Genomic DNA, 72,089 nt, shown 5'->3' with positions numbered 1-72,089 from the left:
AGGTGGCAGAGACGGTTGGAGAATCTGGAATGTATCATGCTTGTATTCCGTCCGTGTACTCTGTTTATCATTGAATGACAGCAGCATATCATATCATGTGTGGTTCAAATAGGCGCTATCCCCCAGCCAAATGAGGAATCAAATATTAAAGTGATCAGTTTTCATACACAAAATAGTCTCACAGACTAGCTGTCAAAAAAGGCGCTTTTTTTTGTTGGGTTGTGGTCCAAGCGGCAGATTAGCTGTTGTCACTATGACGGTCGCGTCAGGCACCAAGCTTCAGCCACGCCCTCCATCAAGCATTGACGCCGAAGCCCCGTGTGAATGCGGCGTTAGACACAGATAAGGATTGTAAGGTTACTTCCTTGTAATTACAAAGCACCGGATTGCCAATTACCACACTAATGATTGGAATTGGAAAAACACGAATTGGAAAAACACATCTACCAGGTGTGGAAGCACACATGTGCTAATTTGAAAACGCAGCACTCAGGTGTGCTATAAAAGGCAGCAGGTGAGTTCACCTGTCTTCAACAAAAATGGAAGGAGTTAGAAGAAGAAGAAGAGTGAGAATGAGAGGGGGAGCTCAAAGAGGAGATGAAGGAGGTAGAGGTAGAGGTAGAGGATAAGGAGAAGGAGGTAGAGGAAGAGGCATAGGTAGAGGAGAAGGTAGAGGGAGAGGAGAAGGAGGACGAGGAAGAGGAAGAGGAGAAGGAGGTAGAGGAGGACACCTAGGTAGAAGAAGAGGTAGAGAAGGACTTGAAGAGGTGATAGAACCTGAACAAAGAAGACGAGGACCAAATTTGACTCGAGAAATCCGTGCAACACTTATTGACCATGTTATCAACCATGGACTGACACTGATGGAAGCTGGACAAAGAGTTCAACCAAATCTCAGCAGAAATACTGTTGCGTCAGTAATTCGGACATTTCATTGACAAAACAGGTAAGCTAACCACACAGTATACATTGAAACTGAAGCTTGTATAATCAATATTGTTTACTGTGACATTTGACAGTATATTTGATTATATATCTCTCTCTATATATATATATATATATATATATATATATATATATATATATATATATATATATATATATATATATATATATATATATATATATATATATATATATATATATATATATATATATATATATATATATATATATATATATCTTTTTTTTTTTACATAGGATTGAGGGTCGAGGACACCAAGGTGGAAGGGGCCCTATGTTTAGTCGTGCACAAGAGGCCGCCATTGTGAACATGGTTTTGGCCAATAATTGTATCAGGCTACGAGAAATCCAAGCCAATATCATCAATGATGACAATATTTTCAATAACATCCGACGAGTCTCTCTGTCAACATTAGGTCGAATCCTAAAGAAAAATCAAATAAACATGAAGCAACTGTATCGGGTACCATTTGACAGAAATTCAGAGAGAGTGAAACATCTGCGCAATGAGTATGTGGAGGTATGCATTGTTCATCTGACTATGGTGTGGTATCATGCACTGCTCATAATGTTCTGTCACAAAAAAATACTGTGCTATAGATATTGAATAGCATCCTATTTTCTTTAATGTGTTTCAGAGAGTCTTGCAAATGGATGCTGCTGAAATTCAACATGAATTTATATATGTGGATGAGGCTGGATTTAACCTTGCAAAAACAAGAAGAAGAAATGTAATTGGGCACAGGGCAATCACCAATGTGCCAGGGCAGCGAGGGGGTAACATCACCCTTTGCGCTGCTATCACACAAAATGGGGTCCTCCACCACCATGCAAATCTGGGACCCTATAATGCAAATCTGATACTTGCATTTCTTGACCGATTGCATGAGATTGTCACAGCATTACCCCAAGTGGACCAGATGTGGTACATTGTCGTTTGGGACAATGTCTCATTTCATCAGGCTGCTCTGGTCCAGAACTGGTTCCATGATCACCCTGATTTTGAAGTTTTATACCTTCCCCCATACTCCCACTTCCTGAATCCTATAGAATAATTTTTTTCAGCGTGGCGGTGGAAGGTATATGACCTGCGGCCTTATGACCGTTTGCCCCTCATTCAGGCCATGGAACAGGCATGTGATCTTATTGAAGCAGCTTCAGTGCAGGGGTGGATTCGTCACACAAGACGATTCTTCCAACGGTGCCTTGCCAATGAAGACATAGCCTGTGATGTTGATGAAATCTTATGGCCTGATCCAGCCAGACGGAGAGATGGATAGTTGCAGTATTCTTGTTGCTTTGAGTTTTCTTTCATTTCTGTTTACTTTTACTTTACTTTTCTTCAGAATCAAAGTGTATGTACTGTAATTCATGCAGTAATTTTTATTTGTCTATAGATTTTATTTGTTTACAGTAATTGATATCATTGTTGGTTGATTACTGTAACTTACAATACTGTAAGTATTGAAATAAATACTTGAAATATTCAGTCTGCAGCATCAAGTGTTGTGCAGTGCAGTAAGGTTATAGTAGGCCTACAGTATTTGTCTACATTCTCATATCTCAAAACAAATCATGAATAATGTTGTGAGTTTCTCACTATTTTTTGTCACCTAAATTATCTCTTACATACAGTAAGAATGTCTGGCTAAAAATCTATTTTTTTTTTTTTGTTACAAATGTGTTTTTTATTTATCACAGCAGTGTGAAACTGGCTGCAATAGTGTATGATCATTGATGACTGTGTTGGTTAAATGAAAACAAATAGCATTTTCACAAATATGTGTATATGTTTTGACTGAAGTGTGTATGTTTTGACTGAAGTGTGTCATTCTGCAAACAATCTAGGAATTTTGCTAATTGAGTGTGGTGTTTGGATAATTGTGATAATATTTTGACAAAAAGAACTCTGTTTTCAAAATTGCGTGTAAACAATTGAGAAAAACTGTAAAGGGATCCCCTGGTGTTAAGACTTGTATGGCTTAATTTAACATAAATTATGTCTCTTACTGAAATATGTAGTGGAAAACCCATGAAAGATCCAAGTTTAAAAAAAAACCCATTATATATTTGGACAATGGGTGGCAACATTTTGTTTGCGTTCTAGGTTGATGACGTAGAATGGTTGCACTCGGCAATCAACTGGCGCTACCCGTAGCTATTTTTAGAACAACACACCTCGAAAAATGTTTCAGAGTTAAACAAAACCAATCAATTGCTTTGTAATTGCATTTAAAACACACGTGCACACAAACTCTCTCTCTCTCTCTCTCTCTCTCTCTCTCTCTCTCTCTCTCACACACACACACACACACACACACACCAATAGATTGGCGCGCACACTCACACACGCACTGTGTGCGCGCACACACACTCAGCTGTAATGTTACATAAGGTTGACTTGCCTAGTTTGTCACCTGGTTCCGATTCGGCAGGCCAGCACTCTCCCTGGCTGAATCCGAAATCCCCCTATACCCTCAAGGGCATTATTTGAGGGGACGGCCATTTGTAGTGGTGTCCAAAACCATAGTGGACGTTATTGAGTGCACTCATTCAATACCACACTGCACCGCAATAATGAGTGTACAGCTGATGTACACACAATAGCTTTCCAAATTCACTCACTAGTTTTCATTCACTCATCAAGTGAACTCTAGTGGATAACGTAGGGAATAGTGATTGAGGTTTTAGGCGGCGATTTCAGTTTCATCCCGTCGTGGAGACTGATAAGGGCAACCCATAACACATTTCGATTGAGACAGAACAGTCTGTCAGATGTGTGTGTTTGTGGGCGCCGGTCTGTGTGTATGTGTGTGTGAGAGAGAGTGTTTGTGTGCACATGTGTGTTTGAGTGTGTTTTAAATGCAATTACAAAGCAATTGATTGGTTTAGTTTAACTCTGAAACATTTTTCGAGTTGTGTTGTGGTAAAAATAGCTACGGGTAGCGCCAGTCGATTGCGGAGTGCAACCATTTTACGGTTGCACTCGGCATGTCATCCACCTAGAACTCAAACAAAATGGTGCTGCCCATTGTCCAAATATATAATGGATTTTTTAAATAACGTGGATCTTTCATGGGTTTTCTACTACATATTTCAGTAAGAGACATAATTTATGTTATATTAAGCCATACAAGTCTTAACACCAGGGGATCCCTTTAACAAAGACATGACAGCATGTTACATGTCCCACCAGTAATATACTGGACCACTGTTACACAGCAACAAGGAATGCATATCACTCTGTCCCATGGGCAGCTTTGGGACTCTCTGATCACTGTCTGGTTCATCTTATACCAACCTATAGGTAAAAACTTAAATCTGCTAAACCTGTAGCAAAGACTGTAAAGAGATAGACCACCGAAACAGAGTGGGTTTTACAGGCCTGTTTTGAATGGACTGATTGGAGTGTTTTTGAAGCTGATGCCACCGACCTGGATGAGCTTACATATACTGTAACTTCATATATCAGTTTTATGTGTAGATATGTGCATTCCTACTAGGACTCATCTAACTTACAACAATGACAAACCGTGGTTTGCTGCAAAACCCAGACAGCTCTGTCAGGCCAAAGAAGATTCCTACAAGAATGGGGACATAGTCTTGTATAAACACGCCAAATACACACTAAAAAAGGAGATCAAATTGACAAAGAGGAATTATTCCGAAATATTAAGGAACCAGTTCTATTCCAATGACTCCTCATCAGTGTGGAAAGGTCTGAAAGACATCACCACCTACAAGACACCATCCCCCAGCACTGTGGTGAATCAACAACTGGCAGACGAACTGAATGAGTTCTGTTGCAGGTTTGAAAAAACACCATTAACAACTCCAACAACCCACCTCTTCCCCACTCCTCCACTTCAGATCAGTGAAGATGACGTGCGCCATGTCTTCAGAAAGAACAAAAGAAAAAAGCACCAGGCCCAGATGGTGTAACACCAGCCTGTCTGAAAAGCTGTGCTGATCAGCTGGCCCCCACCTTTTCACAGATCTTCAGGAGATCTCTGGAGTTGTGTGATGTTCCCTCCTGCTTCAAATCCAAGATAACAGGACCTAACGACTACAGACCTGTGTCACTAACATCTTATCTGAAGGACATCACCGGACCCTTACTGGACCCCCTGCAGTTTGCTTAACGAGCAAACAGGTCTGCGGATGATGCAGTAAACATGGGTCTGCACTTCATCCTGCAACATCTGGATAAATCAGCACTCTTATGTAAGGATCCTGTTTGTGGACTTCAGCTCGGCTTTTAACACTATCATCTCAAACCTCCTCCTTCCCAATCTAACTCAGCTCTCCGTGCCCACCTCTGTCTGTCAGTGGTTCACCAGCTTCCTGACAGACCGGCAGCAGCTTGTGAGGCTGGGTAAATTCTCATCCAGCACACACACCATCAGCACTGGAGCTCCTTAAGGCTGTGTTCTATCCCCACCGCTCTTCTCCTTCTACACCAACGACTGCACCTCTAAAGACCACTCTGTCCTGAAGCTTGCGGATGACACCACAGTCATCAGCCTCATCCGGGATGGAGAGACGAGTCTTCTTACAGACAGGAGGTTAAAGAACTGGCTGTCTGATGCAGTCATAACAACTTGGAGCTTAATACACTTAAAACAATGGAGATGATTGTAGACTTCAGGAGAAACCCCCCTGCTGTCCCACTCGCCATCATGGACAGCACAGTAAATACAGTGGAGTCATTCAGGGTTCTGGGCACCACCATCTCTCAGGACCTGAAGTGGGACATTCACATTGCCTCCATTGGGAAAAAGGCCTAACACAGATTGTACTTCCTCCGCCATCTGAGAAAGTTCAACCTGCCACAGGAACTACTGAAACAGTTCTACTCTGCCATCATTGAATCCATCCTATGCACTTAAATTACCGTCTGGTACAGCTCAGCTACCAAATCTGACCTCAGAAGACTACAGAGGGTAGTCCAGTCTGCTCAGCGCATCATTGGTACAACCTTCCTCACTCTCCAAGATCTGTACTTATCCAGAGTGCACAAAAGGGCTGGCAAAATCACTCTGGACCCCTCTCATCCAGCACACTCCCTCTTCGAATTGTTGCCATCTGGTCGATGCTACAAAGCCCTGAGCACCAGAACGACCAGGCACAGGAACAGTTTCTTCCCTCGGGCAATCCATCTCATGAACACTTGACAATAAATGAGAAACACACACACACACACACACACACACACACACACACACACACACACACACACACACACACACACACACACACACACACACACACACACACACACACTATTGTACATTCCTTTATTCACTTATTTATTTAACACATACTTATTTACATTTCTAATTTACAGCTAATATACGTGTACATAGTAAATTGCTTATCTAATTTATTTTAATTTGTATATTGTCTTTGCTGTTTTGCACATTGTATGTATATATTTGTCTATTGTTATTTTTATTATCTGTCTTGTCTTGTCACTGTCATTCTGTTTCACTGTGGAGCTTCTGTCACTACAACAAATTCCTAGTATGTGTAAACATACCTGGCAATAAAGCTCACTCTGATTCTGATTCTGAAAATGGCAGCACCTGACCAATTAAGACTAGCACTTACCTCCCAGCCAACATGTCCATGTGGGCCCCACGTGGTTTTTATCTGGGCTATATGGGCGTCATCTGGGCATGGGCTCAGAGTGGGCACTTTGATGGGCTGAATGTGGGCCCCATCTTGGATAAAGTTGTGGGGCCCAGTTAGGTTGCCCATTATTGTTTATTTGAGGGTCCCATGTGGGCCACATTTGGGCTATATTTAGAATTGTAAAGTTTTATTGTTTGCAGTTGGTTTTGTTTTTTATACAATTATGGGTAACAGCCTAACCCTATTATATATATATATATATATATATATATATATATATATATATATATATATACACACACACACACACACACACACACACACATACACACATATATATACATACAAACACACTTCATTAAAATTCTTTTTTTAAATGATCTAAAATCACTTGCCTCGTGCAGGCATGGCTTTATCATAATCATGTATGCTTTTTAAGAGAGTGTTCTTGTTAATGTTTTGATAGTATTTTAAACTAATTGTGTCAGGGTTCTGCCCTGGCAGCCTTGTCTGTGTTGTCCTTGTTTAATGTTTCTATGTTTGTGTTGTGTCTGCCTTGTGTTCCTCTTGTCCCACCTCTTTGTTTCCTGTTACCACGCCCCCTTGTTTAGTCCTTGTCTAGTCCTCGTTTCACTAATTGTGCTCACCTGATCCTCATGTGCTTTTCCCTTTTATATTGAGTTCCTTTCCCTCTTGTCTTTGCTGATTCGTTGTATGTATGTATTCAGTGTTTGCTCGTTCATCTTGCCAAGTCAGTTAGAGATTTAGTGTCTCCTATATTTTTGGCTTTGAGTTTATTTATTTTCAGTTTTTTCCCTTTGTTCCTGAATTTTTAGTCAAGGTTCTATCTTTATTTTGCTCTAGTTTTCTCCAGGCTTTATTTTGGTTTCTCTTTTGTTTTCCCCTTTTTCTAGCTCCAGTTATATCTAGTTTATCGTTTGTTTTTAGTGTTCTAGTTTCGCCAGTTTTTATTTGCTTGGTTTTCTTTTGTTGTCTTGAGTGTTGTCTTGTGTTAGTTCCTGCCTCCTCCCTGGGATTCCCTGCCTGCTGGTTCCCTCTGCCTGGTAACTTGACTGGCTCTGAATGTGTGAGCAGTAAGTACGGATCCCTGCTTCACTGTGTCCTGCCCTGTCTTCTCCACTACCATCTACCTGGCCTGGTCAGTCCTCAGAGGTTCTTCAACCAGCTGTATCTTGGAGCTGGTTCCAGCAGTCACACTCATCCGTTGTGTCATTGTTCTGCGTTGGCCCTGCTGTTTGGACTCACTCGTCCACTACCCTCTTGTGCCTTGTTGAACTGTCCTGTCAATAAATTATCTTTGTTCACTCTGCATCTGGGTCCTCCATTTCAGAAGTCCTGACAAATTGCCTTTTCTTTCATTACTGTTCTTTAGATATGAAACTGATGGGTCTGCCCAATCCCAGGAGTGATGGACTGAAGAATTTTCAATGCTCATGTCCTGTGTGATTTAACTTTTATTTTGTTTTTCTTATGGTCAATAAAAAGGTGATTTGCAAATTCTGAGTTGAAAGTCTTTTTTTTTTTTTCACAGTAGAAATATGTTTTGCATGTAAATTATTAAGGTCAGGTACAGGTTTAGTAAAACATAGATTAACTTAAAGTTGGCAGGGTTTGATAGTTTATTTTGCAAATCAGCACATTAATTTCACAGGAATAAAAAGAAATATAAATGGGGCCCATTTCTCACCCACTGGGGTCCCACAAAAAACCCCATAGAGGGGCCATTTGTGGGCCCAGTGGTATCACCCATTTGGGCCCCATAAGGGTTCTGTATGTGGCCCACTTTGGCCCCATTTATTAGAACCCATATGGGACCCATATTGGCCCCTATAATGAATACACAAATGGGCCCCACTTAGAGCCCACTATGGACCCATCATGTGCCCCTATGGGCTAACACACATGGGGCCCATGTGGAGCCGATGGACAAAATTCTATGGGCCCCACTTGGGTTGCCCATGTAGGGCCCAAGTGACAGCCCATCAAAAACCCACATGGGGCCCACATGGCAATGTTGGCTGGGCTATTCTATTAGTTTTTCTTTTATTTAAAAAAAAGACTAGACTTGCTACAGCACTTCAGCTGTTATCCCTTGTTGGTCTGATTGCTTCTATTGCTCTCCTCATGTGTAAGTCACTTTGGATAAAAACGTCTGCTAAATGATTAAATGTAACTGATATCTCAATGCAGTCAAATAATTAGTTCCTATTTTACTCAAAGAAACTCTCAACCCCAAATACAGAACAGAGCTTTAAAATATAACAAAAACAATTCCTTTGCCCTCCAACAATTCAGCTATCGTTTCATCAGAATTATCCATCTGTCTTATACGTATGTATGTGCACACAGGAGCACATTGGCAAGTGGAACACATCCTCTTGCGGCCTCAAAAAGTGTCTTCCTTGCTTTCAGGTTTAAAATGAGCTACACGTCACAGGAGAGCAAATGATGCATTTGTCCACACTTGCTGCCCATGAGGCATGTGCAAATTCGCAAGAAAAGTGGTTCTCAAAATGGAAATACTGCCCTTAAACTGCAGGGAATATGGATTAGTTCAGTCAACTGTGGTGAATCTCAGGCAAAGACAGGCAAGACAAATATATTTATGAGCCTTTGAGGCAGGAGGGGCAGTGCTTTATAAGGACTGGTCTTTGAGTGCTTACTCATCTTGAAACTTCAGTCCCAGAGAAAATCGCAATATACAGTTTAATTTGTTTAGCGTTTCACAACCATCAGTTTTATCCTCAAAGATGGTCCAGACTTCTCTACAGTGCCAGCAGACTATTTTTCCATGGCTGTATAATGTAGGCTCATGCACCAAAGTTAAAAGGATCTAGGTACAGCTTTATTTGTAAAGGCGAGATAGAGGACATGAACAAAGACAGCCATGAATACTGACTAACCAAACCACACTGCCATGAAGGACAAAACATTGAAATGGTTTGTTTATTTTACTCTTTTTTATGTTAAACATGTAACAAACATATTTTGGAATGGATTTTCCTGGTTTGAAGTTGCAGTTGAAAGTTGCTTTTAGTTAAAACAGTTCAAACATGAATTTTAGTCTGGGACTAGCTTAAGCCTTGTCTGTGAAACTGGGGGTCAAGGTAACATGCAAACATGTCAAATCATTGTTTTGTCAGCTGTGACAACCTGCCTGAATAAAAATGTCACAACTTGCTCCGGCCTGAATAAAGGTCTCTTAACAACATGTTTCATCCTTCTGGTAAAAATCTACATTCATTATATAGCGTGGCTTAATTGTGTTCACTTGTTACAGTTACAAAAATATGATGACACTGGAACTTTAGTTTAGAGGGGAACGTTTTTACTTGGTGTTTGGACATATGACTCAATAATTCAGGGTGTTCATATACAGTACAATACCAATACCAAGGCATTGATTTGATCAAAATACAGAACAACCATAATATTGTGAAATATTATTACAATTTAATAATAATTTTACAACTGTTTTCTACTTTAAATATTTTTAAATATAATCTATTCCTGTGATGGCAAAGCTGTATTTTCAGCAACCATTTCTGCAGCCTTTTGTGTCACACGATCCTTTAGAAATCATTCTGAAATACTGATTTGGAGCTGAAGAAATATATCATATTATTATCAATGTTGTAAAAAGCTGCTTAATATTTTTTGTGGAAACCATTCCATTTTTGTTCAGGATTTTTGAATGAATACAAATAAAAGAAAAGCATTTATTTGTAATATTTTTTTTTTTTTGCAACATTATGAATTTCCATCTTTGTGTGTGTGTGTATAAGAGAGAATAGTTTGTGTTAGGGTTAGATATGTTTTGCCACTAACAGTAAGAAAGAGCAAATTCTTGAACTGCAGGTTTTAACCCCTTTCAACAAAGTGTGTTGGCTTATACAATATTAGTCACAAGAGGGCAGTCGAGAGTGACGACTTATTCAGTGCTTACAGTAAACACCATCTCAGTACAGAGCGGAAGTGGGGGGTGGGGTCAGAAGGTCCCGTCTTATTGTTTGAAGGCAGAAGGAAAAGCCGCACCCTTGTCTTGCTGTCACGGGTCACACTGGGTTAGAAGTTACAAACAGACCCAGAACACTGTGATGGATCTGTGTTACAGTCATCTTTTTTAGTCTATCTATTTTAATAAGTGGCTAGTACTTTAAAGAACTCAACTTTCAGAACTTAAAAATCTGTAATTGTGTGATCTCTTGTGTGCAATTGTTGTCTGTCAACTGCCATAAGCAGTGTGAGGTTATTTCACATGCAAGAAATATTATTCTGAGGCAACTCATGTCCACCGAAATTCTACAATTGACCTTTTCACACGCACACTTTTTAAGTAACACATTTTCAATGAAGAAATGCCATCAAAAACATCACGTACAGTCCAGTTGGTAAAAAAATAATAATTTCAAAGCAATTGCTCTAAAATGATGTGAGAGAAAATCTCTAAAGTTATTTGTTTGCAGAAGCCATTTGGTTTGACATTTTGTTATCTAATGCAATGATATTCAGACTGTTTAAGGATCAAAATACTTTTTGAGACTGCTGGCATCTTGTGTCCAAGAAATAAAGGGACAGTATTAAGCAATCCTCAGTGTGGATGAATCTAATGTTTTGAGGACTCCGTGTGGCTGTCAGTCACTGTACTTCGGAATCACATATTCTACATCTTAGAAGTATGACCAAAAAAATTGACTGCAAAACAAACTGATTTAGACAGATCAAAACATCACCCAGCAGACCCATTAAGTGCTGCATTATGTCATTTGTAATAATATGTAAATATTATAAACATATAATTGTCCCTCCTTAAGTTCTGGCTAGAGAAGTCATCTAGTGGGTGTTGTGGTTCAACCAGTCCTCTGTGGTTTTGTTTCTTATCTTCAAACACACATTTCTGTCTACAACAAAGAGCTCTGCGGTTAAAAATATACCTCCACCCAATTCTGATACCTAGACTCTCTATTCAGTATAACGTTTTTGGCTGCAATTAAGTCTGAGCTATATTGTAACCAAATAATATAAGTAATAACACTTCAATAGGATCAAATAAGCAAATGTGTGACTGACCATGTGAACTTCTTTGTACTTGCTTTTCATTGAAGCACGCAGATTGGAACATTCTTAAATCATACTGGATAACATGAGTCTTCAGGTTTTGCACAAACTCATGGAGATTATACCAAAGCAAACCTCAAGTGGTTCAAAACATTTAGACTTCAGAAATGCTTGAATCATCAGTAAATTGTTTGTATTATTGTGTACAGTAGCATTGTGTGCGTGAGGATGAGCTGCCTTGTCCCTCTGTGTTTTTGTGCGTTGACTGAGTCGGACAGGAAGGGTCAGGATTAGAGAGACAGGAAGCTGACATAAGGAAGTATTGTGCGTCACACAGATATTCACTTACTGCTTAAAGACATTCCAGCCTCACCTCCGAAATGGAGTTTTTCCACAGCTCTCCAATGAAACTCTTGCTTTTCGCTGGTAAGTCATTTTGATCACCTTCTATTATCTAAATACACTTAAAATGTATCAATTGTAAAACTTTTTGTATATGTCCATATATATATATAAAAATATAAAAATAAAGATATCTTGAAAAACAGTATTCACTGGAGTAAAAAGTGTGAGAACTAGTGACGATATATATATATATATATATATATATATATATATATATATATATATATATATACATATATATATATATATATATATATATATATATATATATATATATATACATATATACTAGTGACGATATATATACATATATATATCATCACTAGTTCTCACACTTTTTACTCCAGTGAATACTGTTTTTCAAGATATCTTTATTTTTGACAGTAAGTTTCGTAACATACCTTAAAGTATTGTCCGATTTTTTTATATTGCTACTGGCCATAAAAATATACAGTATCTTGATCATATGTTGACGCCTGTGGTGGACCATGTCGTCACTATATAGTGTAAGTTGTCAAAATGGGGACCTGCTGTTTATTGACAGGTTTAAGAAGAAATCTTAAGACATGTTTATGTATTATATAAATGTATTATAGGTTATTTATTTGCTTTTCAGATAAATTTAAACATTAAATCAATTATGAAAAAAAAAAATCAGCATTAATATGACATCATGCCCAATGTCTTAACTTTATTTTTGACATTTATGAAAATGACCCTTGTTGAGAACACAATCGTTCAATCTTTCAGTAAAAATCCACCTTGCTTATACAGGTATTCCTTAAGATAATTTCAATGTGATTTTATTGTGTTTATTTGTTGTGTTCAATTGATTACACAACAGCTATTGCAAAAACACGACGGTAATGGAATTTTTTTTATCTAGATGGCAGAATTCTTGAAAAAAAAAATTAAGAAAGTATCAAACTTGGTGTTTGAAACCAAGATACAAAACCACATATGGGGAAAACAAGCATTGGTGTAATAGGATGTTCCCTTAGCCTCGGCTGGTGACATTATCAGCGCTCCTGCTGCACGAGGCTATAAATAGATTAGTTCCAACTACTTCACTTCAGGTCTTTTTGTTTTCAGACCACTCTGTGTTGGTGTGCATCAAGCAAAAAGCTCTCTCTTTAAAAAACTCTTGAAAACCTTTCAAACTCACCTTTGAGATCTTGGTTAGGAGTTAGTTTTCAACTGGCAGTGGGCAGATTTCTCTCTTTCTCGTCTGTTACAAACATCAGTGAAAAGAGTTGAAAGAAATATAATCAGTTGAAAATGAGTCAGCAGAGTAAACACTGTGTTCCTCCATTTTCTCTTCCAAATGCAAAAAAGAAGTAGAACTGGATACACACGATTACTGCTTTGTGTGTTTGGGGAAGAGCATGTGGTCGCTGCACAGAGTCAGGCGAGTGCAAGCACTGCGAGCTTACAGTTAAAATGCTTTGTGCTGGTCTTGGCTACTTTCAGTCTGCACCCATGTTGCAGGGCTCCCGCATGGATTTGGTTGACGAGCAAGAGACAGGTCCATCCCTTTCGCTTTTTCGTTCACCAGATCCACACGTTTCCTCGCGCGCTCTGGTGCTTCTTCGGCTCGCACAGGGAACAATGATGATGAATCTCTTGGGTCTGCGGACTTCGAGCAGCCAGCCTCTGAGCGTTCCTCGCATGATAGTAAATCCGTCGAGGAGTTAATCGAGGTGGTTGCTCGCACGGTTGCCAGGTTACAGTTTGACTGGCTCCGTGAACAAGATATCCCCAAACATAGTAATCTTGAGGATATGTTTCTGTCCGGAGGCAGGGGGGAGGGACCACAAAATCAGTCTCTCCTTTTCATTGAGGACCTCCATGACGAACTATTAAAGTCATGGAGAAAACTATATACTTCCTGTGTTTCTGTGCCCTTAACGTCGACATTTTCGAATATCGTGTGTGCGAAATCATGTGGGTATGCGAAGATGCCCCAGGTGGAAGAGATGCTCGCGAGCTATCTCTCTCCTGGGTCTGCATATTCATTAAAGAGACCTCCCCACGAAGCCATAGGGAATAACTTTGGCTCTTGTGGGTAAAAGCTTATATATATGAATTATATATTATTTTATATAGATGGAGATGGAGGTGGAAAAGCAGAGTGTGGCAAGTCGTGCTCCCCCTCGTGAAGACTGGGGGCCGGCTCGTCGCCCTCAGCAACCTCCCAGGGCGGACCTCAGGACTATCATCAATAAAAAGAAGAAGTCCTGATGGTTTGGCGCCCAGTCTGGTGCCCCCACGGGACAAGGCGTGTCAAACATTTGCTCGCCCCGCCCCATTACCCTCTCAAAACCACTCCATCCCCGCCGCCTCTGGTGATTGTTAGACGTTCTGTGTTATAAATCCTGCTATCATCCAGGACATAGAACATTTATCATCCCCTCATAAGGAAGTGTCACAGGAAGTGTCACAGAAACAGACGTTTCTGCATGGGTCTTAAGCACAGTAAAATTAGTAAACTAATTTGTTTGTCGTCCTCCGTGTTTTAACGGCGTGGTCTCCACTTTCAAGGAGTGGCGTCTTGTCATCGCAGATTGTTATCGGAGGCCTCCCTGTCGGGCTGGGGTGCGGTCTTAAGTGACCGAATAGCAAGGCAGATTCTTCTCTAGGGACAGGACAAGTTCCTATCACTCAGGGCAATATAGATTCCAGGACACTTGAATGTGGGATTAGATTTACTGTCCAGACAGAAATTACAGATTGGGGAGTGGAAACTCCACCCAAAAGTAGACAATCAGATCTGGACCAGATTTTACAGAGCAGAGGTGGACCTCTTCGCCTCTTATCAGACAGCACAATGTCCCCTTTACTTCTCTCTCAGTCACCCACAGTCACCCAGCCCCGCTGGGCTCAGATGCGCTGGTACATACATAGCCCAAAATGCCCCTGTATGCCTTCCCTCCAGTCGCTCTGCCCCCGGGAGTTCTAGCCAGAGTTCGCCAACAAGGGTCTTGCCTCTTATTGATAGCGCCGTGTTGGTCGAACAGAGTTTGGTTCTCGGAGATAATGTCTCTCCTCAACGGCTCGCTGTGGACGATCCCGGAGAGGAAGGACCTTCAGTCTCAGGCAGAGGGTACGATATTTCATCCCAGGCCCAATCTGTGGGACCTTCATGTTTGGCCCCTGATGGGCACCAACTGAGGGACACTGGGCCTGATGTTATTGAGACTATTCTAAGTGCTAGGGCTCCTTCCACTAGGAGAATTTATGCCAATAAATGGGGTGTCTTTGGAAGGTGGTGTACAACACATAATGCAGACCCAGTCAACTGCCAGGTTGCTTCAGTTCTGGATTTTCTGCAGGAAAAATTGTCAGCAGGCACATCTCTCAGTCACTCTCAGGGTTTATGTGGCCGCACTTTCAGCTTTCCATGCCTTGATTGATGGGGTGCCGCTCGGGAGACATCCTCTGCTCGCTCGCTTCATTCGTGGGGCCAGTTGACTGAGGCCCCTTATAAGAACCAAGATCCCTTCATGGGACATATCTCTTCATATAGTCCTCGAGGGTCTGGTTGAGACCCCATTTGAACCTCTTGAGTCAGCGTCTGATAAACTTCTGACCCTGAAGATGGTTTTTCTTATGGCTATAACGTCTTTAAAAAGAATTGGGGATATGCAGGCTCTGTCAATATCGCCATCCTGCTTAGACTTTGCCCCAGGTTTGGTGAAAGTGATTTTACATCCTCACCCTGACTACCTGCCTAAAGTTCCTTTCTCGACTGTACTTCCTGTCATTCTTGAAACCTTCTGCCCTCCACCGTTCGAAACGCTGGATCAGGAGAAACTTCACAGACTGTCCAGTCCGTAATCTTCAGGCCTAAGTCCACCGCACAAGCCAGTGGCGTAAGTCAGAGCAACTGTTTGTTTGTCATGGGGGCCAAAACAGAGGTTTTGCCACCACCAAACAAACCATGTCACATTGGGTCAGGGATGCTATTGTTCTTGCCTATGAGGCGCGCGGTCAAGCTTTCCCAATAGGGTTAAGGGCTCACTCCCCCAGGGTGGTCGCCTCCTCTACTGCATTAGCAAGGGGTGCCTGTGATGGATACTAAGAGACAGGATTCAATAGCAAATAAAACACAGTCTTTATTGACCAGAAGATCGCAGGTAAAGACAGAGTCTGGAATACTCAGAACGAGATCGCAGGCAAAGACAGAGTCTGGAATATCTCAGGACGTGAGGACCCTTGGCAGCACGGGCAGGCTGTGGACAGCCAGGACTCAGAAGAGCAGCGTGGAAGGTCCGGGAAGGGATCCACAAAAAACCAAGGACTCAGGCACACAGCAGACGACGGAGAGACACACGAGGGAACATCCAACAACGCTCTGACAAAGACAAGGGAGAAACAGAGAGACTAAATAGAGTGAGATGATGAACTGCAGCTGGTGCGCTAACGACCAGCCACAGGTGCGTGATGAGCCACCAATCCAAGGCTCCGCCCATGACAACACACAACACACACACACACACACAAGAATGAGACAGGGAATCCATGAACCGTGACAGTACCCCTCCCCCTAGGAGCGTCCCTTGACGCTCCCAGCAGACCTTCCCTGTTGATTGTAATCATCAATAAGGGAGTGGTCCAGAATGTCCCTAGCAGGAACCCAACTTCTCTCCTCCGGACCGTAACCTTCCCAGTCCACCAAGTACTGGAAACCGCGTCCCCTCCGTCTTGAATCCAGAATACGATTTACTGAATAAGTAGGTTCCCCATCTACGAGTCGTGGCGGTGGGGGAAGCGGGACTGGCGGATTAAGGTGGGAACGAAAAACAGGCTTTATTTTGGATACATGGCCACACTTGGCCACACTTTTTGACGACGTATACGGGAGGCTTAGACCGGTGGCGATCGGCTTTAGCCTTGGAGAGCGCTCCCACCTGGAGCAGAGTCTCACGGGCTCTGGTCCATGTGCGATGACACCTCTGGATAAAGGCGTGAGCAGAGGGGACCGCGACTTCGGAATCCAGACTAGGAAAAATGGGTTGCTGGTAACCTAGACTACACTCAAACGGAGAAAGGCCCGTGGATGACACTGGTAATGAGTTATGAGCGTACTCAACCATAGAAAGTTGTTGGCTCCAGGATGAAAGATTTTTGGACACCAAAGATCGCAACACTCTTTCCAGATCCTGGTTGGCTCTCTCGGTCTGACTGTTGCTTTGGGGATGATAACCCGAAGACAGACTAACTGTCGCTCCTAGTAATTTACAAAACTCCTGCCAGAATTTGGACACAAATTGGGAACCTCTGTCGGAGACCACGTCCATCGGGAGGCCATGTAACCGAAAGGCCGAAAGATCTAGCGCTATGTGGGACCAGTGGTCTCAACTCAACTCGGTGGGCCGCCGGGCGGAGCCGTTACCTCTTCTAAGGCACCTTGACCTTCGATTCGATCTCCCATGTGAGTGTAGAGATAACTATCTTCTCTGGCAAAATACACTCGGGAGTAACCGGGCGTTCGGAGGAATCAAAAATACGAGATAAAAGAGTCAGGTTTGATGTTTTTGGACCCGGGGCGGTACGAGAGAACAAAATCAAAACGTCCGATAAAAAGTGCCCACCGAGCCTGCCTGGAGTTGAGTCTTTTAGCAGATCTAATATATTCAAGGTTCTTATGATCCGTCCATACAATAAAAGGTACCCCCAACCCTTCAAGCCAATGACGCCACTCCACCAACGCTAACTTGACGGCCAACCACTCTTTGTTACCAATGTCATAATTACGTTCGGCAGGTGTAAGACGATGAGACAAAAACGCGCACGGATGCATCTTGTCATCTGAGGAAGAGCGGTGTGAAAGAACTGCTCCTACCCCCACCTCTGATGCGTCGACCTCTACCACGAACTGACGTGTGGGATCAGGGGCGACTAAGATGGGAGCCGAAACGAAGCGACTTTTCAGTTTGGCGAATACAGCCTCAGCTGTATCGTACCACCTGAACGTCGTTCTGGGAGAGATCAAGGCAGTCAGAGGCGCGGCTAGTTGGCTAAAGTTGAGAATAAATCACAGATAGATATTGGCAAACCCCAGAAACCTCTGTAGGGCCTTACGGGAATCTGGACTTGGCCAATCCATCACAGCCTTAACCTTGTCAGGATCCATGCGCATTCCCTCAGACGACACTATGTACCCTAAAAAAGGAACAGACTGTGCATGAAATGCGCACTTCTCCGCCTTGACAAAAAGCCCATTCTCTAGCAACCTCTGAAGCACTCGTCTGACATGTTGAACATGTTCCTGGAGAGACAAAGAAAAAATCTAAATGTCATCCAGGTAGACATATATGAATTGGTCAACCATGTCTCTCAACACATCATTGACGAGTGCCTGGAAAACCGCTGGGGAGTTGGACAGCCCGAATGGCATTACCAAATATTCAAAATGCCCCCTGGGGATGTTAAATGGAGTTTTCCATTCATCCCCCTCCCTAATGCGAACCAAATGATAAGCGTTACGCAAGTCCAACTTTGTGAAAATGGATGCTCCCTGCAACCTCTCAAAAGCTGAAGACATCAACGGCAAAGGATAGGTATTCTTTACCGTGATGTTATTCAGCCCTCTGTAATCTATACAAGATCGCAGAGAACCATCCTTCTTCCCCACAAAGAAGAACCCCGCCCCCGCTGGAGAAGAGGAAGGGCGGATGAATTTGGAAGCTAGAGAATCAGAAATATATTTCTCCATGGCCTCCCTCTCTGGAACAGAAAGAGAGTAAAGCTTGCCCTTAGGCGGAGACTTACCTGGGAGTAAATCTATGGCACAGTCATAGGGACGATGCAGAGGAAGAGAAGCAGCACGGGACTTACTGAACACTTCCTTCAGGTCGAAGTACTCAGGGGGCACGTTAGACAGATTCACTGCCTCACTCTGAAAAACAGAACGAGACACAGACGAACAAGCAGATACAAGACAAGACTCATAACACTTATTACTCCACAAAGAAACTTTTTTATGCAAAAAATTTCCAGGGGTGACCGAGGACAACGGGAGCCAGAGGAGAGTCCAAGATAAAAAAAGAAATAAGTTCGGTGTGGTTGCCAGAAGTGATGAGTGTAAGTGACTCGGTGGTGAACGTGATGTCAGGGAGTATTTGTCCGTTGAGTGCATTAACAGAAATGGTGTTATTGAGTGGAATGGTGGGTATGCCAAGCTTGAGCGCAAGAGCAGAGTCTAAAAAGTTACCTTCCGCTCCCGAGTCCAAAACCGCTTGACCGGAGAAGTTCTGGGCTTCCCACAGCAGTCTCAACGGAAGGAGAGTGGAGGATGAGGTCTTTTCCACGGAGATCCCGCCCGACAGTAGCCTTCTCCTTACCGCCGGGCGTGGTCTTTTACCGGGCAGGAGTTTAGCAGGTGTCCAGCTCCGCCGCAGTAAAGACAAAGACCACGGGATCTCAATATCTCTCTCTCCTCCCGGGAGAGCCGAGCTCGACCCACCTGCATGGGCTCCGGATTTAAAGTGTAACTGACCGCATCCGAAGCGCTGGCCTGAGGGCATTCGACATTCCGTACTGCAGTCCCATCCTGGATCGATCTCCAAAGCCGACTCAGATGAGTGTCCACCCTTAATGCGAGTTCGATGAGACCATCAATCTCCTCTGGTAGATCGACTGTGAAGATCTCCTTCTGGATGCGGTCAGCCAGCCCATGCAGGAACATGTCCCACTGTGCCTCCTCGTTCCATTTGCACTCGGCGGCCAGTGTACGGAACTCGATGGAATAGTCAGAGACCGAGCGGTTACCCTGACGGAGGTCGGCGAGTTGACGTGCCACCTCTCTTCCTGCCACCGCTCGGTCAAACACATGCTTCATCTCCACCGATAGCATCTGGAACAAGGAACAGCAAGGATGTTGGTTCTCCCACACCGCCATCCCCCACAACGCTGCTCGTCCGGACGCCACCTTGGAAGTCTCCGTGTTGAAAGTCTGAGGTTGTAGAGCAAAGAACAGAGAACATTTTGTCAAGAATGCTCTACAATAATTCTTCTCACCGGCATAACACTCAGGCATGGGTAGACGTGGTTCCGGTTGTCGTGGTGTGGGTGGCGTGGGGGGACTCTGCGGTGGGTTGGGCACAGCGGGACTGGCGAGCTGTTGCCTCTGTTGAGTCAGCTCGGACACCCGTGCCACCAAGGTCTGAACTGCCTGTCCTGTAGCAGTCATATTCGCCTCCTGCTGGTTCATTCTGGCATTGCTGCTGGCCAGGAAGGCGTTGATATCGGAAGCACTGGCTGAATCCATTTTGGGTCAGAGCGTTCTGTGATGGATACTAAGAGACAGGATTCAATAGCAAGTAAAATACAGTCTTTATTGACCAGAAGATCGCAGGTAAAGACAGAGTCTGGAATACTCAGAACGAGACGCAGGCAAAGACAGAGTCTGGAATATCTCAGGACGCGAGGACCCTTGGCAGCACGGGCAGGCTGTGGACAGCCAGGACTCGGGAGAGCAGCGTGGATGGTCCGGGAAGGGATCCACAAAAAACCAAGGACTCAGGCACACAGCAGACAACGGGGAGACACACGAGGGAACATCCAACAACGCTCTGACAAAGACAAGGGAGAAACAGAGAGACTAAATAGAGTGAGATGATGAACTGCAGCTGGTGCGCTAACGACCAGCCACAGGTGCGTGATGAGCCACCAATCCAAGGCTCCGCCCATGACAACACACACACACACAAGAATGAGACAGGGAATCCATTAACCGTGACAGTGCCCCCTTACAAGTGTTTGTGATACGGTAGGTTGGTCCTCTCCGCACACATTCATAAGGTTTTATAGTTTGGATGATCATGCCACTCCGGGCTCTCACGTCCTTGAGTCAACATCACAAGCTAATGCCTGAGGCTTATTGCATTCTTGTGCACACCTACACAACCGTAAGGGGTCCAGACACTATCATGCATGGCGGGGTGGGTATTCTCGTTCCCAAAACACTAAAAGCTAGAGCAGCATTGATTGTAGCTTTTGAAAGGGAACGGTTTGGGTTACTTGACTGTAACCCTGTTCCCTGATAAAGCGGAACAAGATGCTGCGCTATGTTGCCGTCCCGATGATGCCCCAGGACTGCTCTTCAAATCAAAAGACCTGAAGTGAAACAGCTGGAGCTCATCTATTTATAGCCTCGTGCAGCAGGTGCACTGATGACGTCACCAGCCGAGGCTATAAATACCTCCGGGTCAATTTCATTGACGTGTTAGACACACTATTCAACAGCTGGTCAAGATAAGATGTTCCCAAAAACGCTAAAAGCTAGCTCAGCATCTCGTTCTGCTTTATTAGGGAACAGGGTTATAGGCAAGTAACCCGAACCGTTTTATGCCAAATTCTATGGTTCCATGTGACAAATAACATGTGTCAAACATGTAATGTATGTAATTCATGTGCATCTATCTTTGAAAATAATTGTATTTCCATTATATTTGTATCTCTTTTTTTATAGCTTGGTTTTCAAGTGTGCTGGATCCATGCAGATTTGATGACATTTGCCAGTCTTGTCACCATAATGCCACCTGCAAGACCATTGATTCCAAAAATGCCTGCTACTGCAATCAAGGGTTCACTGGTGATGGACGCAAAAATTGCCAGGGTTTGCCATTTTTTTATTACATTAAAACAAAATGGTAAACACAGTTTGGAGCTTTTGTTGTTAGTGTAAGAGCAGCAAAGTAACACATTTAAAAAAGAAAAGAATGTAGTCTGACTGTACTGTATGAGTAGTAATCTTGTAACATTATGTGGTTCCCATTGTATATCAGGTGTCTTTAACGACTATGTACTAACTGTCACGGTTCTGGTTACACAAAGTACAAGCACTACGAGGACAATGAAGATAAATCCAAATAGTCTGTATTTAATCCACAAGATAATTGACAAAATGAGAGGAATGCTGACAACCAAAGTGTAGACACAATTATACCCGACAACTAAGGAGTGAAAGGCATGAACTTAAATATTGATGGTAATGAGTTGAATCAAATTAACAAATATAACAACAAACTAACTCATGGAAACTAGGCAAACTGAAAACAAAGTCCAACCAGTGTGAGTGTAAGTAACATTTAAACAACATTTTTTGATACAATGCACTTAATCTGTAATAACATCTTTTAATTACAGCATTGATCCTTCTCTTAAATCTTAGTAGATTTGTATGTGTTCGCTCCATTGAGAAACTCTTCAAATATGATTTTGACAGGAAAGCTGATATTTAGCTGATAATTAGGTAACACTTTATTTCAAGGTGGCATACATTACTACTAACCTTACAACTAACCAGTGGTGGGCCGTCAGGGCCAGCAAGGCCTTCTCTGCTGGCCTAATCACTATCAGAATCACAGACTTAAATTTTTTATATTTTTTTCCAGGAATGTGTGTTAAATTATTACCAAATGTCTATTTTCTTAACTTCATAGCTTTTCTCTTGGTTGCGCTGCTTCCAGTAGTGTTTGTTTATGTTAGAGCTTTTATCCAATCATATTTCAGCCATCATGTGTTGCCAGGTCAAATAAATCTGCCTTGAAGCCTTAACAATCAATATTGCGAACGCTGCTAGCTTAAAATTAATGCCAATGAAACTTTGCGCTTTAACCAATCAGAGAATCACTCCGATTTAATCAGCCAATCAGATTTCGAGTTGGCAACAGCGGGGCCATCTAGCTGGCATACAATTACGTCTGCATTTTCACGTCCTTTGATTGGATGGTCAGAGACCGTACTAGCCTAGTCAGAATAACCAGCAAACCGCACAAGATAAAACATCTGTAGTTTTAATAGCGTTTTTTCAAACCTCAATGGCTGACAGAGGAGAAGAAATTAATGTATTAATTAACATACTTACAAAGCCATTTTCAAAATTCCTGCATACTGCCTTCTCCACCTTAATGCACAGTCACGTAACGCTATTTGATCTGTCTATGGCTATTTTCATTTTTGGGTGAACTATCCCTTCAAGACACGTTGATCCTTCATTTGGACTATTTTTGTTGGCAGGGAAAAAATTGTCTACCATAGTAACTTCTTGTTTATTTAGCAGCTGTTAACAAGCAATATCACTCCAACAATCTTTTTTTTTTTTCCAAAATTGCTAACCCCTTTCTAGTCAAAGATCGCAGACGACCCCAAATTATTATTGTTAAACATTTGCCTCACATTAAAACATGACACTCTAACTTGATCTGGACAAACTGTGTATCATTAGAAAGATTAAAGACTCCAGCTTCGATATTTGACCACTGTTAATGATAAAACTAGGTTTCAGATTTTCACAATATGATAATCATCTCAGAAAACATCAGAGTTCCACAGCACCACAGTATTAAACAATTTTTTAATGAATAAACTGCATTATTAAATTATGGTTATTATTATCACCAGTTAAAATGACCATTAAATGAGTGAAAACAGGGCGAATGCTTTATTATAAAAAACTTGAAACCATTTCTTTGTTTTGTTTATTAAAATTTAAATAAAACATGTCTAATCAACTATATTCAATTAATGATTATGAATTAGATTAACTTATTTTGATCATTAAATTATTAAAACATTTAAGAATAATAGAGTGCTATGAAATGTATATATTTATATATACTAACAAATGATCAAGAACGGTGGTAATCAAATAAAACAACAACAAACTTTTATTCTTTTATTTTTTTTGGCAAAGTGCTGCAAAACAGAGATTCCCTTTCAGTCGGTCACTACGACGTACGTCGTAATACCGACGAATTGGGATCACTTTAGAGAGCCCCTATCAGCTTCGAGATTTAGAAAACAGGCCAATGGGCCATTGGCGTGCGAGATTTGCATCTCGCGCTCCGCCCCACGCCGCGGGTATAAATAGGAAGCGAGAGCAACGCACTGACGTCATTCACTTCGGAGCCGAACGGCGTAGATGAAGAGTCAAAGATTTCCTGTTTACCTATCAGAGAAGACTCAACAGAGAACTTTGAGGACACTGTGCTGGTGTGACGGCATTTCTCCAGTGCAACCGCGAGAACTCAGCTGCAGTGAAACATTTGCTGTTTAAACAGCACCGTTGGTATCGGTGGGCGTTTCCTTGAGTGCAAACACAGACTGCACTATCTCCTATGTGTTGCCGCGGTCTGTCCTGGTTGCTTCAGCACTTCTGAAAAGAGCGTTTCCTCACAAAAAGAGCAACACGGGTGTGACACTGCGTCTTTTTCAAGACGTCATTCCACCCGTGCGTTTCCTCGATCCCTCTCGCATAAACATGTTGAGACCGTGTTCGTGGGTGATCCCTGTTCTCTCAGGGGAACGGGATCACGTCGACGCTGGTTGATCACGCTGGTCATCTCAACTTCCGCGTGAGGGTTTGCGTGTTCAGCGCGCCGTGTGCTGTCTAGCTGCCGGGTGACAGCGCTGGTTGCCACGGCAGCTCAGCGCGCGTCACTCGGCGCCTCCGCATGTTGAGACTGTGTTTGTGGGTGGTCTATGCTCTCTCATGAGAGCATAGCCACGTTGGCGCGTTGTTCGTCTTGCCTTTTTCATAAGGGCTTGAGTGTTCAGCGCGCCGTGTGCCGTCTCACGGCCAAGCCCACTGTCTCACATGTCTGCTGGTAGCGTACAGATGGGATTGCTGGTCCTTAAAAAGGGGACCTAGCGTTTCATTTGGGGCTCTAGCAGAGGACAGATGTCAATCGCTACATCAGAGAGAGGGCTGCTATGTGTTGAAAATGAAGATGATGCTGAGATTCCCACTATAATAGTGGGCGCTCGTGCTGAATCCGATTCATACTTGACAACCATGCTTTCCCGGGTGGCTGAGGCATAGTGCAACTCATAAATCGCCTTGCCTGCCCCTTACCTTTCCCAGATGTGCGTTGGAAGGCTTTTGCATTGTGGAACTTTTGGTGCCAAAATACGGAACACCAATAAGGCCATAATCTGTATAAAGTTTTCCTCTCTCTCACTACCCTCATCGGTGGGGTGGCAGTGCCACTGGGAGGCCACCTCCACCCTGCTTAGTGCACGAGGGTAGTTCTGAGCCGAGTTTGAGCTGCGCACTGCGCTAACCCTTGGCTAGACGATGTCCACCCTGGTCCAGAAACACCATTGACCCGGATTTGGTTCGGAACTGTTCTTCCCCCGGAGGAGGGCCGGGTGGAAAACCATTAGTAATTCTGTTCCGCCACTGGGGTTAAAAACAGCCAGTGGTACCCAAAAAAAAAAAAATTATAATAATAAAAAAAAATATATATATATAGCAGTTCCAATATCTCTGGGTCTCGGGAGTTCAGGAATGGCAGCATGTGATGCTACAAGCCTCGCCGCTCTCATTCCCCTCCCCACAAGAGGGCGAGAATGGCAGTGTGTGACGCTACAAGCCTCGCCACTCTCATTCCTCTCTTCTCAGCGGTGCGTGGACGACAGTGCGCGACGCTATGCCTCGCCGCTCTTGTTCCCCGCTGAGGAAGGAGGTGAGGCAGACCGTGTGCAACGCCACAAAGCCTTGCCACGCTCAGCCCCTCGTTCATTTGGAGAGCGCACTTGGCGGTGCCTCTCCAAATCACCAGCAGGGGGTGCTGGCTGTGGGAACGCACTCAAGCGGCCTTCCCACACTCGCACACCCCCTCAGCGGATGCAGGTCGTGTGTCAGACCCAGACCCCTACACGGACACTCCCATGTCGTCCTGGGGTCCCTGCGTTCCGCCTCGCTGCCCTGCTGCGGGTACGTCTGTGGTACCGATGACCCCACTTGTTCGGTCTGTGGGGGCCTGGCTAGCGCTCCCCAGCCCGTCTCGCTGGGTCATCCGTACCATCAGACTCGGCTTGCGATTCAGTTCGCCCGGCGTCCGCCCAAGTTCGGGGGCGTTCACTTCACGTCTGTTGCATAGGTGGATGCCCCCGTGCTTCAAGCGGAGATCCGGGTTCTACAGCCCGTACTTCATTGTACCCAAGAAAGGCGGCGGGCTACGGCCAATCTTGGATCTGCGTTACCTGAACCGTTCCCTCCACAGGATGCCGTTCCGTATTTTAATGCAGAAACGCATCTTCGGGTGCGTCCGTCCCCGAGATTGGTTTGCAGCGATCGACCTGAAGGACGCGTACTTTCATGTCTCGATTCTCCCTCGACACAGACCGTTTCTACGCTTTGCATTCGACGGACGAGCATATCAGTACAAAGTCCTGCCCTTCGGGCTGTCCCTGTCGCCCCGTGTCTTCAAGAAAGTCGTGGAGGCGACCATTGCTCCCATGAGAGAGAGCGTGGTGTTCGCATTCTCAACTATCTCGACGACTGGCTGATTCTTGCCCAGTCGCGGGAGCAGTTGTGCGAACACAGGGACATGGTGCTTCGGCACCTCAGCCGGTTGGGTCTTCGGGTCAACTGGGAGAAGAGCAAACTCTGTCCCTTACAGAGGATCTCTTTTCTCGGGATGGAGATCGACTCGGTCGCCATGACAGCGCGCCTCACAGAGGAGCGCGTCCAGTCGGTGTTGAGCTGCTTGAATACGTTCAAACGCAGTACAGCGGTACCACTGAAACAATTTCAGAGGCTCCTGGGGCATATGGCAGCAGCAGCCGCAGTAACGCCGCTAGGGCTGCTCCATATGAGACCGCTTCAACACTGGCTACACGACCGAGTCGCGAGATGGGCGTGGCACAGCGGATTCCTCCGTGTCCAAGTGACGCCGAGATGCCGCCAAACCTTCAGCCCATCTGTTCTACCAGTGAGGTCACTACGGAAGGTCAAGTGGTGACGCATGCTTCCCCAACGGGTCACATTTGTCGCTTCACCACATCACGGACATGCTGGCCACTAAAAAGACCAGTCCCCGTTTTGAGGCTCTTTACCCCTTCCACTCACAACAGGGCCCCAATGTTCTTCTTTTCTCAAAACTCCTGATCCACATACTGATAACGTGCTTTCTCTCATTGAGAGGGGAACAGACAATATAGTACAATAATATTCATACAATTCTTTATGGTTTCAGTAAATTAAAGTAAAAATTTAATTAAATTAAATGAACGACAAATCCATATTTAATCTCTGGAAGCCGGGCTAAATGAGCAATCCCTGTTGCTGCATTCCCATCAAGTTAGAGGTGTGTGATGCCCCCAAAATCTGAACACATGACTGAAATTTGCAAGGTTAAAGTGACCAGAATGATCTCAGCTGACCCTTGAATGCCAATCTTTAAGGTGTTTCCTGGCTCTCAATTATGCGGTATTTGGTGAGCGGTATAGAGGGGCCAATATTAGGGCAGGGGCTGCTGTGTCCAGTCTTGACCTTGGCCCCTGAGAAACACAGCTTCCCCTCCCAACAGTGATGTTGCTGGCCTCACAGACATCTGCCTCACCTCTCATACACACCTCACTTAAAAACACCCCACTTCTTGGAGGTGCCCCAATGGCGGTGACCCCCATTGGCTTAGGTTGTCCTCCACTGGCCAAAAGAAGAGCTTACCCGTCATCGGGGAATCACCTCATGCTCATTGGTCATCGCTTAAGATCTTTGACCCTCAACAGGATCCAATATTTTTTCTGGAGCCTTTTGGAAAGTGCATTCAAGAGTCAGCAGAGCCATGGGTCTGCTTTCAAATTAGTAAAAACATGGAGACAGGTTAATTATAGTTCCTGATCACACAGTTTTCCTGATATGAGTGTTCTCGTGAGACATCACACACGTCTAGGATGGACCCTCAGCACTCGGAGACCAAATACAAACTTTAGAAAATATAAAGAAAGAAACAAAATCATACCTAGAGAGGATCATTAAATGTGTGATGATAATATAGAAAGATAAATATTGACAAATATTAAATAAATATAAATATTAAGATAAATATTAAATATAAGTATTTGATTATAAATTCAATTAAGATATATACAATTATATTGGAGAGGCAGTGGATTTTAGAACCCACCCTTTAAGTTTCTCCTGAGGCCAATTTCGGGGTATTAATGGTCTACCAATTTAGGCTGGTTCCTAATTTCCAATACCCCATTTGTCAAATGATACTTTTGAAAAACAGAAAAAGCTCTTTTTCCTTCAAGAATTTAATTGGGATAATTTGCCTTTATCATTGGCTTGATTGATTACCAACAAGCACATACTCATCCTCACAAGGACATACTAAATTAACACCCCATGTCATCATTATCACCAAGATATATCTCCCAAAAATAGGGATTGTAATTACTTTTTTTTTTCTTCTTCAAAACAGACCTTTTTCAGGTACAAAATTCAATAGTGGCCTGAAATAAAAAATAAAAAGTAAATAAATAAAAATAAACAACAGAATAGTCCATCCAATTGCATTCAGTCTCATATAACACATCCTTCAGTTTACAGTCTACATATGTGTACCATCTAAATTACCTCACATCCTATATCTTCCTTCTTCAAACAGAACCAAACTAGAGCATTCATCTCATTCATCTCCATCCATCTTATTTTCCACATACTCAAGAACCTTCTTGTTAAACTTGCTATTTCCATCAAACCCATTTTTACCCATCATAGCCCACATAATTTTTAACCATAAATGAACATAACCAAAAAATACAAAAAATAAAATAGTTAATGTTAAAACCTTTTCATCAAAATGACTTGATTATCAATTCGTATTTCATTCAATAAGCTTGTTCACTCATCTTTATCTTGTTGACATTATGCTTAATCATACTAAATACCCAATTATTAATCACCATGTTATTAGTAAAACATTCAAAATCATTCATCAGGGTTTTCCTTAAAGTACCTTTTTTTTATTTTATTTTATTCTCAATGTCTTGTCTATTAAAACTCTTCAGGTGTAAGCTCCAAATGACCAAAATCTTAAACCTCTTAATTCATGCCACTTGGCAGTGATACTTCATCAAATCCTCACTAGCCTTATCTTGCCACTTACCCCAAAAGTGTCATAGCTTTACCAAGAACTTACAAATTTCATAATCTCCCATATTACTTTAAATTTGGACTATAAGTCATCATCAATTTCTTTAAAGCCGTTTTAAAATGATTTGTTCATCCATATCCATTTAACTTTACAGGTGGTCCTAAATTCTGTCAGAAAATAATTTTTTCACACACACAAAAAAAAAATCTATCTTTTGGGGCTATTTCTCTCTTGTTTTAACTTGTCACATTATTCCTCTATGGAAAATATGGTCTGCAGATGCCACACAATATGATCATTATTGTTTCTTATCTCTCCTGCTCTGCAGAAACCAAAATATTATATTCCTCTTATCTCAATCAGTCACACAGAAAGACTTAAAGTAACTTGCTTCTTTAACATTAATTGTGGTTCTCTCTAAGTCAAAATATCATAAAAAATTAAAATAAAGTAAAAAAATAAAACTTTTCATTATCTCTTTGGTTGCCATCTGGCCTTTCAGAACTTTGAGGGAGTCTCTGGATAATTTAGATAGTGACTTCAGCCAATTTGTCACTTTGTCTCTGCCGTCAAGTCTATAACATTTACGCCTACCATTTTTAATCAATTGACATTATTTAAATTTAAGCCCTCAGTTGAATTTAGACAATGGTTTTAACCCATGATGGACGGCAATCTTTAACTTTACAATTCCACTTTAACTAATCCAGAGAGTAATTCAAATCAACATCATAAATTACAAAAGTCGTCATAACAGACTAGCTGGATAACAATCCATTTAAAGCTCGTCCCGTGTTCTGGATCATCTTTTCACCAGATTCCTTCAAAATTATCAGTTTCTCTAAAGGTTGTCGTTTACCTTAACCCATCTGTAATGGTCAAATACTCATTCCAGAGGTTAATGACACCCCATCAGAACAGAACAGTTCTAGGAACAAACTTACAAAACATAAAGTGCAGTCACACCCACACACACATTAAACATGAATTGCTCATTCATTCTTTTACTCATGCTCATTATTAATTTGTCTCTACAAAACAGCTTTAGCAGGACGATAACAAATTGTACCATCCCTGCTCCCACAAGCAGTCTCTCTCTCTCTCTCTCTCTCTCTCTCTCTCTCTCTCTCTCTCTCTCTCTCTCTCTCTCTCTCTCTCTCTCTCTCTCTCTCTCTCTCTCTATAACCTTTTTAACAGTCTTCTAAGACTTTAACTTTAATGTTAAATTCATTCATCTTTTAAGGTCTGTGTGTAAAAACATCTCATACCTTTTTAAACACTATCTTTTCCCTAAAACATGTCTCATTATTTTTCAAGTGATGCCATGTGCTTTTACTCATCAATATCTTCTATCATCTGTGGCACAGGCTCAGATATCAGCCTTGAGCTGGTTTCGAAAGAGAGACAGACTTCTATGCATTCAGGACTGGTCCTGCATTTTCATAAACTTTTAACTTGTCCCTCTAGCACAGCATAAGACTTGGCTAGAGATTACATTTGTTTTCCAATAAACATCAGACTTCACACTAGCTCAGCGTAAGACCTGGCTAGAAATTAAAATTGTTTTCAAATAAGCATCAGACATTTTCCTTTTAACTCTATCCTTTGCCAGAATTGACAGTTCCAAATAACCGTAATTTTATATTTGCCTTTTGCCCAAACAATAAATTTAAACTTCAAACATCTAAATTGAGTCTGAGTTACTCTTCCAATTTTAGCCACAGCACCAGAAATGACATGGTGGGGCCAGATTCAGATAAGCGAATTGTTTTATTACAGCTCAGCAGGAGCTTACCTTTTGAAACCAAAACATCAGCTTCTAGGGTTTTCAACATTTTTAACACCAATTCTCCTACAGTGTTTTTACCAACATCCAGTCAAATAGACTTTATCAGAACTTTTCACGAGTCAGAGGAACAGGAAAATGTATTATACATTTTTATCATTTAAACCCTCTATGTCTCTAATTATATAGTTACTTCCATTCACATTTTATAGTTATGTTGTTATTCTTTTAACCATAGTTTATTTTAAAATTATCATAGATCTTTCCTTTTAAAAGGAATTCCTTAAGACTGCAATTTATTGAACTTACTATTACTATTTCGTTATTTTCAATCTGTGCACCTCTGTTTAAATTCCCTCAATCTAATTCTCAGTCTGTGTGTCAGTGCCTATCTGCAGCTGCTCTGAGAGGGGGCAGATAAGAAAGAGTGTAAATCTCTTCTTCCTTTCTTTCTTTTTACTTTGTTTCGTTTACAGAATTTAGCCAGGTGCCCTGATTTGCCACAATTTTGACACCTTATGGGTTCACTGTTAGAGTTACGTGCAAAATGGCCCTGCTGACCACAATTGAAACACACTCTGTCATTCAGTAACCTGCATGCATCAGTCTGGTCCCCAGTCTCAGGGGCGGTGCCTAAGGTGGCAACCACTTGAACAGACTGGGAAGAGAGCTCGTGATCCAATAAAACATACAATGGCTTGCAATTCATGGCGCTGTCGGCTTTTTCAACAACCTCATTTTTAGTTACCCAATTGCATATCTCAGTTACTTCTGGGATTTGTCCATCGGGGGTTAATGGTACCCCACCCATTTTACAAATCCACGAATAAGTACAAACAGCTAGAAATTTGAATTTTTCTGGTTCTCTCTTTGTTTGTAGCCAGTCAAGTTGCTGATTAACTTTCCAATTGGAATTAAAAACCTTTGCTGCCCATTTCCTTAATAATTCCTTCAAATTTCTTTGACGTCAGGGCTTCAGAGCAGAGCTGCTTACAGCGTTTGCTATCTTTCGTCTCAAAATCTTTATCTGGACTGATCAAGTTACTGATCATGTCACTCAAATTGTTAGCCATCATTTCAGTCAAAGTTCATACTCACCTGAAAATATACCAGCAGAGATGGAGGTGGCGATCTTTAACCAACACCGCTGTGGCTTCTGTTTGGGTATTTTGGGTATCTATCCTCCACCATAAAACTGTTGGGGACACAGTTTTAGACCCAGAGACCAGATATGTTGAATGAAGACCAGGAGTCAAGAGTTAGATTAATTAAAGAAATTTACTGAAGAATAGTTTGCAGTTTCATCAGCAGAAGCCAGCTTCAAGAGGAGTTTGTAGGCCGCGCTCCCTCTAACAGTCTCCCCGCCTCCGTCTAACGTACATACAATTTCTGAACAGTTATACTGTTTTCAAGGTCTAGCCACGTCATAACTGCCATGTGGAATGATTCTGATTGGCAGAGAAAATGCCCAGTCACAGTAAATTTCCACACAAGGATAGATAGCAGAGCATATCACTAAAATGGGTAGAATAGTTGTCGCCCCATGACTAGATTTTTAGATCACAATGACCTCGGAGGTCATAGAAAGGCGTCTATAGGTCTGGCATCGCCTGCAGGAAGGCCCATCTCCAATATTGGATCTGCACAAATAATACAACGCACATACATACAAGCACTAGGGCATCACACTCTAGTTAATGTCAGGGGGTTATGACCGTTTATCAAGAGAACACTCAATACCCAAACAGCGACTCTGCCACAGCTATCCTTCACGAGAGTGAGCCATGCATGGCTGGAGGTCAACCCAGAGCAGCTGGGGAGACTAGATTTAATACTACAAAATCATCCTCAAACTAAATATATAAAGGTATGAAATCACACAGAATTACAATCATCTCTAGATTACATATGAAAGCAGAGAAAGAGATATTTATTTTGATTATCTTTGATTATTCAGGTTATGGATATAATAAAAGAATCATTGAAAAGGATATGTGTATAAAAGAAGAGACAATCCGTTTCACTGCAATGGCACATCAATTGCCTGGAGTTGCTGGCAGTTCGTCTTGCTCTCAACCGCCTCAAGGGGCCGCTCAAAGACAAGCACGTTCTGGTCCGGACGGACAGCACTGCGGCCGTTGTGTACATCAACAAACAGGGTGGTCTACGCTCCCGCCACATGTCCCAACTCGCTTTGGGGCCGCACAGATCGATCTGTTTGCCGCCCCGACACGACCCACTGCCAGTGGTACTATTCCCTGACCAAGGGAACCCTCTATGCCCTGGCACACAGCTGGCCCCGGGGCCTACGCAAATATGCGTTCCCCCCAGTGAGCCTTCTTGCACAGACACTGTGCAAGGTCAGGGAGGACGAGGAGCAGCTCTTCTTGGTAGCTCCGTACTGGCCCAACAGGACTTAGTTCCCGGAACTAGTGCTCCTTGCGACAGCACCTCCTTTGCCCATTCCTCTGAGGAAGGACCTCCTAACTCAGAGACGCGGCACCCTTTGGCACCCGCGTCCGGACCTCTGGAAATTCCATGTCTGGTCCCTGGACGGGATGCGGAGGTTTTAGGTGACCTACCGCAAGCGGTAGTTGACACCATCACTTCTGCCAGAGCCCCCTCTACGAGACGGCTATATGCGTTGAAGTGGAACCTGTTCGTCGACTGGTGCTCTTCTCACCGAGAAGACCCCCGAAAGTGTTCGGTCAGATCTGTGCTCTCTTTTCTTCAAGACGGGTTGGAGCAAAAGCTGTCTCCCTCCACCCTCAAGGTGTATGTTGCCGCTATAGCTGTAAATCATGACCTGGTTAATGGTGAGTCCTTAGGCAAGCACGATCTGATCGTCAGGTTCCTGAGGGGGGCGAGGAGATTAAATCCGCCTCGTCCTCCCTTTATACCCTCTTGGGACTTGACTCTGGTGCTGACCGCACTGCAGAGGGCCCCTTTGAGCCTTTACAGTCAGCGGAGCTTAAGATCTTGTCTCTAAAGACAATACTCCTGATTGCATTGGCCTCAGTTAAGAGGGTAGGGGACCTGCAGGCATTTTCGGTCGACGAATCGTGCCTGGGATTCGGGCCAGGTGACTCTCAGGTCACCCTGAGACCCCGGCCTGGATATGTGCCCAAGGTTCCCACTACTCCCTTCCGGGACCAAGTGGTGAGCCTGCAAGCGCTGCCTTCGGAGGAGGCAGACCCAGCACTGGCTTTTCTCAGTCCAGATCGCGCCCTGCGTGTCTATGTTGAGAGAACACAAAGCTTTAGGACCTCAGAGCAGCTCTTCATCTGTTACAGAGGACAGCAGAAGGGAAAGGCTGTCTCCAAGCAGAGGATGGCCCACTGTATAGTGGATGCCATCGTCTTGGCTTATGAAGCCCAAGACGTGCCCTGCCCGCTCGGGTTAAGAGCCCACTCCACTAGGGGTGTTGCTTCTTCCTGGGCGCTGGCTCGTGGCGCCTCGCTGACAGATATTTGTAGAGCTGCGGGCTGGGCGACACCAAACACGTTCGCTAGGTTTTATAGCCTACGTGTGGAACCGTTTACTTCTCGCGTGTGCTCGCTTCCCAAAGTCAGCAATACTGAAGCTCTTGTTCTAGTGTCGGCTTGCTGCACCTCTCCCTTCCCCATGGAATGGATACGTGCGCTATATTCTCCAGTCGAGTTCCCAGGATTGGTGAACCCTGTTGAGTCCTCCGCACCCCTTGGCAGTCGGATGTGGCGAAGCGCCCGACGCCAGGTCTGGCATTTGTATGCATTGGTGGAACTTGTGTCAGACTGGGTTCCGTATGTCGTGACCCCTATGGCGGTCCCATATGTTTATTCTCCACGGTACAGCTCCCTACAGCGAGCTCGTGTCTTTCCCTTGGCAGAGTTCCTCTGCCGTCTCAGTACGGTGTCGTTCCCCCGCCTGTAATAGGCCACCTCTGGGACTTCCGTATGTTGTGCTGCCCATGGTCAGCCCATACGTGTACACTGGGTCCACATGGTAACTCCCTCCGGGCATGATGTGGCTTCCTCAGCGTCCCTCCGGGCACGCTTCCCAGCGTTATCCAATAAGTCTGCTGAATGGGTCTTGCGGAACAGCAGTGTGACTCTCCCTGTGTGAATCTCCCCGCCCGCATCAGAACGGGGTCTGAGGGGCTCTCGCTGGGCGCTGGAAGTGGTAGTAACTGTGGCGTTTTCCATAGGGATCCCAATTCGTCGGTATTACCGACGTACGTCGTAGTGACCGACTGAAAGGGAACGTCTCGGTTACGTATGGTAACCCTCGTTCCCTAAAGGAGGGAACGGAGACGTACGTCCCGTTGCCACAGTTCCTTCCATCACTGCAGGGCCGAGCCGCTAGTTCGGCTCCTCAGTGAAAAACATTAGTGCGTTGCTCTCGCTTCCTATTTATACCCGCGGCGCGGGGCGGAGCGTGAGATGCAAATCTCGCACGCCAATGGCCCATTGGCCTGTTCTCTAAATCTCGAAGCTGATAGGGGCTCTCTAAAGTGATCCCAATTCGTCGGTATTACAGGGATTACATTACTTCAGGGAACGAGGGTTACCATATGTAACCGAGACGTTTACTCAATTAAACCATGCATAAAAAAATATTCTTAAATAATGTTTAAATTATGTATTATTATTATTATTATTATTATTATTAATTATTATTATTATTATTATTATTATTGACAAGTACATTCTATTGTAGGCCTACACTAGTAATATAAATTTCGTCATAATTTATTCTAGTTAAATTAAGCTTTTATTTTGACTGGTTGTAGTGAAGACCTATTTCAGAGTGTATTTGACACTGGTTTTGATTCAAATAAAATGATGAAATGCTCATTAGGGGTTCTCTCACATCAGCTCTGGAAATGTTCATGTGTTCATGTCCAAATATGTGAAGATGTTAAAAAATTGTGAGATGTTAAAAACATCCCCGAGCATCATGCGTGCTTGCGTATGTAGTAGATGAAACGGCACTGCTCATTCACACAGAGACAGAACAAGCAGATCATATATTTATATAGCAGTGTTTTGCGCTTTAATATTCACAGACCATGTCACGATTTGATTTATTGTACAGCGCTACTTTCGACTTATTAATTCATCCATCAGTTTGCATGTTACGTGACATCTGCGTTATAGCCTACTGTAAATAACATTTTCATGACTGGATTCCGGGATTCCCTGTGCATTACAGAAATCATTCGGCCTTAAGTTATAAACATACCTTTATCTGCACAGAGGGATTGCTGTTCTTGAACATTTTCTATGTGTTTCCCTCATTTTGCAACCACTTTGCATCCACAAATTGGATATCCTCCAGGACAACCACATGTTATTATTATATTTTTTTCTATATCCAAAGTATTTCCATTCTTCCAGACTAGCCAGGGGTTCACGACGGGGTTTCACTTTCAGCTGGGTCTGCATCACTGACGTCTGCCTTGTCCGTCTTCATCTTTTTGTGATTTTTGCATATTTGTTCTCCCGCCCTTCAATTCAATGCAGTAGTTTCCAGAGCACGCATATTTTTATTTATTTATTTTTACTCAGTAACGGATATGGTTTAAAATGTAGCGAAGTACAATACTACAAACAAAAGCTACTTAAGTAAAAGTAAAATTACAGATTTTTAAAACGACTTAAAAAAAAGTAGAAGCACACAGAAAAACTACTCAGTTACAGTAACGCGAGTAAATATAATTTGTTGCTTTCCACCTCTGAATGTATATATTTAGATGTGGAGATAATATGTGGCTTAGTGTAGCGTGGGATGAAAGTGGTGTTTTGGCAAGCCATAATGCCAGAATAAAGGTGATAATGGCTGCATGCAAACAAAAGAATAACAATAAAATAATAATTTTAGTCTTAAAATAAGTCTAAGATTTAGTCTTTAAGAATAAGATTAAGTCTCACACCGACAGAGGTGTAAAACATTTGTCGATTAGGAACATTAGAGCATGAATTGAGCAGTTCTCCTCACCAGACATTAGACAAAAGACTGCAAATGGATGTATACAGGGCAATAACATATTTGATTAGCATTTTTCAGCCTTCTCTAAAAACTCCCCTGACATGGAGAGATATCCTCAGATTTGAAATAAAGCATGACCACACTTGTGGCTTCACTTTTGTTGTGGTTATAAGTTGTTATACTACAGTCACATAAAATATTCTTAAAAAAAATTTTATTTTTGTTTTTATATTTGAGCCTATATATCTCCATATTAATAACAGTAATTCTGAGTCTTGAGCTGTAAACTCTCAAGTGTTGACTTTCTAAATATATGTTGGTTGTGTGTCTATTAAGAATGACTTGTGAGCAGCAGCCTTTTTATTTTGGGTATGCCATTTATGCCTCACTTGCCAAAATGAGGGGTCTCTGGTAAGGGGATTGCTAACCTGTCTTCCAAGACAAAATCTAGCATATAGCAGCTGCCTTTCAAGCTTAAAATTCCCAAGTTTACAAACTACATAAGACACTTGCAGAAAAGGCTTTGTGAAGTTGACATTCAAAATGTCCTGAATGCCAAATCTTTCAAAATGTTTGAAAAGTTTGAAAATGTTTGAAATCATTGACATTCAAAATGTCCAAATCTTTCATTCTTTCATTTACTCTGAATATTGCCATGTCTTGCTGAAACTCTCAGGTAAAACATTTGGTTTATTAGATACATATAACTGCTGCTTCTTGGTTTAATGAATCTGTTTATCTGACCACTCACAGATGACAATGAGTGTGAGAATGTAACTGGAATATGTGGCCCACATTCCAACTGCACCAACACCATTGGAAATTACTACTGTACCTGCTTGTCTGGATTCAAATCAAACGGAAAGCCGAAGTTTCAAACTAATGATGGGACCAACTGCACAGGTATGAATGGCTCCAAAAGGTTGACACACTTTGGACACTACCTAGAAATGTATGAATGCTGAGAAGAATATATATATATATATATATATATATATATATATATATATATATATATATATATATATATATATATATATATATATATATATATATATATATATATATATATACATACAGTATATAATGAATATGAGCATGGCTCTTCTTTGAATTGAAGATATTGATGAGTGTGAGGATAATGCTGATAGATGTGGACCCTCTGCTAAATGCCACAACACAAACGGCTCATTCTTCTGCTCATGCCTGAGAGGTTATACGTCCCCAGCAGGGCCCTGGTTCAAGCCTAACAGTGGGATGGACTGCACAGGTGAGAAAAGTTACACTCTGCTCTCAGTATAAAGTGGAAAATATTGCAGTGAACACATTTTATTTTCTCCCACATGCTTGTTTCTACATTTTGACATATTTAAAAACTTTTAACTCTGAATAAAATGTAAAAGGAAAACTTTTGTCTTTGTTTGTATCAGAAAATACAAAGAAGCACTGCCATCAGGACCACAAATGTATTAAAGAGGCTGTTAATAACACACTGCAAAAAGTGAGTTACATTATTTACATTAAGTGTTGGTTTCACAAAACAATACCATATTATAAACAAATTGTTGTTATTATTATTATAAATTTTTTTATTTTATTAATTTTTTCCAATATTATTATTATTATATTGCTAGCTTTTTGCAATTATACAGCAAATTATAGAGATCAATAATATAAAGAAAATGGTTTCTATTTTATATTAAGTGTCTTTAACTACTAAATATAAACATTTAAATTAATTATTTGATACAGTGCACGTATTGTGTATATACACTACCATTAAAAAGATTTAGATTGCTAAGATGTTTTTATGTTTTTAAAAGAAGTATCTTCTGCTCACCAAGGCTGCATTTATTTGATCCAAAATACAGCAAAAACAGAAATATTTTGAAATATTTTTGTAAAATATTAATTTTATTATTATTACCAATGTTGAAAACCGTTAAAAAGAAACAGAAATAGAAACCTTTTGTAACATTATAAATGTATGTACTGTCACTTTTAATCAATTTAATGCATCCTTGCTGAATAAAAGTATTTATTTCTTTAAAAAAATAAAAAAATCGTACTTACCCCAAACTTGTGTATAATGTTACCTTATACAGCTTTCTATTTTTAGATAAATGCTGTTCTTTTAAACTTTCTATTCATCAAAGCTTTGCCAACACAAAGTTTTCAAATAGAAAACAGTTATTTTAAATTGTTAAATATTTTACAATATTACTGTTTTTTCTGTATTTTGGATCAGCCTTGGTGAGCAGATGAGACTTCTTTTAAAAACATTTTTAAAATTTTACTAATCTAAAACGTTTCAATGTATTATAACTTTGGTTACAAAAATGTATACAAAGTATAATGTAAAATGGGAACATTAAGAAAACGTTTGATTAATTTTGTACATATACAGATTTAATAGAAATTTTTAAATATAACAATGTCCAAAATGTGACGGCTCTGCTTTCTGTCTTGATCTTTAAAGTCATATGTGTGTAATAGGTCAGTGCTTGTACACTCAGTGATAACTGGAAATCATATGACTAGAATTCAGTCACATCTCTCTCAGATGTTTTTCCTCTTACCTTGCTGAGAACAGCTCTTGCTCAGGAAACAGCTGTTCTGAAGGTTTTGTCATTATATTTTTGTCATATAACAATCATGATGGACATAGTATTTTAGGAAATGTCATCAATATTTCAGGAATAAGTTGAGACAGAAACATTTTATTTTATTTTAAAGGGCTAAATTTTAAATACATTTTTACATTGTGCTTCACGTTCAGGAAATGTATGAAAATATTAAAAATAACAACTATTATACTATAAGACATTATAATACTAAGTTATATACAATACCATAAATACCAAAAAATACTATAATGCTAAGCAATTTTTTTTTATATATATTTTTAATATATTAGCTTAGAATCCTTTTTATTATGGCTCACTCGCTTTGTGTCAGTAACTGACACTTATGGGGAAAACGTCTCATTGCGTATGTAACCTTAGTTCCCTGAATAGGGAACGTGACGCTGCGTCAAAACGCTTCGGGAATGCCCCTGCATGATTGCATCGTGAAGCACCTATGGAATCCATCCAATGGTGTGACAGAACGGGTGACCAGGAAACTATAAAGCATACCCGAACCAAACAGCGTTAGCTTCTGAAAGGCCTGAATCAAGTTGATCACGGGCAAGCAGGGAGTATGGCGAAACGCTGCGGGAATGCTATACCCACATTGCCATATGAGCAAGTGCCCGTCTGTGTGAAATCTTTGTGCACACAAAGACGGTACCACCTGCGCCCCTGGAATGGAGCTGAAGTCACGTTCGTAGAACCTCTCGAATGTGTGCGGCGAGGACCAGCCTCCCATCACAAACATCCCGGAAGGAGTAATGCTTTGGAAGCAGCCATACTCCTAGTAGAGTGGGCCCGTACAGCCATGGGTGAAGGCTGACCGGCTGACTCATAAGGAAGTGAGATGGCCTCGACCACCTACTTGCTCATCCTCTGCTTAGATGCAGGGTACCCTTTCCTAGGTGACCCAAAGTAAATGAACAGTTGTTCAGATTTTCTCCACAGAGCTGTGAGGACATAAGCATCTAAGGCCCTTACAGGACAGAACAGATTCAGTTTCTCCTGGTCTGACATCCGGAAAGGAAGAGGACAGAAGGCCTTCAGTATAATCAGTCTTACAGAATTAGTGGGACCTTGGGAATATAGCATGGCCTAGGGTGAAGGAAGGCCTTAATCATGCCGGGCGCAAATTCCAAGCATGAAGGTAAAACCCAGAGAGCTTGAATGTCTCCAATTGTAAGAGAAACAAAATAGCAAGCAAAAATCTAAGGCCGCCACAAACACCTTTATTGATAACCCTGCGGATAATCTTTCCTGCAGGAAGTACAGCACAGCACAGCAGTTAACTGTATCCCACTGGTGATTCATGAAGTGAATAATCTCCACTTCAAGGCATAAAGTTTCCTCGTGGAGGGAGTTCTGGTGTGGAGGATGGTCTCAACAACCTCGGTTGAGAGACTTAAACTTATGAGCGGGAAGGAGAGCAATCGGGGGAAAGGCATAGAGGGGTAGCCTCGGCCACTCCTGTACCATGGCGTCCAGTCCCAGAGGCACTGGATAACCACAGGCGTTCCGCTACCTCGGTGTGGAGTCTCATTCCCCGGGTCTTGGCACCTACCTAGACAGGCTGTCTGCTTCCTGATCCAGGTGCACAGGGATGTAAACTGCCCTGATTGAAAGCAGTTTCACTTGGGCCCACAGGAGACTTTCTGGTGAGCCAGCTTGTATAAGGGAAGCAACCTCAGAACCCCCCCTGATGATTTATATATGAGACCACCGATGTGTTTTCTGAACAAACAAGTACATGATGCCCCTGAGGTCTCGAAGGAAGTGTTTTAGGGCCTGAAACACCGCCATCATTTCTAGGCGATTATGTGCTATGATAGATGATGGTCCTGCCACAGACCTCATCACTCATGATCGCCCCCCAGCCCGTGAGGGATGCATCTGTCGTTAGCAGACGCGTCTGCTGTGTTATCTAATCCAATATCACAACCAGATAAGTGGTTCTCTGTGCTGGAGAAAGAACTCCTTCGTGTTCAGCCTCAGCTCCAACTACCTCACGTGAGCGAGAATGACATCTCAATGCCAAACCGCCATCTGTTCTGAGTGAGCTAGAATCAACCAATCGTCGATGAAATTAAGAATGCGCATGCTCTGCATTTGCAGGGGTACCAGAGCCACATCCACACACTTTGTGAAAGTTTGAGGTGACAAAGCTAGGCCGAAAGGAAGAACACGATATTGGTAAGCTTCACCCCGGAAAGCATACCTCAGGAACTTCCTGTGTTGTGGAAGGATGGATAGATGGAAGTATGCGTCGTTTAGATCTATGGTGACAAACCAGTCCTCGGATCTGATTTGTGACACAATCTGTTTGAGAGTCAGCATTTTGAATGTGAGCTTCAGTGATGCGCGGGTTGATCCAAAATGAGCGGGTGCCCGCGGCCACCCGCGGTTACCCGGGGTTACGAGTCATCCAAAAATATTTTTAATGATATTCGGGTCACGGTCGGTCGGATCGTCAATAAATCCTTATTTACCTTTTGAATGTTGAGCGTTATTAACTTTTGAATAAATGCTGACGCGGGACAAAATGCCCGATTTCCCAAAACGTTGAACTGAGCAATGCCATTGTACCATTTTAATAGGCTACTTTTAAACGCATTTAAAGTCAGTTTTATGTATTTTCTGAGAGGGGGCGGGATTTTTGTTGGGAAAGTCGGGGGAGAGACGCACACTTCGATTAGACTGGATAAACACATGCAGCATCTTAATTGTTAAGAAAATTAAACGAAATAAATGAATAAATCAAGCCTGTATTACATAACACTAGGCTATATCATACAGCATTCAGAAAAATAACAGTTTGCGCTCCTAAGGGCTTTCACACTTTTCCAAATGTTTTCCAAATGTGGGCTGATGAATTCTTCAAGCCGGGTCGAAACATAAACATCGCGTTCATCAATAATATGCATCTGGAGCTGAAATGGAAAATGATGGGCCGCCTCAAGAACTTCCTGCTCTCGCTGCTGCACCTCTGAGCGCACCACGCCAGGGCCTGAAACATTTTCTCAATGGCCCAATGAGCTACGATGAGCATTTACTAGCCTACTTTTAAAAAATGCGGGTCAGGAAGCGGGTCGGGTACAATATTTTCTTCTTTTTTTTTGCGGTCCGAGTTGCGGGCGGGTTAGTTGAAAACGTCGGTCGGGTGCGGGTTGTTTATACATTGACCCGCGCATCACTGGTGAGCTTCCCTATAGAGCGATTAATCGCAGATCTAAAAACGGACGCAACCCTCTATCCTTCTTTGGCACAATTAAGTATCGGCTGTAAAACCCTGACTCCCTGCTGAGAGGAGGAACCTTGAGGATGAGGGCTGCTGCCCAGGTTAGAGCCCCAGCTTGGGACATAGCTGTAACATTATAAGGGTTGTCCTTGGCACCCTTCGAGCCCTTGGACTCTGCATCAGATAAATGCATTGCTTTAAAGCTGGCATTTCTGCTGGAGATCAAATCACTTAAGAGAGCAGGAGATTTGCAAGCCCTGTCAGTTGCCTCCTGCTTAGAGTTTGCTCCAGGAAGGGTGAAAGTTATTCTCCACCCGAGGCTATGTACCTAAGGTACCCACTAATGTGGCCTGGTCTACAGTCCTTCATGCCTTTCATCCTCCTCGTCATGTGTCGGCATAACAAGAGATGCAACATTTACTTTGCCCTGTCAGAGCTCTTGAAATCTATATGTGTAAGACTTATCAAAGATGAAAACAATGTAGGTATGCCTTGGGCCCCCCAAGAACTGCTGCCCAGCCACCAAAAACACAATCAGCAGATGGATTGTGGAAGCAATTGCTAAGGCTTATGAGGCACACAGTGTTCCTTCACCTCTTCTAGTCAAAGCACATTCAACACAAAGTATGGCATCCTCCAAAGTGTTACTGTCGGGGACATTCTTTCAGGAAGTTTGTGATGCGGCTGTTGAAGGTGCTGTGTTTGTTGTCGGTACTGGATCTGCCCCGCCAGTGGCATGTGCATCCAGACTTCCTTCAACTGTTATAGTAAATTTTTTTTTTTAAACACACTCACAAAAAGAGCATTTCTCCTCCTAAGAACTCCCACAGCCCGATGTTTTTCAAAAAGGAAAAATATGCATTAGCCCACAAGTTACCCCCTTTGTGTGTTTCTGTCTTCCCTCCTGTAGCTCTGCTCTCTCAGGTCATCAGCCGAGTCAGGGAGGACAGATTGGCCCCAACCCGAGTTGTGGAGCCTCCATCTGTGGCCGCTTGACAGGAGCTTTCACATCTTTCCCAGGAGGTCATTAACATGTTCTCTGAGGCAAGGTCTCCTACTAGGCATCTATATGCCAAGAAATGGTCTATTTATTTTCCGACTGGTGTTCAGCCCAGAATATAGACTCTCTATTTTGCAAGATTGCCTCGATACTCTCATTCCTGCAGGAGCTACTGGGCAGCTGATGCACCCCGTCCATGCTCAAGGTATATAAGGCAGCTATTGCAGCGTACCATGCTCCTATAGCTGGCCAAATGATTGGAAAAAACACATTTGAGCTGCTCGCAATAGCCGACATTTGGCCTCTTTTGCTAAAGACTGCCCTTCTGCTAACTTTGGCATCAAACAAGCAAGTTGGCGATTTACAGGTTCTTTCAGTGGACGCACCTTGCCTTGAGTTTGGGCCTAATGACAGGTCGTCCTTAGACAAAGAAGGGGCTATGTACATAAAGTGCTTTTCATGCCCTTCAGAGCAATTCATAACCCCCTCTGCTATCCCTCCCACTAAGGATGAACAGGCGCCAAACACTAGCCCTTTCTGTTGGATACACACATACTACGCAGATGCAGGTGAACGCCGGTGAAGTAGGTGAGATTTTTGTGGATAAAATATAACCCACCACGCTCTAAGAAGAGTCTGTAAAAACAGGGCCCAGACACTCTGTCTGGTTCGGGCCCTTATGGTGTACATTGAGCCCTCTAGCCAGTTCAGGCAGTCAGAGAAGCTATTTGTTCCCCTTTGAGGGAACTCGCACTGCGTCGTCGAGTGACAACACTCTGGGAACGCTCACAGCGTTACGCATCTGAAGTATGAATGAAATCAAGCCAATCTGATTGGTGGTGCGTCGTGACGTAGTAGATGACGGCATACCCGGAAGATACAAAAGGGAAGCTGATGCAAACACACACTAGCTTTTTTGCTCTTCAGCGAAGCGCTCTATGTTGAATTGTCTTTCTATTTGGTGTTGTTTTGTCTATATCTATAGAAAAAAAGATGGCTAGTGGGCAACATTTTAAAAGGTGTGTGCACCCGTGTCCGCGATTCCTTTCGGGCACGGACACACACCTGTTTTGTGTGCAATGTCTGGGCGTGCAGCACGCTAGGGCGGCTCTCGAGGGAGCCGCCTGTAGCGAATGTGATAAGCTGCCGCTCAGGGTATTGCGCTCACGGCTGGCTGTGTTCGATGAGACCGGCCAAGCCCGCGAGCCCCAGGGATCTGGGCCCGCTGTTGCTGAGGCACAGCGGCGCCGTAGATCATGGGTCTCGCAGCGGGACCTCGCGACAGGATATGGGACTGCTGAGGCACTTTCCCTATCCTCGTCCGAGGATTCCGATGTTCTCCCGCCCCGTGCCCCTCCTGAGGGAGCCTGGCAAAAGAGGCGGCGCTCTCGTGGTAAGCCTTCCGAGCCTAAGGTCGATCTGAGGACCGTCCTTCAGGCAAAGAAGGCTTCCACCAAGCGGTCCTAGCTGCGGTGGAAGCCTTCCGAGGTCGTTTTTCCCCCGGAGCTCTCGGGAGATCAGTGCTGTGTTCCCGCCGTCACAGACGCTTCGGGCCTCACTGATTTCCCGCACACGCATGCTGTCTTTGTCGCCTCCGGTGGGACTTGCGACTGGACAGCAAATGTGTGCACCCACCGAAAATCGTTCTCGACTTCTCCCTGCCGGTCAGCCGCTTCAGGGGGTCGGGAACGAATCTCGGTTAACACCCGAGGCCAGCCTAGATTATCTTGGCGCATGGTTATGCCTTCCGAGTGTGTCTACATGGGTCCTGCAGACTATAGAGCTGGGTTACAGACTTCAGTTCGGTTCTCCTCCCCCGAAGTTCAACGGGGTGGTCCGGACTGTGGTCGGCCCAGAGCAGGTTCGGGTTATGGAACAAGAAGTACAAGCCCTGTTAGCCAAGGAAGCCATAGAACGGGTTCCTTTGGCAGACAGGTACTCCGGGTTCTACAGCCGGTACTTCATAGTTCCCAAGAAGGATGGTGGGTTGCGTCCGATGATAGATCTCAGGCTCCTGAATCGGTCTCTGAGGAGATTCAGGTTCAGGATGCTCACAATTCCAGCCATCGTGAGTCAGATCCAGTCCGAGGACTGGTTCGTCACGATAGATCTAAAGGACGCATACTTCCATATTTCCATCCTTCCAGCTCACAGGAAGTTCCTGAGGTTCGCTTTCGGGGGCGAAGCGTACCAATATCGGGTTCTTTCCTTCGGCCTGGCACTCTCCCCTCGCACCTTCACCAAGTGTATGGATGCAGCACTGGCTCCGCTGAGACTCCAGGGCATCCGTATACTAAATTACATCGATGACTGGCTCATTCTGGCCAGGTCGCGCGAGATGGAGGTTCCGCATCGAGATGTCGTTCTGGCCCACATAAGGTGCTTGGGGCTGAGACTCAACACGAAGAAGAGCGTGTTGACGTCCTCCCAGCAGACTACGTTCCTGGGAGTCGTATGGGACTCCACGTCAATGCGGGCACATATGTCCCCCGCGCGCGTGGAGTCCAAACTGACGATGGTCTCCAGAGTGAAGCCAGGCCGCAGCCTCACTGTGAAGCAGTTTCAGAGACTGCTGGGGCTCATGGCAGCAGCGTCCAACGTGATACCTTTTGGCCTGCTGCACATGTGACCCCTATAGTGGTGGCTGAGGGCCAAGGGGTGTTCCCCGCGGGGAAATCCGTTTCGTATGATCAGGGTAACACGCAAATGCCTTCGTTCCCTCGTCATATGGCGGAAACCTTGGTTCCTGTCCCAAGGACCTGTGCTGGGAGCATCATGTTGCCGGAGAGCCGTTTCAACAGATGCTTCCCTCACTGGCTGGGGCGCGGTCATGGAAGGCCGCTTTGCGAGAGGTCTGTGGGAGACCCGGCATTCTTCATGGCACATCAACTGCCTGGAGATGCTGGCAGTCTACAAAGCTCTGAGGAGCTTTTTCCCGGACCTCCGCGGCCACCATGTCCTGATACGCTCAGACAACACCTCGGTTGTCGCGGATCTCAATCACCAGGGGGGTTTGAGGTCGCGCCCTCTGTGCAGACTGGCGCATCAAATCCTCCTGTGGTCCCAGGGGAAGTTATCGTCTCTCTGGGCGATGTACATTCCCGGGGACCAAAATCAGGGAGCAGACGTCCTGTCGAGGCAGGGGCTGAGGCCTGGGGAGTGGCGACTCCACCCAGAGGTGGTGGAGGCCATGTGCGAGAGAATCGGCCCAGTGGAAGTGGACCTGTTCGCGTCCCACTGTCCACTGTGGTTTTCTCTCAGGCATCCAGCTCCGTTAGGGCTGGACGCCATGATGCAGACGTGGCCGAGGCTTCGTCTGTACGCATTTCCCCCGATCGCTCTGCTCCCGGGAGTTCTGGAGCGGGTCCGCCGGGAGGGCATCAGCCTGCTCTTAGTAGCACCCCGGTGGCCCACTCGAGTATGGTTCTCGGACATCATAGCTCTGCTAGACGGCTCTCTGTGGCGGATCCCTCTGAGGAGGGATCTGCTCTCTCAGGCAGGGGGCACAATATTTCACCCCCGGCCAGAGTTATGGAGCCTCTGGGTCTGGCCCCTGAGGGGGCTCGGTACCTAGAGGCGGGCCTGTCAGCAGAGGTGGTCGAGACCTTACTCAGCTCCAGGGCTCCTTCTACCAGGAGACTGTACAGCCTCAAGTGGAACGTATTCTCCACTTGGTGTAGAGAGCGTGAGGTGGATCCAGTTAACTGCCCAGTGCCTTCAGTGCTGGAGTTCCTCCAAGATCGCTTCTCCTCTGGTCTTACCCCGTCCACCCTGAAGGTGTACGTGGCTGCCCTTGGGGCTTTCCACGCACCTCTAGGTGATGGACCCTTGGGGAAGCACCATCTGGTTGTAAAGTTCCTCCGTGGGGCTCGGAGGATGAGGCCTGCGGCTCGCTCCAGAGTCCCAACCTGGGACAAGGCGGTGGTTCTTGAAGGGCTGGCTGAGGCCCCCTTCGAGCCACTGGAGCTGGCTGAGCCGAAGAACCTGACCCTGAAGGTGGCCTTTCTCCTTGCCATTACCTCTCTGAGGAGAGTGGGAGATCTCCAGGCCTTGGCGGTCACGCCAACCTGCCTGGAGTTTGCCCCCGGCAGAGTGAGGGCCATCCTTCACCCTAGACCGGGCTACATACCCAAGGTTCCATCTCAGGGAGCCCGGTCTCTGGTTCTTCAGGCTTTCCATCCCCCTCCCCACCTGACGGCGGAAGAGGGGAGACTTCATCTGCTCTGCCCGGTCAGAGCTCTGAGTATTTATTTGGAGAAGTCTTCCCATTGGAGAAGGTCAGACCAATTGTTGGTGTGCTTTGGCTCACCCAAGAAGGGGCTGCCTGCGTCAACGTAGACGATCAGTAATTGGATTGTCCAGGCTATAGCCACGGCTTATAGGGTGCACAATTTGCCCCCACCCATGGCCGTGAGGGCCCATTCCACCAGGAGCATGGCTTCCTCAGTGGCCCTCCTTTCTGGCGTCTCGCTTCAAGAGGTATGCGAGGCAGCCGGGTGGGCCACCCCGCACACCTTCATACGATTTTACAGTCTGCACCTCCCGGTGACGCCTGGTGCTCGAGTACTTGCGTCCTAAGTGTGCCTGGGTTTCCAGCTTCACACTGGGACGTGGGGTGATTTCGGTGTGGCCTAGTGGGTATTAACGTTCCCAGAGTGTTGTCACTCGATGACGCAGTGCGAGTTCCCTCGAAGGGGAACGTCTCGGGTTATGACTACTATGCCCTTGTTCCCCGAGAAGGGAACGAGACACTGCGTCTCGTCGCCACACCTGTCACGGCTAGAGCACTCGCTTCATCGCAAAAGCTAGTGTGTGTTTGCATCAGCTTCCCTTTTGTATCTTCCGGGTATGCCGTCATCTACTACGTCACGACGCACCACCAATCAGATTGGCTTGATTTCATTCATACTTCAGATGCGTAACGCTGTGGGCGTTCCCAGAGTGTTGTCACTCGACGACGCAGTGTCTCGTTCCCTTCTCGGGAACAAGGGTTATAGTCATAACCCGAGACGTTTGCTTTGGAGGCCACTCAATGGGGCTGCCAGTTACGAAGCAGACACACTCTCATTGTATATGCTCTCATTGTGAAAGCTCTCATTGTATATACTCTGACCTGAGCCTGTCTTGCTTGACAAAACCTTTAAGTCGTATTTGTACCAAGTGTACTGTATTGAAAGGGAACGTTTCAGTTCCCTGAGATAATGGGAATGTGCATTGCATAGCTTGCCATGCTACTACGCTTACAGACGAGTCAACGCTTCTGCTCCTCAGCCAAAACCTTTCTGACGAAAATGGCAATCCGTGCAACTTAAATAGGCAGTCAGCCATTTGTCTGTGCAGATGCAGGAGTTTTTTAAGTCAGTTACTGACGCAATACTGTAATCTCAGGCAACCAAGGTTACATTAGTAAACATAACGTTTTATATTTTAGTATTATGCTTGTTACTTTTATTATTTTCATACATTTCCTGAATGTGAAATACAAAGTTCTGTCATGAAACTCTAGATAGCGCAGGCCAATTGGGCCTTAACTCAACCTGCTTGCAATTACATAATTATCTATAGGACACAGCTGATTGGTTCCTGCTGTATCAGTAGCCAATGAGCTTGTATGCTCAACCTATAATACTTGGTCAGCATTTACCTTATCAGTGCAGCGCGCCTTCAGAAACCCTCCACCTTCCCTAGCACCACCTGTATAGATCTGCTACGAGTAATTCTTGCATGCTATATTGTACAGCAGCACCATGTCTTCCTTTCTCACAGCAGCGTTGTGTATATATTGGCAGTTGCAAGTCCCGTACTTGCTTTGCAGCAGTAGCTGCAGCCGCAATAACCTACAGCAGCAATAGTAATAAAAGCCGCAGCAGCAGCATTGCATATCTATTCCGCCAAGACCAAACATTGTCATAACATTACCATGCCAGACACTCCGAGAGTTGTCATGACAGAAATGCATGATGTAAAAATGAGTTTTCCCTTTAAAAATAAAAAAATAATAATACAAAATATTAATTCATCTCCCAAGTGTTCCTGTGTGGCCTCTCTCACACCATTCCTGATATATTGATGACATTTCCTAGCCTGGATGCCAGCCGAACTTAGCCCCGCCCACAACATTTGAGGTCGGGAAGTTTGGTCTGGACTTGATCTGTTGTGGAGCACCTAAGCTCAAACCAGAGCTGTTTGGACGAATCAAATTGTCAGGGCTTTATATGATGATGGACAGATGATCAACAGTAACGTAATCATCCACGTTACCAAAGAGCGCCTGGGTTGAATTTGTTTACAACAAAGATGTTCGTATATGCATTCACCTTTACTATTTTTCTCAAAAATGATGATCGTGTTGGTAAGTACTCTGTGTATTCTTAAATTCTTTTTACAACACCGGCAAAGTTTGTTGACACTCATTTTCTTCTTCTACTTTTTCCAACTTGCGTGCAGTCAAGTTCTGTTGACAACATATGTCACTTACTCCGTTGCTCTGATTGGTTGTAGGTCTATCCAATTGAGTGCAGAGGCATTTTCTTTCCTGGTTCAGTTGAAACATGCCCCATAATCACAGCCCAATGGAGCAGTATCAGACTTATATTCTGACTAGAATCTAAATATTACGCCGTCAGGCTACACATTTCCTAAAATCCATCCTGATTATTATATGGCAAAAATCGCATGACAAAACACAGCTGCTCTATAGGTTCTTACAGTTCAGTCATTAATTGTAATGTATGCCAAAAAAAATGGTATCCTCTGCTGGCAAAGTTGCAGATCTGCAGTTCCTCTCCTAGCAAATATAAAAAAAATATGTATTTAATTTCAGCACCCTTTAAACTGATTCCATCTGCTTATTCTCTGATAGGTAGGCTACCAGCCTTGTTATTTTTTTTTAGAACTTTATAAAATACAAATCATGCTATAAACAAATTTGTCTGAGGAAGTTTATACAATCAAACCAAAAATGATTCAGACACCAGATATAATTTTTTACTAGTGGGTGCAGGACACTATAGTTAATTTATGTAAGTCAGGATAGCAAAATAAAGAAAACTGTGACATTTTATACCCAAACATTCTTCATACAGTGGACTACCAATAAAATATATCAAAATTTGGGACCAAAATTATTCAGATACTTTGACCTGACCATGTTTTACTTAAGTGTTTATTCTTTAATTGCTAATGTGACCTTTTACAACACAGACTGAACAAAAGTAAGCATTGCATGGTAATTGGTTGACCTAAATTGGTATTATCTAATTGTGTATTTAAATTTAACAGCTGACAGCTGATTGGTTGATTGTAATCCATTACATATACCTTTCTATCAACGTTATTTGACATTGTCAATATGAATTTGTTCTGAAACTTGAGTTATTGTCATATTTTATTACTAAATTACAGAGACTAAACTGTGATAATGTGTGAAATGTTGAAATAAATTTTGGGTCGACTGTACATGAGCAAAAATGTTTGAATGTGCTTGTTGATTAAGGTCTATTATATAAGCATGTTATCTTTGTATTGTCTGCATTTTCCCTGTAATGTATTATTTAATGTATGATCTTTCATCATATACCTCGTTTGAGTAAATATTAAAACTATTTTCTTCTCTCTGGGTTGTAGATGATTAATATGTCAACTCCAGAGCGTCTGAAAGAGATAAGATATCAAACATCAGCTGAACTCTCCCCTCTTCTCCTCATATCATACATTGAGGCCATAGCCAGCCATAAACTAGGCGCTGGAGATGAGACTGAACATCCTGAGGAACACATCAATGAAACCATCAGGGTAATTTATGTACCAATCCACATACGGGACATGATGTAAGAGAGAAACACACCTGTCAGTTTTAATAAGACTGAATGGTTGAGAGACTGATTCCCTTGAAAGACCATTTAGGAGCATGGAAACTTCTGCCAAATGTGTCTCAATGGGTCCTGTGTTAATAGAAAGGGGGTACAGAACCCATTTCAGTTCTCGTCCACCAAGATTCAACGGGGTGTTATCTACAGTAGTGGGCCCCATGCATGCTCAAGTGCTGGAACAGGAAGTTCAGTCACTCTTGGCAACCAAGGGAGATGGTCCTCACTGCAGAACACGAGATCCAGGATCCAGATCCAACTCCTCCCACTTTCCTCCCATGCAACAATGGACCAGCAAACTTCACATACTTTTGAAAATCCAGTGTTTAGTTCCAATATCCAATAAGAACTCATTGTCACAGTTGTAAACAGGGATTTTGGTCTCACAGCATTTGTTTTCAGGCAGAATGTTAAAGAATGCGACACACACATCTCCTGGACATCCTGTAGAATTAAAACAATCAGATGACAACTTAAAAAATCCTGAAGTATTTCCAGTTAAGTGTGCCATATGCATCAGTCGTTCAGCCAACAGTCCATGGGCGTGACATCTGAGGCTGAGACTACACCTACCCCAACCTCCATCTGGATCCAACCCCAATCCCTGGATCTAATGTTCTGCAGTGATGAGCTACTGAAAGAGGCCATAGAGCGTGTTCCTCCACCCGAGAGGGAGGTACTTCATAGTTCCAAAGAGGGATGGGGGGTTGCATCCCATTATAGATCTGTGTCAGTTAAACCGTAATACAGGTTCAAAATGTTGATGACTCCACCTTATCATGACCCAAATCAGATCCAAGGACTGGTTTGTCATGATAGATCTAAAGGACGCATACTTCCATAATTCCATCCTTCTTCAACAAAGTCCCTCAGGTTTTCTTTTGGGGGTGAAGATGCATGCATAAATCATCAGGGGGTCTGAGGTCACACCCTCTTTGCAAACTGGTGAAATCCTCCTGTGGGCTCAGGGCAAGTTCTCCTTGAGAGCAGCCTAAATCCCTGGGTACCTGAATCAGGGAGCAGACATCCTGTCGAGGCAGGGACTGAGACCCGGGAATGTACAGTCCACCCAAAGATGGTGGAGTTGATTTTGGAAGGCTTGGGCAGAAGTGGACCTGTTTGCTTCTCAGGAAACATCACACTGTCCACTCTGGTTCTCCCTCATTCATCCCTGGTTAACCCTAACATATCCAGCTCCTCTGAGGCTACGTCTTAACGATTTTCTAGAGAGAGTTTGCCAGGATGGGGTCAGCCTACTCTTAGCAGCCCCATTATGGCTGTCCTGAGTTTGGTTTTCGTACCTAATATCTCTCTTGGATGGCTCCTTGGGAGATTCCTGACAGGAGGGGGCACAATCTACAACACCTGGCTGGAGATGCGGAAACTCCCTGGGGGTCTCTCAGCTGAGGTTGTTGAGACCATACTAAACTCTAGAGCTCCCTCCACGAGGAAACTTTACACCTTAAAGGGTTACTTCAGCGATTAGCATTAAGCTTTGTATCAGTAGAAACCCAGCAGTATATTCAAATTATGGTACTTTTCCCCCCTCATATCCCCCTGAGACGAGAGAATTATGCATTTTATTTCTGGAAAAAATCCTCAGATGACGAAAATATCGTCATCTTTCTCCACAGGGGAGGGATTTCACTCACAGAATGTAAATACGCACAGCCGCTCGGCTCGGGCATTAATAACAGAGTGGTGCGGAGTAAAGTGAGTGTTCAACTTTTCAATGAATTCCTATGAAAGTTAAGCTTCCATAGGCATGATCTGAAAACGCGCCAGACTGGACACACGCCGTGAATGACTGCCGCACTGCTCAGCTCTTCGCTCTCATGATGAATGAAATGTGACTCCTGCTGCATCTCTGCCGTGCCTTTTGCTCGTGTAGTGTCTATTCTCTAACTGAACGAAATGATTGTATTAGTATGAAAATCAAAACGACAGTGGGGGCTGTGTCATGGAGGGCAAGTGATAAACCAGTAGCCGTGGCTTTGGGAGTGGCCTCGTAGGGCAGCGAAGCAAGTGCATTCTGGGAGTTGTTGTCTTTCATCCACATGAGACAAAAATACATTTTCTGTCTTTTCGTGGCACTTTGAGGTTGAGGCCTGTGGCAAATGTAAGACTTCCAGTCTGGGATTTGGCCATGGTTGTGGAAGGTTTGTCTCTGGCACCCTTCAAGCCTCTGGACTCGATTTCAGAGAAGTTACTAACTTTATGGCTTTTCTGTTGGCTATTACATCCTTTAAGAGGGTAGGAGATCCTGTCATTTGCTCATTCTGCCTGTTACAGTCATATGTTTTCTGTATTTTTCTCGTAGAATTTGGTTTTTAGTGTGAATAACTTAGTCGAGAAAGATGAAAAGGTGGAATGGGACAACTTAAATGAGGATTTGAGGAAGTATTACATCACCACACTACTTCACACAGCAGAGATGGAAACACTAGCCCTTTCTGTTGGATACACACATACTACGCAGATGCAGGTGAACGCCGGTGAAGTAGGTGAGATTTTTGTGGATAAAATATAACCCACCACGCTCTAAGAAGAGTCTGTAAAAACAGAGCCCAGTGTTAATATGAGTTTCCATATAGATTTTTCATAAGTGTTTAAGCCGTAGTTCAAATTCTGTAAAATGTACTGAAAATCTTAATAAATCCTAACTATAGGATACACAATTAAAAAAATTAACTGACAAATTAGTTAACCGAAATAGTTAGCATTTGGAAATAAAAAGTATGAATACTGATTGAATAAAGTTGAATATTTTATTCAACAATAAAAATCAATGTACATTATTGTAAAATGTTTTTATTGTCATTGTTTACCATAACAAATAAGCTTTGAGTCATTTTTTAGAAGTCCCTGCATGATTAATCATATTGTATTGTTTGTTGTTGTTGTTGTTGTTTTAATACCTTTTGTATTTTGTTCCACAATACCTGAAATGTTGTCACCATATTTTTACAGTGGGTTTTTGACATACTTTACATTGAATTTACAAGTGTTTTTTTTTAGTTGAACCTGCTTTTGATGAAAAGGTGCTAATCATTGTGTTTAATGGTTTCTAGAAATGAAACTTTACACATTTGAACCCCACCAAGCACATACGCGTCCAGTTTCAACCAACATTCAAGGGAACTCCATTTCACTGAGCCCTCAGAATGCAAAAAACAAAAGCAATAACGGTTTGTAAATGTTCTTTCTTAAAACTTCATAGAAAATTGAATACTGTATAAATGCACCAAATTATTTAAATGTATGTCTTTAATCTGTCTCTGCTGTAGGCAGCACCTCCATTGTATTTATAATCTATAACAGTATTGGGGATCTTTTAAAGCCAACTGGTGACCCTGGTGTGACCGATTACTCTCGCTATGCTGCAGCTGGTGAAATTACAGTTAATTCACCAGTAATAGCAGCAGCCATCAACAACCCAAAGACATTTGCACTGAACAACGTGACCTTCACTCTCAAACACACACAGGTGAAGTTTGACTGATTGATTAATTGACTTGAAATAGTTATGGCTTTTAATGTAATTTTAATATGCATTGAACAAGTTTTGCTTTTTCATAAAGGAGATAGATCCTGCCCATGATGAGACTAAGTGTGCATTCTGGGAGTATTCCCAGAGCATGATGGGACATTGGAGTTTGGATGGCTGTATACGCACTCGTGTGAATTCCACTCATACTTCGTGTTCCTGTAATCACCTGACACACTTTGCTATTCTCATGTCCTCTGCTCAAGCCAATGTAAGTGAACTACTGCTGCCCCCTACTGGTATCCTCACAAAATACAGTGGCCCAACAAACAGTTCTTTCTATCTGATCTGAACCTTTAAAACAATTTTACATTACCATTCAACGGTTTGGGGTCAGTAGCCTATAATATATATATATTTTTTTTTACTTACTTACTTTTATCAAGCAAAGAAGCAATACATTTATCAAAAGGGACACTATTTCAGTCATGACAACTCGGAGTGGATAAATTCAACCAGCATTATTGGCATGGGGCATGAAATATACTGTACATAGGCTTGATTTTGGAGGACTTATGCTCCAACTGCTGCTGCTGAGCAAATACAATAATTTTCTGTATTTGTTCTGACATATTTGACAAAAGCTTGACAGTAAAGTAGCCTGAGATAGGACACAGATGTACATTTATAGATATTTCACAATATCTGTGAAACTTTCATCAACCAAAAAGTTTTAATGTGTGAAATTTAAATATTATTAGTGAGTTAGAACTCTATTCTTATTTAAATTAACGAGTACTCTATTTAGATCACCACAGGTAAAACCACACTGCCAATAAATGCTTTTCTTGCTTAGTACATCTGTCTTTTTCCTAGTCCAAATATCTAAGAATCTTAAATCAAGATGCAAGATACCTGCATTTCTGACAAATTACCACGGTTACAGTTAGTGTTACCACAGTAAACCCATGATAAATGTTGGTGAATTGTTTTTTGAAAAGTAAACTTTAAACGAAATTAAATCACATACAGATTTGCAGCTTTTACCGGAGACCTCTGTGCCAAACTCGAACACTTCTCACAGGCTGTTTAGTGGTCGCATGATCGAGACACTCAGCAAGTAAACACATTTGTTCAGAGTCAGCGCTCGCGAGTTGCACTGCGCACAAGTGGCGCTGTTTCGTTTGACTTTTGGTGCTGTTTCCCTGGCCTAAAATCTAGTACTGCCACCTTGCGTTGACATTGTGAAAATGCACGATTTGTAAATTATGCATGGCGGGCCACATATAATATATTTTAATAGACAAGCTGCGGGCCATTTGAAATTCATCCCCGGGCCGCATTTGGCCCGCGGGCCGGACATTGGACACCCCTGGGTTAGAGTTTCAAGCTTGAACTATATATTAAGCTACAAAAATAATAAATGTTTCTTGAGCACCAAAGCAGCAAATTATTTTTGAATGTGTGACACAGACGACTGCCGTAATGGCAAATGGCGAAACTATTTATTTTAAATTGCAATAATATTTCACAATAGTACTGTTGTACTCTATTTTAATAAAATAAACGTAGCCTTGATTTCTTTCAAAAACATTATAAACTCTTCCCAACCCCAAACTTTTGAACGGGAGTGTATATATTTTTTATGCTTATGGTTAATTAAGTCATATTAAATAATAATGAAACCTGACAAAAAAGTTATTCATCAGTAATTAGACTGATGTTATCTTTAAATTACACTTTTACCCCCAGTTTCACAGACAATGTTTAAACTAGTCCTAGACTAAAATGGATGTTTGAGCTGTTTTAACAGAAAGCAGCTAGCACTGACGTATCTTAAAATATATCAGTGCCATTGTTTTGTCTCAAGATGCATACCAGTAAGGACACGTTTATAAAAGCTACTTAAATGCCCTAATTAAACTAAGGACTAATCCTGGCTTAATCTAAGCCCTGTCTGTGAAATCAAGTCATGTAATGCATCACATATTGTTTGTGCTACAGTGATTTATGATACCTTTAATAATGTGGTTTGTTGAGAATAAAACATTGAAGCAGGAACCCAAACTATATATAGGAATCTAAAATATCATAGTCACATAGTCACACATAAAAATATGCTATAAAACCACCCAGAACACTTTAGCAACATGGCACTGGCGATCGTCACTTACCTTTTCTTCAATATATGCTATTATTATACATTGTAAACCCAACTGACTCAGTTGTCCATGAATTTGTAATTCAATTAGAGCAGAATTAAAAATTTGGTTTTAAACGATTCTAAATGCTTTTTCCTGCTCTGTTTAGTTGCTTGCGCATTATAATGTTCTGACGAGGATAACGCAGCTGGGAATGGTGATCTCCATAATATGCCTGTCCCTGTGTATCTTCACATTCTGGTTCTTTCGAGACATTCAGAACACCAGAACCACGATCCACAAGAACCTGTGCTGCAGCCTTTTCATGGCCCAGTTCATCTTCCTCATCGGGATTAACAAGATTGCACACAAGGTTTACTCCTCAGACTTTATTAATCTGTCAGATGGCAACATAAACCCTGTACGAAAGTAGCCTCTATCAAGTAATGTAGTGTAATGTAATGTTGATTCATGTTTGTTCACTGTGTGTTTCAGTGGTTCTGTTCTCTTATTGCTGGCCTGCTGCATTATTTCTTCTTGGCTGCATTTGCCTGGATGTGTATAGAGGGGATCCATTTGTATCTCATCGTTGTTGGTGTCATCTACAACAAAGGTTTCCTCCACCGGAACTTCTACATATTTGGTTATGGGAGCCCCGCAGTGGTCGTCACAATTTCTGCAACACTTGGCTATAAATATTATGGCACCAGTACTGTGTAAGTTATTATAATTAAAATGTAGTGGCCTTTGTTAAATAAAAATAAAATAAAAAAATCACTATTACTTTGAGCAATCCACCTTTTTTCAAATTATATGTTTTACTTTTTATGTAATCATTAACACACAAGTTTGTAGTTCAAATAATTACCATTAATTGAATACTTTAATATTCTTCTAGTTATTTAATGTACCTCTAGATCCACGTTGCAAAATAAGGTGGATAGCACCTATCACAATTTCTTCAAACAATATAAATCTAGTTTTACAAAAAAAATATTATTTGTATACTATATTTTATTATTTGTTTATATTACTATATATTTTTATTTTTTTATTAATATCTTGTTAAGGTGTTGGCTGAGCACTGAACATAACTTCATCTGGAGTTTCATAGGACCAGCCTGTCTGATTATTCTGGTGAGCATCCCTTCTTGTTTTAGTGTAACATCCAGTAACAACACTGTAAAATAAACCCATGAACACTCGTCTGGACCCACATACACTCAGCAACAAATCTAGTTACACTAACTGAACCCTTTTCATTAGAACTATGATGTATTTTTAATAAATCTAAATACATTTTAAATCTAGATAAATTGATATCGAAAATGTAATTTCTTTAGAGCTCTCAATAAATGTAAAAAAAGTATCAAATTAATAACATGATATGCTGTTTAATTAATCAAAGGAATTGCTGCATATAATCCATACTATACTTTGTGTTGTACATACTCTGTATACATACTTTGTGTAAGTATTACATTGAAGCCAATTATTCCCTCCCAGGTTAATCTGCTGGCATTTGCTGTGATCATCTGTAAGGTTTATCGTCACACTGCAGTAAAGAAACCTGAATTCAGTCACTATGAAAATATCAGGTAAAGAAATCTTTCATCATTTGCTTTTAGTGTAAATATATGAAAATGATGAAAATGAAAATTAAACAATCTCATCTCATCCTCTTTAATGTTATGACACTTTGTGTTTGCAAGTAACTTGGACTCCATCCTTTATATCCCAATTTCCAGGTTCTGAGTAAAATTGAATTTTCTTCTCAGGGCATGTCAGGGTTCCTAAATACTAAAGTTACTAATCAAACGGCAGCCTGCAAATATTACAAACACATTTTTACATTTGCTATTCAATAATAATTCCACAGGTCTTGTGCAAGAGGAGCAATTGCTCTTCTATTTGTTCTGGGAGTTACCTGGACATTTGGTGTCATGCACATCTTATATGAGACCACCCTGACAGCCTATCTCTTTACCTTCGCCAATGTGTTCCAAGGGATGTTCATTTTCATATTCCTTTGCGTTCTGTCCAGAAGGGTAAGGTGCACACAATTCTACAGTTCATTTTCAAGGGAACTCAGCGCTGCATCATGACATCGACACTATGGGAATGCCCCTGCATGAGGAGGTGTCTGAAGCACATGTGGAAATGTCAATTTTATTGGCCAAAGGTGAGGTTAGGTGACGTAGTGTAAGCATGTCATCAAGACCATAAACAGGTTCCTGGAATAAAGATCATCAGCTTCTATGTCTTTAGGAAGCCAGGATCGTGTTTGAGCGACCCATTGCGAGTCATAAGGGTTATGCACAGGTGCTTTGTACCCTTTCTCTTTGGAATACCCTGGCATTGCCTAAGGTCCTACTCTTGTGGCATGTTTCCATCACAAGACTATTGCCTATTGGACGCCTCTCTCACAGACTGGAGTGCAGTCTTGCGTGGCCATCCAGCTCACAGTCTCTAGGGCAGAGGCCCAGGGAATGGAGACTCCACCAAAAAGGTGGTGGAGTTGATTTGGCAGAGGTACAACAGAGCGGAAGTGGACCTGTTCACCTCAGCAGAGTCAACCCACTGTCCCCTCTGGTTCGCCCTTATACCTCCAGCTGGGCAACCCTTATTATCTTGTTTTCTGTGCCATGCCAGAGAGCATCTTGTTTTCTGTGCGCTGCCAGAAAGCTGAGGCCTATCGCAGACTGTGAGTTCCTTCCTGAGATCTTTCTATAGTACTGGAAGGTTTGTCAGAGGCTCTGTTTGAGCCATTGGAGTCAGCCTTGGAGTGGTGTTAACATAGCTTAAAAGAGTAGGAAAAATGCGGGCCCTCTCAGTAGCCTCGCCCTGCTTAGATATTGTTCCTGGACAGGTCAGAGTTATACTGCACCCGAGGCTGGTTTATGTTCCAAAGGTGCCTTTCTCAACATCATTCTTCATGCCTTTTCCCCTCCACTGTTTGACTTGCTGGAACAGGAGAAGAGGAGAGTCTTCACCTCTTATGTCCAGTCAGGGCATTAAGGATTTATGTTGACCACTCAGGTTTGTGGCATTAATGTGATCAACTGTTGGTCTGCTTAGGGGGGCGCAACAAAAGTTCCCATGCCACCAAGCAGCATTTGCCGCATTAAATTCTTTATGAGATTTATTTTGCCTATGAGTGCATGGAATGGCTTCGCCTCTAGGCATGAAGGCCCACTCAACTAAGAATGTGGCCTCTTCTATGGAATTATCTAAGGGTGTGCCTTTACAAGATATTTGTGCTGTGGTAGGCTGGTCCTCTCTGCACACATTTATAAGGTTTTACAGTTTGGATTCATGGCTCTCAAGTATTTTGGGTTAATCCTCTCAGTGGTTTTGCACAGTGTACTTCACAACTTTGCTGGTCAGGCATTTTTCAGTATGGTGATGTGAGTGTTAACATTCCCATAGCACCAACATCAGCGTTGACTTTCTGGTTACGAATATAACCCAGTTCCCTTAGAAGGGAACAAGACACTCCGTCGCTTTGCCATACTTTATGCATGCCTGAGCGTCTTCTTTCAGACAATTAGAATCTGATTACTCTTATTTCAGGTGCCTATTTATAGTCTTGATGATGTGATTATGCTATGTCACCTGACCTCGCCTTTGTCTGATAAAATTGCCGTTTCCACACATGCTTTTAGACTTTCCCATACTGGCAACGTCATAACACAGCGTCTCATCTCCCTTATCAGTGAACTGGGTAACATAAGTACCAGAGATGTATATTATTTTCTTATTATTCTTATTCAGTATTAATGTTTACCATTTTACACCTTTAATTGCAAATGTTTTCACTTTTATCACCAGATTCAAGAGGAGTACTACAGATTATTCAAGAATGTTCCATGCTGTTTTGAGTGTCTGCGATAAACTTTATCAAGAGAGATTAACTTCAGCGCCAGTCTACAAATGCTTTTAAATCTAAGCACTATAAAGATGTACTTATGAAAATGTGTGTTTTAAAGATTCCATAATATTTATTTTTTGAGAGAAATGTATTAAAATGTAATAAAAACTTAAATGTTACTGAAAGCTATTATATAGATGTTTTATAACCAATTGCAGACAGAAGCTTAAAGTTTTACAGTCAATAGCAAAATATTTCGTTCTTTCTGACAATTGATTGTCTAAGGTGATTTTCTATGTACTGTATTCCGGACTAATAAAAACATTTTCCCTCTTTTGATGTTTTCATGTTGACCCAAGTGCAGAGTTAATAAAACTGAAACTATATTTAATATACAGTAATGGCAAAGCTAATAGCTAGGGCAAAACACAGAACAGAACAGGACTAGAAAAACACTTAAAAAGAGCAACACAAGCACTAGAGCAAAGGGCACAATCCACTCCTGGCATATGGCACAAAACAATCCTGTGGATTGGAGGAAACAAAATAAAATAGAGAGGGAAAAACATGAGGAACAGGTGTTGGCAATTAACAGAATGTGAACTAGACTAATTGGGCAGGCAAAGGGGAGCACATGTCAGACACAAAAAAGGCAGGATTCGAAAGCTTAGGCAGCTGGCTTTTTGCCCGACTGCCCTATCAGGCAATGACTTTGCAGGCAATGTTTGCTCATGAAACTGATTTTGGACAGACTTCTGAAGAGCATAATGGCTTAAGCATCTACAACAAAATAGAGGGAGAATCGGTGATAACCAAGCGGATATGTAATTACGATAATACCAATTTCTTGCTAGACATAACATTAAAAGTGGAAAAATTTGGTCAAAATGTATAACATTTACACAAAGAAACTGATACATTTTTTTTGTCACAGAATCAAATGCACATGATAGTCTGATATCATATAGCGGAGAGAAGAATACATTTATGCCGTCTTCAAAAATCGATCAGATTAAGTTATCTCTCAGGATGACACGATCATTGGATTCAGACATGCCTCTCTACTTCCATACTTTAATTTTCAGCTTTCAGGCACAGCCAAAGACAAAGCCATGAGCACAATTTGAACACAGAAACAAGAAAATGACACAATCAGCCAAAGCAGCCAAAACCGAATCCTTAAAGGCCCACTGAAATCAAAATAAAGTTTTCTGGCTTTTAGTATGATTATCTTAGCCTTAAGGTTATGAATAAGCTGGTGTGTTCCAAAACAATGAAAACATTTGCATTTAGGAGATATAAGCATTCGAAACTTGCAGTCTCTCACTTCCGTTCAAATGAATTACAGATTTTGATGACATCATCGCAGACTTCACCTTCTCATCAAACCTTCTGTCCAATCAAATGCGCTCTAGAATCTGAAGTCCCGCCCCCTGCATTATAAATGGACCCTGAAAACGGTCAGTTGTTCACGCATTTACTATTTTCGACAGGGTGAACGGCACATAGCACACTATACATGCGATAGGAAACGATTCAGAGAGTGTAAATATGCTTTCAGTTGAGGCGAATGAAGTCTGGGTTCACGATAGTTTCATGCGCACCGCAGCAGTGCACACACATAGTCTAGACCAGAGCCGTTGACTACAGACACGAGAGCGGATCATATGCGCGAGTCGGCGCAGACAACAAAACATATCGGACCAATTTTAATTCTGCACAGAATGCTGTATTTCAAAGAGATTTGAAAGAGATTATGATGATAAACGGTTAGAGATTAGGAGGAAACTCTGGCTTTACCAAACAGAAACAGAAAGGCTCTAGTCAAAACTGTGGTAATAACTAAACGGTATTGGCTGTTTTAAAAAAGGGGAGGAGCTACCAACAGCTTGAGCCGTTTCAGGGGAAATTACGTCAACACATTGAATTGAATTGTCACACTGAAGTGAATTGTTCCAAGGCACTTCAGTGGGCCTTTAAAGGGTTGCAGGATTTTCAAAGAATTACATTCTTATATTAATTTAGAAACCAAATGTTTTTGACCTCAGAGATTTTGAAGATTATGTCATAATATACTCTCATGTACATTAAATAAAAATATATATTGAAATCTCTTTATTAGTGTTGTCTGAAGATGAACAAAAGTATTATGCATTTGGAATGCATGAAGATAAATACATGGGTGGTGATCGTTTGGCCTCTGTGTATTTATGTTACAGGAAATCAAGAAATATTTTCTAAAATGTTTTATTGCAATTATTTAGATTTTAGAATGGGAAATTACCCCTAATTATGTTTAGATAATTGCATGTATGTGTGTTTATTTGTATTTAAACAGCCTACCCAAAATTTTGAGGTGAAAATAGGATTACATTTATGCATTTTGGCAGATGATTTATGTTGATTTAATGTTAATAAAATTCCCAGTTATTCATTTTGTCTCAGAAGGTGTATTTCTACCATTAAGACTCAGAAGGCAGGTGAACGTTTACATGGTATTTATTCCACAAAGTATAAACAGATGGTTGTGAGCTACAATGATTCATGTTTAGTTGTATAGAAAAGTTATTTGGCATAGGCCCCGTCCTTGGCATGTCAGTCGAGGCGGTGGTAGGAAGGTTCAGAGTGGCGAAGGTGCGCTTGGCAGTGTTTAGTGCATGCATATTGCTGAGGTCCGAATCCGCACCCAGACATGCAGGAGGTCCAGGCCCGTCCCGGTTCAAGGATCGGAGAAAGGGCCAGAAGCCAGTGATCGCCTCTCGTGCGCCTCCTCCACCCAGGAGTAAGGCACAGAGAAGGTGGGACTCTCCCTCTGAGGTTACCTTCTCCACTCTTTTTCCTCCTCCTGCAATTTCCCCCAGGCACGTCTTACATCAGGCCTGAAGCTGGGCCTGTGATAAGCTGTTCCCAAAATTTTGGAACCCGTTGATGGCCTTGGCTTGGTAGTGAGTACGCCGTTTCAGGCTTGAAAGGGTGGTAGGCCCCATGTTATCAATGGTGAGAGGCCTCATCTTGCAGTTGATGGAGATTTGAGAGATACACATCCAGGGCACGAAGCTCCCGTTCCACCACATCCCAAAGATGCTCTATTGGGTTGAGATCTGGTGACTGTGGGGGCCATTTTAGTACAGTGAACTCATGGTCATGTTCAAGAAACCAATTTGAAATGATTAGAGCTTTGGGACATGGTGCATTATCCTCCTGGAAGTAGCCATCAGAGAATGGGTACATGGTGGTCATAAAAGGATAGACATGGTCAGAAACAATGCTCAGGTAGGCCGTGGCATTTAAAGTGTGCCAAGAAAACATACATCCCCCACACCATTACACCACCACCAGCAGCTTGCACAGTGGTAACAAGGTATGATGGATCCATGTTCTCATTCTGTTTATGCCAAATTCTGACTCTACCATCTGAATGTCTCAACAGAAATCGAGACTCATCAGACCAGGCAACATTTTTCCAGTCTTCAACTGTCCAATTTTGGTGAGCTTGTGCAAATTGTAGCCTCTTTTTCCTATTTGTAGTGGAGATGAGTGGTACCCTGCTGGTGGGGTCTTCTGCTGTTGTAGCCCATCCGCTTCACAAATGCTTTGCTGCATACCTCGGTTGTAACGAGTGGTTATTTTAGTCAAAGTTGCTCTTCTATCAGCTTGAATCAGTCGGCCCATTCTCCTCTGACCTCTAGCATCAAAGGCATTGTCGCCCACAGGACTGCCGCATACTGGATGTTTTTCCCTTTTCACACCATTCTTTGTAAACCCTAGAAATAGTTGTGCGTGAAAATCCCAGTAACTGAGCAGATTGTGAAATACTCAGACCGGCCCGTCTGGCACCAACAACCATGCCACGCTCAAAATTGCTTAAATCACCTTTCTTTCCCATTCTGACATTCAGTTTGGAGTTCAGGAGATTGTCTTGACCAGGACCACACCCCTAAATGCATTGAAGCAACTGCCATGCGATTGGTTGATTAGATAATCAACCAATCCGATAATTGCATTAATGAGAAATTGAACAGGTGTTCCTAATAATCCTTTAGGTGAGTGTATATATATATATATATATATATATATATATATATATATATATATATATATATATATATATATATATATACAGTGAGGAGAACAAGTATTTGATACACTGCCGATTTTGCAGGTTTGCCCACTTACAAAGCATGTAGAAGTCTGTAATTTTTGCCATTGGTAGGCTACTCTTCAACGGTGAGTGACGGAATCTAAAACAAAAATCCAGAAAATCACATTGTATGATTTTTAAGTAATTAATTTACATTTTATTGCATGACGTAAGTATTTGATACATCAGAAAAGCAGAACTTAATATTTGGTACAGAAACTTTTGTTTGCAATTACAGAGATCATACGTTTCCTGTAGTTCTTGACCAGGTTTGCACACACTGCAGCAGGGATTTTGGCCCACTCTTCCATACAGACCTTCTCCAGATCCTTCAGGTTTCGGGGCTGTCGCTGGGCAATATGGACTTTCAGCTCCCTCCAAAGATTTTCTATTGGGTTCAGGTCATGTCCTTGAGATGCTTCTTATGGAGGCACTCCTTAGTTGCCCTGGCTGTGTGTTTCGGGTCGTTGTCATGCTGGAAGACCCAGCCACGACCCATCTTCAATGCTCTTGCTGAGGGAAGGAGGTTGTTGGCCAAGATCTCGCGATGCATGGCCCCATCCATCCTCCCCTCAATACGGTGCAGTCGTCCTGTCCCCTTTTCAGAAAAGCATCCCCAAAGAATGATGTTTCCACCTCCATGCTTCACGGTTGGGATGGTGTTCTTGGGGTTGTACTAATCCTTCTTCTTCCTCCAAACACGGCGAGTGGAGTTTAGACCAAAAAGCTCTATTTTTGTCTCTTCAGACCACATGACCTTCTCCCATTCCTCCTCTGGATCATCCAGATGGTCATTGGCAAACTTCAGACCGGCCTGGACATGCGCTTGCTTGAGCAGGGGGACCTTGCGTGCGCTGCAGGATTTTAATCCATTACGGTGTAGTGTGTTACTAATGGTTTTCTTTGAGACTGTGGTCCCAGCTCTCTTGATCATTGACCAGGTCCTGCCGTGTAGTTCTGGGCTGATCCCTCACCTTCCTAATGATCATTGATGCCCCACGAGGTGAGATCTTACATGGTGCCCCAGACCGAGGGAGATTGACCGTCATCTTGAACTTCTTCCATTTTCTAATAATTGCGCCAACAGTTGTTGCCTTCTCACCAAGCTGCTTAACTATTTTCCTGTAGCCCATCCCAGCCTTGTGCAGGTCTACAATAATTTTATCCCTGATTTCCTTACACAGCTCTCTGGTCTTGGCCATTGTGGAGAGGTTGGAGTCTGTTTGATTGAGTGTGGACAAGTGTCTTTTATACAGGTAATGAGTTCAAACAGGTGCAGTTAATACAGGTAATGAGTGGAGAACAGGAGGGCTTCTTAAAGAAAAACTAACAGGTCTGTGAGAGACAGAATTCTTATTGGTTGGTAGGTGAACAAATACTTATGTCATGCAATAAAATGCAAATTAATTATTTAAAAATCATACAATGTGATTTTCTGGATTTTTGTTTTATTTTATTTTATTTATTAGTTTATTTGACAGGGACAATGCAGAAAAGACATTGCTACAATTTCAAGCAGCCGATGCTCCACATATAGGCTTCTAGCCAAAGGCTAATTTGCAGCCCCAGTCCCTGGTTAGGCTTTTTTAACAACAATAAAACAAATCGCACAAGCAACAAAAAATGTATGTATAAAAAACAATGATAAAATAAAAGACTGAGTATAACCATCAATGTTCACAAACCTGCTTTTGTTTGAACCACTTTTTTATATTTGTTTGAAAGATGTTTAACTCAGTTTGCATTTTTAGTTCACCAAAGCAGTGTACCTTGAACCGAAAATGTGGATTGTGCAAATTTAGTTTTCCTCTTTGGTACTTTGCAATTCCGATTGGATGCACCTCTTGTGGTCATCCCCTTACTATGTTGTTTTGTTACTAATTGGCATATGATATCTGGAGCAAGATTGTTTATACATTTAAAAAACATTTTAATAAGAGACAAACTTATACAATTTTCAAAGCTAAGCAGATTATACTTTTGTAAAATATTACAATGATGCCATCTAACTGGTTTCTTGTCCAAGATTTTTAGCGTTTGTTTATATAGAGATGTAACCGGTTTGATAGTCGATTGAGAAACCTGACTCCAGACAGTCACACAATAAGATAAATGTGAGAAGATCATTGCATGCATGTATAACTTAGCTGCCTTTAGGGGTATATACGGCTTAATCAAATAAAAACAATTCAAGTTTGTTCTGATCGTCCTACACAACCTTTTTACATGCAGATCAAATTTTAATTGAGAATCTAAAATAACACCTAAATATTTAAAATCATTAACTGTCTCTATTGCCTTTTGATTGATATTAATTGTGTTCATGCGACGAACAACCGTATTAGTCCAACCAAAAATTTAGATAACCATGTGACTTGAATGTATGTGTGCCACTTTGTATACAGAATCACTCTGGGGGGTGTTCGCGCGACCAAAACTCTGTATTTTAAAATTTAAAATAGTCTCACGCGGAAAAACCGTTTATGTCCACTAACGAAAAATGGAGACGCCGGTTGCTTTCATGTCCGCTGCGGACATTAATAGGCAAAACCTCAGCAAAAAAAGGAGAGCGAACGTGAATGAATGGAAGGACAGAGCAAGGATGTATTTGAGGAATGCTGGAAAACCCTATGTGAACCGGAGAGGAGAGCAAAAACAAGGAAAAAGTCCACCAAAAGAGGTGAGTGAAAACCCGTATACAAAGTATCTACCTAAAGTTAGCGGTTACAGTCAGAGGGGCGTGTAGGCTCTGTCTACTACAGTTCATATAGCTCACTCTGTTTAAAGGATCATTTCATGAATGGGTCGAAATGAAAGCTGAGAAAATTAGGATTCAGGGGACGTTTTAAACATGTCTGTACACCACGGAGAAATGAATCGAAACGCTTTAGGTGCGTCTCTAACACCAGCTCAGCTGCGTCATTCATAGATTGTGTTATACGTAACGTTACTGCTGGCAGAATTGTATACATAAACAAACATAATATGTAAATATTATTAAGTAAATTCATCCCCAATCTTTAAGATGTTTAGAGTAGAATTTGATGGCTTTATGTCTTCACTGAAATTGGTAAAAAAAATAAAATAAAAAGTCATTGACGTGTTTAAAATATTTTGATATAATTTTTGTATCCCGTTACCATTTAATGCAACACGTTGTTTTGTAATATTGTATGCTATGTTATGTTTGTTACTTGTCATTAAATAAATAATAAAAATAAATTAAAAAAAGGTAATAATAAAAAAAAAAATGCATTGATTGTGTAAGCTGATATTCTAGCAAGTAACCTTAATAGCTGCTAATAGCTCTAGTTTTTATAGCTAAAAAAAAAAAAAAACGCTAATGTGACTTTGTTTCTGTTAAGGGCAAGGTGTGCAAGGAGACGTGTCCCAGGCAGTGTTCAAGCCTAACAGATGAAAGAAAACTCCAGCTCTTCACAGAGTTTTATGCTGTCTCTTATGAGAGGCAGCAGGCTATCATTCTCTCTGGTTTGGAGCAGGTAGGCTAACTTAAGCAATTCATGACCATATCATGTCAACAGTATGCAATGCATTACAATGTAGGCCCATGAAATAACCAGTGAATTGAATACTACTGTATGCCTTCAATTCACTAAGACTGCACATGTGCTTGATCACTGTAAATGTTAAATTTTGTGAGGATGGATGAAGGATGACCAGCATCAAGTAGGCCACCAAGTGCATTAAAGACCACAGCGCTTTGATGCCCTAATAGGCACACACATGGCTTATTCATTCTCCTAACCAAAGCCTACTCACATACTTAATGACCTTAACTTGACAGCATACGACGGCTAGCCTGCTACGCTATGGTAAATGTATTTTTTTTCTTTTTACTTCTAGCACAAGGTGAGTCGCAGACGACCACGTGGGCCTGACACTGAGAATACTAAGAGAAAGTACACCTTCAAGTACAATGTGCAACAAGGAGGCCAAAGACTTGCTGTTTGTAAGCTTACATTTATGTCCGTCTTTCAACTGACCAACAGTCGCCTACAGGCAAGTTTTCTATAGCCTAGCGTTTTCCGTTTAACTTTTCATTACATGCATGATTTTAATTAGATACATTGTCCATAACATATTTATTTAAAGTTACATATCTTTGAAAGGGTTATTCAAGAAAAGTTAGGCAGTCAGTCTGAGGGAACAGAGCAGGTAGCTAAAGTCAGGTCTCCATTAGAGGACTTCAGAGGAAAACATAAGAACAGGTAAGTAAAAAAAAAAAAAAAAACTTCACCTCAGGAAAGATTAATGTGTATTTAAAATGGGTCATTTATGTAGTAGAAATGTAAAATTATTTTTTAATTTGGAGCCTTCTAGACTGAGAAAAGTCAGAAAATTAATTTTTGATTTATGGGGATGAAAGACAACAACTCCCAGAATGCACTGGGACACAGAGACGAACTGGTCTCGTAGGCTATCTCTCACGGAGGAGAATGCACATCAACTGATCACTTGGTTAGCGTTCATGTAAACACTACATTCAGATTCACAAATCGTAATAAATTCAGTTAGATTTAAACAAAAGATGTGCATGTAAACAATGACGATTTTTGCGTCATCGCAGGATTTTTTCCAGACAAAAAATACATAAATCTCTCGTCTCAGGGGGACATGAGGGAGGAAAGCACGGTAATTCGAAAATACTACAGGTTTTCTACTGATACAAAGCTTAATGCTAAATCCTGAAGTATCCCTTTAATGACTGTATGTAAAAAACAAAATCCTATCATTTAATGTCAAAGAAACAATGCAATTTTGCAAAACAGACCAGCATAGTTTATTATATTTCCCGTGTTCACGAGTTGTGTTGTTTATTTTTTAGGCCTCATAGCATTCATCCTGCAGTGAGAGAGGGGATAAGAGAGCATATCCTGAGCTTGACCACGCCAACCGAACCACTACTCACGGTTGAAGGGAGATGTGGAGAGGGAGTACCTGAGCCCTGATTTAAACCTGCTCCGCATGTTCCGCCTGTACAAGGAAAACAATCCAGCATCCACTGCAAAGTTCTGGCTCTATAGGGACATCTTCAAGCAGCAGAACCTCAGTTTTGGGCAGCCAAGAAGTGACACTTGTGCGAAATGTGACGCCCTGTTCTCAAAATTAACAGCTGCTACAACAGATGGAGAAAGGTTGAAGATCGCAGCCGAGAGTGAGCTTCACCACCGGAAAGCAGAAAAAGCGTACACCCAGTTGCAGGCTGACACAGATTGGGCCAAAGCCAATGATGACTGCCATGTCATTTGTATCGACATGCAGGGGGTAGTGTTCACGCCAAACCTGACACACTCCAACGTGTACTATCAACGGCAGCTGGCCAACTACAACCTCTGTATCCAGGAGATGGGCACTGACGATCCTCCTACAATGTGCCTCTGGCATGAGGGCATCGCTCACAGAGGTTCCATCGAGGTGGCAAGCTGTCTTTTGAAGTGGGCAGAAACATCTTTCGCTCCCCTAGTCCAGGCAAAGGAACGGAAGCTCATCATCTATAGTGACCGATGCTGTGGGCAGAACAACAACTGGCGAGTCCTAAACCTCATGGCCCTGCTCGTATCTAGAAGGTACTTCAGTCAGATAGAGCAGAAGTTCATGGTGTCTGGTCACTCCTTCCTTCCCTGTGACCGTTCATTTGCCACGCTGGACATGAGGCGTAAGGTGTCCACACTCCACACCCCCAGCGATGTTGCCGAGATGATCCGTGGAGCCAGGCAGCAGCATCCATTTAAAGTAACTGAGATGAAATGTGCGGACTTCAGGCAGCTTCCTGATGCAACATTAAAGCGTCCACCTGGCCTCCTAATCACATCCATGATGTGGTTGAAAGTGACAGGTAAAAAAAACGAAGAACTAAACTAAAACTAAACTGGTTTTCTGAGATTAACAGTGTTAGGGATATGTGCGTGAAGGAAGAATCTTTATTGAATTTCTTGTTGAATCATGATTTCAGCTGCTGATCCATGGTGTGTCCACACAAAAGGGAGCCACAGCCTTTACGAGGGATGGAAGACCTGGCTGATCACCAAACAGAGGAAGAATCAACCACCTCCAGCTCCCTTGTTCTCCACCACGTATGCTCGTGCTTACGAGGACCCTCTGCCCGTCAAGAAGGAGAAGCACCGTGACCTTATGAAAATGCTAGCCTACATGCCAGCGGAGGCCCAAGCATTTTATGGGACATTAGAATGTGAAGAGTAGCCTGGTATGTGTAGGTCATGTGCAGGGTAAGGTGGGGTATATTGTGTATATTGTATAAAAGTAATCATAAAAGTAGTTGTAGCTTATCTTGTATGCCTTATCTTATGTTGTATAATAGGAATATATAGGTATTTATTTATTTAGTAAATGAATGAATGGGGTGATTATTTATGAAATGTATTATAAAAGTTAAAGGAACAAAAAAGGAAGATGTATATGTAAACTAGCATATGGAACTATAGCATGGAATGATGATGATGTATGTATTGTAAATATGTATTGTTTACTGTTATTACTGTTGTTTATTGTTTGTATGTATTGTTTATTGTATGTACGGTTTATTGTTTGTACTGATGTTTATTTTTTGTACTATAAGTAGGCCTATGTATTGTTCATTGTTCGTACCGTATTGTCCGTGTTTTTGTTCTGTGATTTACGTTGGCAAAAAATAAAAGAAACTGAAAGAAAGAAATGCTTAATATTTTCTTTAAGGTTCTGTTACTGTATTAAAACTAAGATAAAGCAATCAAATCTCCAGTGGCTTAAAATGATTGGATGAATTGGACTTATACTGTTATTCCACATTAACTGGACATATACTGTTCTTCCACATTCCAGAAATGTAAATTACTCTAACTTTTTATTTTTAAGATTGATACTAAAAAATCTTATCTCATTAGAATTGGGAAGCTTTTGTTGTCTATCTTCAAGTAAAAAAAAAAAAAAATACATATAATATTCAGAATCCAAATAAAAAAA

The 72,089-nt window shown here is 42.4% G+C and overlaps 2 protein-coding genes across 2 annotated transcripts; both read left to right on the top strand.

Moving 5' to 3' along the window:
- Positions 1-11,967: 11,967 nt before the first annotated feature.
- adgrl4 (adhesion G protein-coupled receptor L4) lies at positions 11,968-61,304 on the top strand. The gene is made up of 16 exons (XM_079844779.1): positions 11,968-12,102; positions 21,557-21,703; positions 37,489-37,638; positions 37,856-38,005; positions 38,166-38,236; positions 51,227-51,394; positions 53,789-53,972; positions 54,540-54,656; positions 54,756-54,955; positions 55,050-55,226; positions 57,266-57,469; positions 57,592-57,812; positions 58,167-58,233; positions 58,603-58,694; positions 58,976-59,144; positions 60,928-61,304. The coding sequence occupies exons 1-16, from the start codon at positions 12,057-12,059 to the stop codon at positions 60,988-60,990; spliced, it is 2,226 nt and encodes a 741-aa protein (XP_079700905.1). The 5' UTR covers positions 11,968-12,056; the 3' UTR covers positions 60,991-61,304.
- A 6,406-nt stretch (positions 61,305-67,710) lies between these two features.
- Positions 67,711-71,773, top strand: LOC307143607 (uncharacterized protein; the record flags this gene model as incomplete). Its single annotated transcript, XM_079845334.1, has 5 exons — positions 67,711-67,788; positions 68,474-68,608; positions 68,973-69,128; positions 70,047-70,965; positions 71,083-71,773. 5 exons carry the CDS (start codon positions 67,711-67,713, stop codon positions 71,328-71,330), a joined length of 1,536 nt encoding a protein of 511 aa, XP_079701460.1. The 3' UTR covers positions 71,331-71,773.
- Between the last annotated feature and the right edge of the window lie 316 nt (positions 71,774-72,089).

Source organism: Gobio gobio (genome assembly GCF_949357685.1).
Source record: "Gobio gobio genome assembly, chromosome: 19".
NCBI lineage: Eukaryota > Metazoa > Chordata > Actinopteri > Cypriniformes > Gobionidae > Gobio > Gobio gobio.
The sequence above is the reverse complement of the archived record's forward strand: the minus strand, read 5'-3'. Positions and strand labels throughout refer to the sequence as shown.

Coding starts and splice junctions, on each gene's coding strand:
- adgrl4 (XM_079844779.1), top strand. CDS start 12,057: ATGGAGTTTTTCCACAGCTCTCCAATGAAACTCTTGCTTTTCGCTG. Junction 54,657..54,755: donor AAAAAACAAAAGCAATAACG/GTTTGTAAATGT, acceptor TCTCTGCTGTAG/GCAGCACCTCCATTGTATTT. Junction 57,813..58,166: donor TATTATGGCACCAGTACTGT/GTAAGTTATTAT, acceptor TATCTTGTTAAG/GTGTTGGCTGAGCACTGAAC.